The 72,089-nt window shown below is 39.3% G+C and overlaps 4 protein-coding genes and 1 long non-coding RNA gene across 6 annotated transcripts in view; 4 read left to right on the forward strand and 1 right to left on the reverse strand.

Annotated features, from left to right (window-relative positions):
- The first annotated feature begins 22,847 nt into the window (after positions 1 to 22,847).
- LOC104425698 (chloroplast envelope quinone oxidoreductase homolog) lies at positions 22,848 to 25,690 on the forward strand. The gene is made up of 4 exons (XM_010038469.3): positions 22,848 to 23,067; positions 24,065 to 24,206; positions 24,639 to 24,730; positions 24,909 to 25,690. Exons 1-4 carry the CDS (start codon positions 23,017 to 23,019, stop codon positions 25,596 to 25,598), a joined length of 975 nt encoding a protein of 324 aa, XP_010036771.2. The 5' UTR covers positions 22,848 to 23,016; the 3' UTR covers positions 25,599 to 25,690.
- A 9,436-nt stretch (positions 25,691 to 35,126) lies between these two features.
- On the reverse strand, positions 35,127 to 37,561 carry LOC104448189. The gene is made up of 3 exons (XR_726196.3): positions 37,171 to 37,561; positions 36,879 to 37,065; positions 35,127 to 35,662 (listed from the first exon to the last, which is right to left on the reverse strand). It is a non-coding gene; the product is annotated as an uncharacterized LOC104448189 (long non-coding RNA).
- A 12,380-nt stretch (positions 37,562 to 49,941) lies between these two features.
- Positions 49,942 to 53,473, forward strand: LOC104425699 (quinone-oxidoreductase homolog, chloroplastic). Its single transcript, XM_010038472.3, is given in 5 exon segments — positions 49,942 to 50,141; positions 51,389 to 51,530; positions 52,257 to 52,348; positions 52,568 to 53,105; positions 53,108 to 53,473. Coding segments are annotated over 5 exon segments (870 nt in total). The 5' UTR covers positions 49,942 to 50,069; the 3' UTR covers positions 53,134 to 53,473.
- Positions 53,474 to 56,122: 2,649 nt separating this feature from the next.
- LOC104425700 (chloroplast envelope quinone oxidoreductase homolog) lies at positions 56,123 to 59,166 on the forward strand. 2 transcript variants are annotated; one of them, XM_010038473.3, is made up of 4 exons: positions 56,123 to 56,398; positions 57,352 to 57,493; positions 58,005 to 58,096; positions 58,287 to 59,166. In XM_010038473.3, the coding sequence occupies exons 1-4, from the start codon at positions 56,348 to 56,350 to the stop codon at positions 58,974 to 58,976; spliced, it is 975 nt and encodes a 324-aa protein (XP_010036775.2). In that variant the 5' UTR covers positions 56,123 to 56,347; the 3' UTR covers positions 58,977 to 59,166. The 2 variants fall into 2 exon arrangements, with proteins under 2 accessions (XP_010036775.2, XP_039160218.1); XM_039304284.1 differs by having other exon boundaries at positions 56,272 to 56,408.
- A 10,876-nt stretch (positions 59,167 to 70,042) lies between these two features.
- The window catches only part of LOC104425701 (chloroplast envelope quinone oxidoreductase homolog), a 3,479-nt gene continuing 1,432 nt past the window's right edge, over positions 70,043 to 72,089 (forward strand). Inside the window, exons 1-2 of the mRNA XM_010038475.3 lie at positions 70,043 to 70,421; positions 71,605 to 71,746. Of these exons, the coding sequence (XP_010036777.2) occupies positions 70,350 to 70,421; positions 71,605 to 71,746 (214 nt within the window). The 5' untranslated portion in view covers positions 70,043 to 70,349. The remainder of the gene's footprint in view (positions 70,422 to 71,604; positions 71,747 to 72,089) is intronic.

Genomic DNA, 72,089 nt, shown 5'->3' on the forward strand with positions numbered 1-72,089 from the left:
AATTTGAACAAGGCTAGCCCTAAGGATGAATTCCCATTACCACATATAGACGTCCTCGTGGATAGTACTGCTGGATTTGAATTGTTCTCATTTATGGATGATTTTTTTGGGTACAATTAGATAAGGATGAAGGAGGAAGACAATGAGAAAACTGCATTTATCACCTCGTGGGGGACCTTTCATTATAAGGTCATGCTCTTTGGACTCAAGAATGTAAGGGCAACTTACCAGCAAGCCATAGTAGCACTATTTCATGATATGATGCATCAGGAGATCAAAGTCTATGTTGATGATATGATTGCAAAGACCCAGCCTGGAAAAAGTCACGTCGAAACCTTGAAGAAATTGTTTGATCAATTTCATGAATTCAAGCTTCGTCTAAATCCCGCTAAATGCGTGTTTGGAGCAACATCCAATAAATTACTCTGATTCATTGTAAGCAGTAAAGTGATTGAAATCGACCCATCTAAAGCTAAGGCTATATGTGAGCTGCAACCTCCGTCAACAGTGAAAAAAGTCCGGAGCCTTTTGGGGAGATTGAATTACATTGCTCGATTCATTTTCCAACTTTCTGAAACCGCCAAACCATTCTTCAAGCTCTTAAAGAAGAATGCACGAGTCAACTGGGATGATGAGTGTCGAGAAGTGTTCAACAAGTTGAAGCAGTACTTGATGAATCCACCGGTACTTGTCCCGCCATCGCCAAGGCATCCTTTGATTCTCTACCTCACCATTCATAATGAATAATTGGGTGTAATGTTGGCTCAGGAAAGTCCTGTCGATAAAAAAGAACGAGCCATTTATTATATGAGTAAAAAGTTCACTTTATCAGCATTACCAGACATTCCTCGTGACTAAGAACAACCCCATCAAGTACTTACTTGATCAGCCAGCTTTGGTAGGTAAGTTGGCTAAATGGCAAATTTTAATCTCGAAATTTGATGTGCAATTCATGCCACAAAAGTCGGTTAACGGTCGAGTGATCACCAATCTATTGGCCGAGAATCCAGGAGTTTCAAATAGTGATGACTATTCTCTAGACGACCGTGTCTTGAGTGTAAGTGAAGATTCATGGACAATGTTCTTTGATGGAGCTGTGAACTTGTCTGGTTTTGGCACTGGGGCAATTCTGATATCCCCAGATGGACAACACTACCCAGTAGTTGCGAAATTAAAATTCCCATGCACTAACAACATAGCCGAATACGAAGCTTGCATCCTTGGGCTTCAAGCTGCAATTGAGATGGGTGTGGCCAAGTTAAAAGTGTTTGGGGATTCCGTGCTAATCATACTACAGACCGTAGGGGAATAGAAGACTAAGGATGCTAAATTGCTCCCGTATCAAGAGTATCTAGAAGATCTGGTCAAGGAATTCAATGAAGTTTCATTTGAATACTTATCAAGGTCTCACAATCAATTCGCAGATGCATTCACAACTTCATCATCTATGTTGCAAGTCACTGATGAATTGGAAGTCGAGCCGTTGAAAATAGAGGTTTTGTCAAAGCTGACTTATTGTATGATCGTGACTGAAGAACCTGATAGAAAACCATGGTATTACAATATCATGAATTACATTCAAAAATAGGAATTCCCCAAAGGAAGTACTCCAGCTGATAGGAAATATATCATGAAGATGGCCTTAAAATTTTTCGTCAGTGGTGAGAAATTGTAGTAGAGATCTTATGATTCAGTCTTATTACGGTATGTAAATGCAACCGAAGCCACTCAAATCATGCAAGAAGTGCACGAATCATGTGGCCCTCATATGAACGGGCACATGTTAGCTAAGAAGATTATGAGATTAGGCTACTACTGGCTCACACTAGAAAGTGACTGTATTCAGCACGTTCGGAGTTGTTATCGTTGCCAAATCCATGGTGATAAGATAAATGTTCCTCTAGCTGAGTTGCACCAGTTTTCCGAGCCATGGCCCTTTTCAATTTGGGGCATTGATGTGATTGGTCCAATAAATTCTAAGGCTTCAAATGGGCATCAATTCATTTTGGTGGCAATAGATTATTTCTCCAAATGGATTGAAGTTGCGTCCTTTGCAAGTGTCACCGCTCGCAATGTTGCGAAGTTTATCAAACGTGACATAATTGTTCGCTATGGTGTCCTTGAAGCAATCATAATTGACAACGGGACAAATTTGAACAACAAACTTGTTGATGAGTTGTTCGCGAGTTCAAGATCAAGCATCTGAATTCGTCCCCTTACCGCCCTCAAATGAACGGGGTTGTTGAAGCGGCCAATAACAATATTAAGAAGATCTTGGCTAAAATAACCGAGAATTATCGAGATTGGCACAACAGATTACCCTTTGCACTAATGGCGTACTAGACATCAATCCGTACTTTTACTGGGGCAACCCCTTTTGCTCTAATGTACGGCATGGAGGCAGTTTTGCCTGTGGAAGTGGAGATTCATTCTCTGAGAGTTTTATCCCAAGTGGAGTTATCTGAGGTAGAATGGTCGCAACAAAGACTTGAATAGTTGAACTTGATTGATGAGAAAAGACTGAAGGCTCTTTTCCATGGCCAAACTTATCAGCAGAGAGTGGCCAGATCCTTCAACCGGAAGGTACGACCAAGACATTTCGAGGTAAATGATCTTGTTCTAAGGAAGCTGTTGCCAATTTTTCCAAATCATGGGGGCAAGTTTGCTCCAAATTACAGCGGCCCATATATGGTGAAGAAGGTACTTCCTGGATGTGCCTTGATCTTGGCAGAAATAGATGGTCGAGAGTTTTCCACTCCAATTAATTATTATGCTGTCAAGAAGTATTACCCATGGTAGAATTTGCCATGTCATGTTTTGAACTGCAAACATTTCTATGATGAGTAAATTGCCTCAATGAATTGAATTGTTCAAATTTGTTGCAAATCTTGCATTTTTCTTCCTTGACGAATTGTGTGAGATAAATTGAATGTGTCAAATGGAATATCTTGGAATGATGAAAGGCAAGCCTTATTCCATACACTATTTTATACATTAATCCCTAGTGAGTTGTGTGGAAAAATTCCATGCCCGCAAGGAAAAAGGTGATCTCGCAAAAGGTACGTCATCCAAGGTGATGAGAGGTAGTTTCTTCCTATACCTGAAACACTACAGGTTATCCATCATTTAGTCCTTTGAGCCCACACACGTGAAGAGTTTTTTAAATTATCCCTGTCAAGGATCATCCCATGCTAGGACAAACTTTAAAATGAATGGTAAGAATCTTCTTACTCACACTTGCATCGATCTTCGAGAATTGCTTTCGCAGTGTAACTTGTACGATAATTTGAAGTGCTTTAGAACGATGAAGATCGGTTATTTTTCTATCATATACACTTTTATCCATTACATAGTCCATTTGAGCCTATGAATTCATTTCATATTAAACTCAGTTGGTGATTATCCCCCACACTAGGGCAAGGCAAAAAAAAAAAAAAAAACAAAAACAAAAACAAAACAAAAAATTCAAGTGGCGTGGTCTAGAATGATAAAAGATGGAGGCTGTGAGAGTCCAAAGAAAATAAGTGCAAAAAAATAAAGGAGCATGAAAAAGCAGTGTGCTTGGTAAAAGCAAGGCCAATGCCCAAAGAGGAAAATCAAACATTAGTTGAAGTCGTATCCCCAACAAAGTGGTACTAAAGGCTTAAATGCTAAGATGTTACCATCAATGGAGTTTTGATATGAAGGAAAATCTTCAATGGTGAAGAAGAAAATTGATGGAGATGTCAAGATGATCACTAACTTTGACCCCCAAACACTTTTTGAACCTAACAATCATTTCGTTTCTCACCAATGAACCGAGCTTACATTACATCCCTTGCAAAGTTTTTTTTTTTTTTTTTTTCAGATTATGGCACTTTAATTAACGCAAAAGTTCATATGTTTGAAAGCTTCACTTGAAGAAGTGCGAGTAAGGCAATTTCTAGCTCATTTCGTATGTTTCTTGACTTGTAAACCACAAGTATTGCGAAATGTCATCTTTCAATAGACTCGACTCAAAGAGTCCCCTTTGTTAAGCCATTGACCAAGCCCACATTACAGTCCTTATTAAAGACCTCTCTAATTGGTTGGATCATACCACTCACGAGATTGCTCAGACCCTTGTTTGGCATGACAATGGTGAGATATAGTGATTGTCAAAATTCTACATCAAAGGTTAGGATAAAATGGTCATTTTAATGAGGATGAGTGAAAAGTCCTTTCAGACTGAAATATCTCTCATTTGACACATCAATGACACTCATGCATTCAGATTGGAATATTCTTTTGAAATCTTTTCTAATGGAAATTAGGTGATGCAAGATTGATAGAAACCATCACGCATGAACCCTACTTGAATTAATGCATGTTTTTTACTACAAATGCACATTGCCTCTCATACAACCAAGTTTTACAGGAGACATATCCCCTAGGAACAGGATGTTACCAAGTAAGTATATTTATATCCATACTTTAAATACTTGTCATTACATAGGTATTCCCTTTTGAGTATACCGACACTCGGTTGAGTTGTTCCCCAAAGATTTTTCTTTAAATTCAATTTGATTAAGGCAACCGAAGAAAGGTTCGGGTCCTAGCCAAGCAAAACCTCAGTTTAGGTGACCATAGAATAGTACAGGTCCTAGACAATATTTATTGCTCTAACAGGCGACCGTGGAAAGGTACAGGTCCTGTCGTTCTGGATTTGTTGAATAATCTCCTGGGGTATTTCCAACTTTGTGAATCTCTGATGTTCTCAATTTTGTATTTTACTCCATGATTGAGCATATGGAAGGCAGGTCTCTTGATGTACATATTGATCTCGACTGGTGCTTTTGGCCTTGATAAGAAGTCAACCCATCGAAGCAGTTGGGAATTTGGAATCTGCTTTTGTTTAAACTTGGTCATCTGAGGGAAAGATGCCATGTCTAATTCCACCAAGAAGTGGTGGCCAATGAGATGAAACTCAAATTTTTTGATTCCATTTTTGACTGCTAAGATTTCTTTGAAAGTGGAATGGTAATGCATTTCAGCTTGGGAAAACTTTCCACTTTTATGAGCACAAATGAGTCTCTTACCATCAATTTCTTCAAAAAGAACAGCTGCCCAGTATTCGTCACTGGCGTCAGTTTGGAGAATTCTTTTGCCTGTTGATGGTATTTGTAATGGTGGGAGACTCTGCATAATCTCCTTAAGTTCGGCGACTGCTTTGGTTTGAGTTTTTCCCCAAGGTGGGGAATTCTTCTTTAGCATGGATTGCAAAGGGATCAGAAGCTTTGCAATGTTTGGGACAAAAACCCTGAGATAGTTAATTATCCCAAGAAATTGCTAAACTTGCTTTGTTGTGAAGTTGTCCTGAGGAAACTTCAATAATTCTTGAGCGATATGCAGCCCTGGGTAATATGTACCTTTGTTAAGGTGCATACCAAGAAATTCAATTTCTGTCTAGGCAATATTCATCTTCCTTTAGGAAAACATAATACCATGTTTTTTTACGATTTCTGCAAACTGCTCAAGGAGTTGACAATGTGACTGCTCATCAGGACTGTAGAGCAGAATATTGTCAATGTATACGGCTGCACTCGATAGAATTGGTTGGAAGATGCGACACATGGCCTTTTAGAAAAGGGATGGTGCTACCTTTAAGCCAAAAGGAAGAACTTTCCATTGGAAGTGCTGGTTCGGGATACAGAATCCCGTTTTGGATCTATCTTCAGGATGGATGCCCAACTGCCAAAATCTAGCTTTGAGGTCGAATTTGGAATAGATGTGGGCCTTGGTTAGACCACTAAAGAGAGAATCTCTAGATGGTAAAGGGAATTTATCATCTTGGAGGAAAAGATTGAGAGGTTGATAGTTGATTACCAATCTCATTTTCCCTCTGTTTTGCTGGGCACGCTTATTGACATAAAAGGCTTCACAAGCCCATTGTGAGTCGGAAACTTCAATAAGGCCTTCTTGCAAGAGTTCTGAGCATTCCCTTTGCGCTAAAACCAAATGTTCTGGCTTCATTCCCATGTGGCTCGCCCTGGTTGGGTTTATATCTTCATTTTTCTTGAAAGGAATGCGAACAAAGAACTCTAGGTTTTTCCATAAAGGATGGGAACACTTTTGAGCAAATTCTGCATGGGATTCTAAACAAGATTCTAACAACTTCTGCATAATCGGATCTAGTAGACTCATTTGAATGGAAAAGAGTCTACGGATATTGACAAACTCGAAGAATTGATCTTTATATCTAAGACCTTTTCCGGGAATGATGCGAAAGTGAGAGATTTGAGTCATGATGTCCCACCCAATTATCGGGTCTTTATTGGGAAGGTTAGATCCAAAAATTTTGCAGTTATGGAGCACTGCGGGAAGAATTGGACGATTACGGGAGTGGTTCGACATTTGTGGAGAAAGTATCTCCGACACGAGAATTGAAGTATCGGGTGTAAGGAGTCCAGAATTCTTCAGGAAGAACTTTGGTGTCTAGAATTGAACAACTTGCTCCTGTGTCAATGAGGGCAATAACAGTGATAGGTTTGGCAAACTTTGATGTGAGGATTTTTACGGGGAAGTGTGGACAATGAGTTTGACTTGAAAATATGTCAAGGTTTGGTTCCGGGGATGATGGTGATATATGGAAAATATCTTCAGACTCTGAGTCTGACTCAGTCTCACTAGAAGTTTGGTAAGAGGGAATGGCACAAAGAGTTTGTTCAGATGGTTCTTCATCAGTAGAGAATAAGGATTCAATATCATCATTTTCGAGAGAAATACCTATTTCATTCTGAATGTGATGGATTAGATGATTCTAACATTTTCTCGCTTGAGGACAATTTTTGGCAAAGTGTCCTTTCTGATTGCAAATGTAGCAACGGTTTGATTTTTTGTGGCTTGTGTGATCCTTTCTTTTGCGTAGGTATCGCCATTTCTTCTTTTTCCAGAAATGCTTGGAGCCATGTTTGGATTTCTTTATCCAAAACTTCTTGTAGTGTTTCTTCTTCCGGGAATACTTGCCACATGTACCATCACAGTCTTTCTTGGAGCATTTAAATTTTAGCTCCCGATGGGAGCAGGCTGATTCGAGGCGTTTGTCATCTGTGATGTATGTGCGAACCATCTGGCGTTTTAAACATAATTCTTCTAGGCATAGATGGATTTCTTGCTGTATTTCTCCCAAGGGAATATCTTGTACTCGCCTTTGTTTTCCAAAGAACGATCTTTCAACCATCCGGGATAGTTCTTTCGGGATGGAAGTAAGGAAAACATGCTTTGATTTGGGTATGCTCCGACTTGATAAAAGGTTTGAAGCATTATTTTAAAATGCTTATCAAGATGTTTCCTCTGGAGGGAGCAGCATCGTCTTTTGAAAAACTCTCTTCTTTTTATCTCTATGAGATCACCGGGTTTTCCCATAAATACATGATATAAAAGAGTGATGGCATGGCTGAAATTAGGTGACATTAGAAAATGGATCTGGTCTTGTTCTGAAAGTGATTGCCACCAGAGCTTCAAGCTTCCTGTGAATCTTGTAACAAAGTTGTACAAGACGTCATTCATATCATGGTTGGTGATAGACTGGGTGTTCAGCCAGGTATGAAATTCTTCAAACCTTATCGGCCATTTCTGATAAGGAATATCATCAATGGTGAAGAATTGTTTTGATGCGATGGACACATGCTGAGTAGGATTGCTTGTCGACCCATTTCTAGGTCGAGAATAATTTGATTCCATATCATCGTCCGGGGGTCAGCCATGAATATTGATGAAGTGGCGGTGCAATGGGGAGGGTATCAACTGTAGGAATTGAGAAAGATGAGGAGGAGGAAAGGGATGCGAAGATTCTGTTTCAGTATCATGAGAAGTTTGCTCTATTGGGAGCAGAGTCTTGGGAGGATCAGGTTGTTCAGGCTGTTGGATAACAGAGTTAGGTTCCTGGGTGCTTAAATCCTTTAGAAAAGATTCTAATGGATTTGATAACATCATATGTTCTGGCCTTTCTCTTATAACAATGGAACTTGATCCTGTAGGTGGTATTTTTTCTTTCCCCTTTTCCTTCTGCAGGGCTTTGAGGCAATTTCGTATGTCTGCCATGTCTGGTTCTCTTCTGTAAGGATCTGTCGGAATAGTGGCAAAAATGGATGTTTGTGGTGGTGGAGGTAAATACTCGGTTTTAACAGGAGGTGCCAATGGGTCAAATGGTCTGAACCTTCCTTCTTCAAGAAGCTGGATTTGGTTTTTGAGCTTCTCTATTTCTGGCTTCGGATTTTCAAGATAATGGTACCCAAGATGTTGTCCCGATTCCAAGGCGTGAAGCCTTTTCGGAATTCAGAAAGTATCTTTTGGTACTTTCATCATACTTTCGGAGATCTTGTTGCACATTTCCAATTTTGGAGTCAATTGCCTTGAAGGCATTGTTTTGTGCTAACAGAGTCTCTGATTGCCAATTTAGAACAGCTTCACCAGTAGAGGTTTTTTTTCTGTCTCCCATGTTCATCCACATCAGTGGGAGTAGGGACTTTAGGAACATGGCGGTATCTGCCATGGGGATCAATAAACTCTTACGTAGCGAGGGGAACGAGAGTTTAGAACTTTCCTTGACAAGAGGAGGAAAGTCAGTATCCTGAAACATAGCAATAGAAGAAGTGGGTGGTGCTTCTTCCGGAACCTCGAGGGGGTAAGAGTGCTTCTTAGCCCACTTAAGGATTGGCTTATAAAATGGAGAGATGACTTGCTTTTTCTGGGGAGGAGATGGTGGTGGTGTTTTTGGTGGATTTGGTGAGGCTTGGGATGTAGTACTGGACTCTGGTGGTGGAGGTGGTGCATAAGAAACCATGAATTGATATTTGTCGCATTCACCAAGAGTATCAACGGAGGAATCTCCGTCTAAGTACCTTTGGAACATCTTATCCTTTGGCCTTTTCCGTCGAGGTGGAGATTTTGCAAAAGGGTCTACCTCGTCAGGAGAATTTATACAGGAGGAACATTGGTAGAAAGGATCCCAAAAACAATGACCATAATTGTCTTTATAGTAATGAACAGGATGTCCATCACCATCGAAGTGTCGAACATGCTTTTTGGATCGGCTCGGAAATGGATTGAGGAACACATGGTTCAATCATGAAGAGGGTTTGGAAGATAGAAGGACTTTCTTCCTTTTCTTTGCCAAATTTGATGGAAACGGTTCCATCTTTTTCCTTACGAACTCGAGTCCGTAGACCGGAAAGGCTTATTGTGCTGATGCAGCTTTTCGTAGTTGGTAATCCAAGTCTCTGGAAGGAGCTTGGCCAACGTATCCTTTGGAATCTGTCTAGGAACATGGATACAGGATGCCTGGTCATTCTGCAAGGAGATGAATAAGGCATCTTCATTACCGTTGTTGAAGTTGAGGTCAAGTGCATGGTTCTGCACTCGATAAACCATCTGGTAATGTAATGTTGCAGCTACAGAATCAGCAGTTTGAGGGGCTCCAGTAAGTTGAACTTGGACTTTCATAAAAGAAAGTAACTGGGGATCTGAAAGGGCGATGTTGAAGTTGAGGTATAGAGTGACAAAGACTGTTCCTGCATTCAAAGTAGTTTGAACAGTACCAATGCAAGCATGCTGGTATTGTAAAAACCTGGTGTCTAGCAATGATATTCTTGCTACGACTGGCAAACCTTTTCGACCGTGGAAAGTTAGAGCAAGACGAACAGCTCCATAATGGACATGAGTGTATCCCTGTTGAGCCCATTGTCTGGGAAATTCTGGAGGGATCTGGAGAGTAACAAAGTATTCCTTTTCAGTAGCAGGAATAGGATGCTGGTCGAATTTGGAGGACTGGACGTACTCCTTTACTTGCTTTGGGGTTTGGTGAATTAGCTGGCGAATGGAGTGGATGGGTGAAAATGAAGAGGTTGGTTTTGCGAAAGCAGAATAAGGGTTCATAAGGGGGAGTTGGGTTTCAGAAATCTTGGTTTCATCGCTAAGAGAGACTTCATAGAGATAATCTATCTTAGAAGCATTAGAAACACGAAATTCTGGAGGTGTTATAGATGAAGATGAAGGTGCAAGAGAAACTGATGTTTCGAGGATTTCTGGTTTTGTAGACATGATGAGAAGAGATCTTCTCAGCTCTGGATTCACCTGTCAAGCGCATGGAATGGATAACATTAAAAACGAAACCGGAAGGAAGATGATTTCCCTGAACAGCTCAAAACGTTATTGTGGTACTTAACCAATAAGTACCTAATAGCTTTTGAAATTCCAACAAGAAGATTCATTGCCAACCTCACAAGGATATTCCTGCTCGGGAGAAACATTGAAAAAGAATGTGATAGAAATCTTTTAGAATTTCTAAATTGGTTCTATCATCCTACATGTTGGAAACAAGACTTGGAAAAAGAACTGAGATCCATGACGCCAAATCTTGAGGTCCATACCATTCTATTTTTCTGACGTCCTTGGAATTTTTGCAGAAATAATGGTAGTATTCTTGATGCACCACTAGAAATAGGAACCACATCCTATAAACCTAACTTGAACAGCCAAGAAGCCCGGATTTACAAATCTTATCCTAGATCTGTTCGACTTTGTGAGCATGAATATCGAGAACTCCGAGAGAATCTGTGCCGGAAAACAAGACCATTCGAGAATGTTTGGAATAATGCACCCACTACGTGGGATCATTATGACCTAGCACCAGAAGCTAAGGAAGCACTCGGACAATACAGACAAGCCTCATCGTCCCAAGAGCCTGAAATGACAAGCGAAGATGACATTGTCCAATCCACCCAGGACCCCTATGCACGCTTTAGAGGACCTCTGTCCCAGGATCCCTACGAACAATTTTAAAGCATGGATACATCTTTCTATGCAGAGCCATCCAACTGGCCTCAGCCAAGAATTCCTGACCCTTAAGAAGATGAAAATACAAACTGGGCTGAAGAAGAAGCATCACATTGGGCTCATGAACAAGCATCCTCATCACGAAGGCTGAATCAAATCCTCTCACTTGAAGACCTTGAAGCCCTTGAACAGAAATACGAGGCACATCTCCTATAAGACAGCTCGGATGACTCAGTTTGTAGCTACAATGCTTGTGATGGACGAGACCGTTGAGTCCGTACAATTTCACTGTAGCAAATCACTGTTCACTTTTACTGTAGCACTAGGCTAGGGAAAGTACTATTCACAGTACAATTACTGTTCATAGTGTGCGAATAATTCCCTTTCGGTGCCCCTGTTTGTAGCTGGACCCGTGAGCTAGGTCCCTGTGTTTGGCTTTGTGACCTCTTATTGCCTATATAAGGCAAGGAGGGTGTAATGTTTTGGGCAGAGTCCCCTAAAGTAAAGTGTGTGCTTTGTCAAAATCTCTCCATGGCTTTCTAATTTCCTCTTCTTCTCCAGCCTGGTAGGATCCTTCAAGAAATGCAGCTTGGGTAGGTTAGAAACGTTTCCATCCTAGCATCTCTGAGTGTCTCTAGGCTCTAAACTAAATGGTTGAGTAGTTTTCTGCTAAAAAGCTGTCCCTGAAGGGCTTGAACGGGGTTGTTCGCCCACTGTGGGATGCATACCTGCAGGAAATTTACTCTCCTTCCCAGGTTCTAAGTCTAGGTCCATTCATGGTATCAGGAAAGCAGTTTCATTACAAAATCTTGCCGCCATACTGGACGACCGTAAAAAGGTGCGGGTCCTAGGAAAGTAGTCTCCTTACAAAACCTTTTTACTATTCTAAGCGACTGTAGAAAGATACAGGTCCTGGACATGTGACACCAACTATCTTAAATTATTCTACCCTCATTGAAGGTAAGTTATTCTAGGTAAGGTTCTTTTATCATTTGCATTAGCATTTCCATGCATCATATAAATTGCATTCCAAAATGGAATTCATTTTCCAACAAAAAAAAAAAAAAATCATTTAGTGCATGTGCATAGCTAAAATTTAGGTTTCAATTTGTCTTTAAAGGCAACCTCTACGAGCTCATATTCAAAGAGTGGCAGCTATTGACACTTAAATTTTGGCGAATCGATTATTTATTTATTACATAAAAATTATGGATTAATTTCATCCTTGAAAAAATATTAAAATGCATAGCATATAATTTTAGGTGCATTTATTTGTTATTATAGCATTTGCATTGGGTTTGTGACATATGAGTTTGTATTGGTAGTTCTGAACTTTAATTTAACAAGTTGAACTAAGCCCACGAAGAGAGCAAATTAGCCCAAACCCGTTTTTTAATTATCTTGTGAGAAATTGATATTTGATATGATATTACGGTGGATTTTTCAATATCCTCAAAGGTATATCACGAGCTCATCTTTATAAAATTTGGAATTTGAGAAAATCGCATTGCAATCTTATCTTTAGCAATGGGAAAATAAAAGGAACATTACGTTCGAGAGGTTATAGGCGATCTTTGTGTATATTGAAAAAAGAGAAGAAATATTTCACGAAGATCACATTTCTTTTGCCTATAAAAGGAGCGGTGCACGGTGAGAAAGGGGGGCCTTTCCTCGTTCATTGAAAAAGAAACGCATGACAAAAAGAAGAAGGGTTAATACCCTGAAAAATTCCAAACCGGTACACTTGTGACAAATTTACCCCAAACTATTTTTTGACCACCAAAAACCCCAAACTTGTATACTTTTGACAAATTTACCCCAAATTGGTATACTTGTGATGAATTTACCATATGTTAGTTTTTGTTAAATTTTATTATCAAATTACTAAGTTAAATAGCACGTAACAGTTGACCGGTATACCAATTTAGGATTTTACACTCCGTTAGTCATAGTTTACAATTTTTGTGATTTTTTTGTGGTATTAATTCAATTTAACGGAAGGTATATTTGTTACAAATTTACCAGTTTGGAATTTTTTGCGGTCGAATAAATTAGTTTGGGGTGAAATTATCATAAATGTACCAGTTTAGGTTTTTTTATGATCAGTCGGGGTAAATTTGTCACAGGTGTATCAGTTTGGGGTTTTTCGTGGTAAAAAAAATAGTTTGGAGTAAATTTATCATAGGTGTACCAATTTAGGGTTTTTCAGGGTATTAACCCAAAGAAGAAAAAGGAAGAATGGTCTTTTTTGGGTCCCTTTTTGAGGAGAAAATATTCAGTGGTTACCACCGCCCGCGGTGGCCCAAGTGGTTAAGGCTTGGTACCCCAAACGCCAGGGGGAAGAGTTCGAGACTCGCGGGACACATTTACGCGGAATTTGCCCGGTGGGCCTGGTCAGCGGTGGTGGGCCGGGTCTGCCCCAGGGTTTATCTCAGTCGCGAAGCGGCGTACGGGGGTTCCCTGGGTTTCCAAAAAAAAAAAAAATTCAGTGGTTGCTAACCACCAGGTCACCATCCTACGTGGCGCGCGTGAGCTGAAGTGGCTCCATTGAAAGATCGACACGTGACCACTGATATGGATCGGTCACAAAATGGAAAAGTCTAAAAGTTGAGTTTTCTTTTTCTCGATCCGCAGGCTAGCTGTTAGAAAAGGACGGGACAATGAATGCTTGGACTCCTGCTTAAAAAATTCTCTCTCTTAATTTCAATTTTCAGAGCTCTTTACGTTCTTTCTTGAAGAAGAACAGCCCAAACACTTCTCCTCTTTCTTTCTCCAGCGAGTCCACTGCCTCCGCCTCTCCAGAAAGCCTCGCCGGTCGTCGCTTCCCCAAGAGCTCCGTCGGTCGCAACTGGTTCCCGCCTTCGCCTCCGCCATTGCCTCTCGGAGCACCATCGGTGGTTCCAACGAGCTCGAGTAAACCTTGCACGCGCTTCGCTCCTCTCTCTCGCCTGGGTTTTGGGAAATCAAGCGACGAAGAAGAAGCTTCCCCATTTTTTTCTGCTTTTTCTTGGAGACATTTCTTGTTTTTGCCCAACCTGTATCCTTGTTCCGACACCGCCATTTGAGAAGCTCCTTTGTCGTTGTTAAGCTCAAAATCCTCTTGGTGTTTTATTCTCTGTTGAAGTTCATTTCTCTATACAAATACTCTGTTTTCTTTCCCCTTTTCTTCGCCCGGTTTTGATTTCGAGCTCAAAAACACCTTATTTGCAAACATTTTTTCCCTTCATTCAAACACCCACAATGTGCACGCATTTTTTTTAATGGGTGTGTTTTACTTGTGCAGGATCCTAACACGTATGGGAAGATGCGAGTGTGCATGACGGTGTTGACATTGATCAAGGCTTTGGAGGGTAAAGCTTGCATCTTCATCATGACGTTCAGATAAACCCCTTTCCTTGGAAATATCTAAAGAAGCGAGGGCTTCGAGATAGCAAGCCTGGAGAGGTCACGGAGGGAAGTGTGGAGGATGGTTTTCATCTTCATGGAGCTGGAAACTGGAAAGAGAAGGTGGAAGCTTCATGAAGAAACTACGAAGACGATGATTTTTTGCCTAAAATGTTGAACCTGCATTTTGATTTTCATTTTCTGACCTTATGCAACATTAGCTTACCGCCGGGGAGATGGACGTAGATGGCATACTGAATAGTTTTAATTCTTCGTGAATGGTTGCAATTGTGGGATGGAAGGCATCAAATAAGGAGCTGATGATTTTTTCGCCTAAAATGTTGAACGCCAGATTTTGACTTACTCAAGGCTTTTCCAGTAAAGGATTGAGGATTAAGGATGAAAGATAGGTGAGGAAATGAGCAACGCTTGAATGGAGTAGATATTAGTAGAAGCATGAGTATAAGTAGAAGGGAATTTGAGGAAAAACTGAAGGAAAAAATTGAAGCATGTAAAAAGATCTCTTGTTATTAACTAACTTTACATGAAAGAAAACGGCTTGTTTCTTTAAGCCTGCCATTCCCACTCGTCATTTGAAGCCAAAAACACCCATAAAATAGAAACATGAGACACAAACTACATTTTCGCAGCCAAAGTTGGAGATTGATTATCTAATGATGCATCATTGGCTTCCAATAATCAGTCGTCAATAGTCAAGAAGGTGAGACGTTTCTTTGCCTCTGCAACTCCAGAGAAAACTTGGGTACTTGCGAGCATGAGATACAGATTCTCCAGTTTGGCCACAATTGCTTGCTAATCTCTTCTCCGCTTCCCGTGTCTTTCTTCTCCATTTACAAAAAAGACCATGTATCGACTCAACGATTCAGTGTTTAGGGGCTCAACATGACGCTACAGTATTAAATAATTGAATCAATATATTCATCAATATAAACAAGCAGAATTCTCTCTATATATATCCATCGCTCTACACGATCAAAAAGAGCCCAGCTTTTGCCTCACAAATGCACATCAAGAACCTAAAGAAGCCCATGATTACTAGGCTAAAGATATCTGCTTCATCGAGATGCAAAACTTTCCATCCTCTTCGTCTTCGTAGTTTCTCCATAAAGCTTCCACCTTCTCTTTCCAGTTTCCAGCTCCATGAAGATGAAAACCATCCTCCACACTTCCCTCCGTGACCTCTCCAGGCTTGCTATCTCGAAGCCCTCGCTTCTTTAGATATTTCAAGGAAAGGGGTTTATCTGAACGTCATGATGAAGATGCAAGCTTCACCCTCCAAAGCCTTGATCAATGTCAACACCGTCATGCACACTCGCATCTTCCCATACGTGTTAGGATCCTGCACAAGTAAAACACACCCATTAAAAAAAATGCGTGCACATTGTGGGTGTTTGAATGAAGGGAAAAAAATGTTTGCAAATAAGGTGTTTTTGAGCTCGAAATCAAAACATGGCGAAGAAAAGGGGAAAGAAAACAGAGTATTTGTACAGTGTCAAGAGAAATGAACTTCAACAGAGAATAAAACACCAAGAGGATTTTGAGCTTAACAACGACAAAGGAGCTTCTCAAATGGCGGTGTCGGAACAAGGATACAGGTTGGGCAAAAACAAGAAATGTCTCCAAGAAAAAGCAGAAAAAAATGGGGAAGCTTCTTCTTCGTCGCTTGATTTCCCAAAACCCAGGCGAGAGAGGAGCGAAGCGCGTGCAAGGTTTACTCGAGCTCGTTGGAACCACCGATGGTGCTCCGAGAGGCAACGGCGGAGGCGAAGGCGGGAACCAGTTGCGACCGACGGAGCTCTTGGGGGAAGCGACGACCGGCGAGGCTTTCTGGAGAGGCGGAGGCAGTGGACTCGCTGGAGAAAGAAAGAGGAGAAGTGTTTGGGCTGTTCTTCTTCAAGAAAGAACGTAAAGAGCTCTGAAAATTGAAATTAAGAGAGAGAATTTTTTAAGCGGGAGTCCGAGCATTCATTGTCCCGTCCTTTTTTGACAGCCAGCCTGCGGAACGAGAAAAAGAAAACTCAACTTTTAGACTTTTTCATTTCGTGACCGGTCCAGATCAGTGGTCACGTGTCGATCTTTCAATGGAGCCACTTTAGCTCACGCGCGCCACGTAGGATGGTGACCTGGTGGTTAGCAACCACTGAATATTTTCTCCTTTTTGAGGAAAAAAGCAAAAGGCGGTAGAAAGTCTTTTGCTGACAACAGAGAAGACATCAACGTGAACAGAGAGGGAGGCGTGAGGGACGTGTGGCCAGAGGAAAAGGGAAAAAGCAGAAAAGCTCCAGTTCATCTTCTTCCCCTTGGTTCCGCAGTCGCTCCGCCCCACAGCCGCTCGAGGCTTCCACTGCACCGGTTGCCGTGCGGTGTCGTCCGCGAGTCACCACGTTACCGCCGCCCGTCTGCCCGTCCGCCTTGCTCGCGTCCTTCTGCCATTGCCACGCCTCTTGCTCCGCCACTGCCCGATCTGCTGCATCGGAGCGGCAACCTGAGACCAGAAGACACCAATGCGTCGCGCCTTGCTAGAAGCTGCTCCTGACCCATGTCCGCCGCCCTGAAGCTCCACCCCACTGCCTTGACCCAGCACGCGCATCCTTCCGGGGTGCCAGAGCCAGTCACCGCGCCTACACTCGCACACCTCTGCCTCTGCTCCAACGACCGACGCTGCTCCTGCCCTGTTCGTTGCTGCTATCCTTGTTGCCAAGCCATCGCACGCCTCCGCCTCTGGTTCGACGCTCGCCGGCCCTCTCTCCAAGCTACGACCCAGCACTGCTGCAACCCGAGCGACTCCTGCAGCAGCCCGCCGACCCAACAAAGCCTTTGACACCCACTATTCCGCCCTCTGCCACTGCTAGTCTGCTGGCTGCCACCCTTCGCCAAAGCTCCGACGACCGTGCCCATCACCCTTACCAGAGCCCTTGGTGACCCACCACCCTTCGCCGAAGCTCTGACGACCGTGCCCATCACCCTTACCGGAGCCCTTGGTGACCCACCATCATAGCAGCCCTTGTTGATCCACGCGGAGTCACCATCACGAGCCGTGGTTGATTGAGCTGGATTTTGAAAAATTCAAAATTAGGTAGTTTTTTTATTTTTTATTTTATTTTATTTTTTGCGTCTTTACTTGAAATATTCCCTAGACATAAGATTGAGATTTCCTGACACGAAGTAACCTCTTAAATTAGGGATTGACAGTCCGATTTTCGTGCCTGAAATCCAACTCGCAATCGCTTGGAAAATCGCCGAATCCGATCTCACGCTCGAGATTCGATTCACGATTTTGTTTAAAAATTGGCCAATCCGATCTCATGTGCGAGATATGGTTCGTCAATTTATGGAAATCAATCGTATATTGTCTAATTTGCCGTCATGTTGGGTCAATTTTATTTTCGTAAAAGAAAAAATCCAAAAAAAAAAAATTGAGTTAGGATTAGGTTTGTTTTAGAATATTTCTTGTTTTAGGGTTATCTTGCATATTTAGAATAGGGGTTTTATTTAGAATTTTTAAAAAATAAAAAAATCCAAAAATGCATTCATTTAGGATGTTAGTTTTTTTTTTTTTTAATTAAGTTGCACGTTTAATTATGTGGCAATTTTAATTTCAAATTTCATAGAGAGGAAAAAGAAAAAACTAGAATTATGGCATTTTTTGCACATATTAGGATAAAATTGCATGTTTAATTTTAAGTTTAGATAAATCTTTTAGATATATTGCATGCTTTTTAAGAAAATAAAAATTTCATGTGCACGTCATATAGAATTAGGTTCATGAAATGCATGTCATTCATTGATTGTTGCTAGGTCCATTTAGTTAGAGATTGGCCGTCATTAGAATTAGGTCATTTGCTTAGATTGCATTGCATATAGATTATATTTTATTAAACAAGAGAAAATTCTTTAAAAAAAGATTGGGTGATTGCGTGCTAATTAGAAATCATATCTAGGACTTTTGATGTGAATTATAATCTAATATTACAGATGCTTTCGTTGCTATGAGATAAGTCTTGCAATTTATTCACTAGTTTATCTTAATGTTAAATTGGTGGTTTGTGCCCCTGCATAATCACATCACATGTTAGAGAAGTGAATTAAAATTAATTGAAGCTGCCTACAAAATAAAAAGACAAAGGTACCGAAAGGGCATTAGAAAAGTCTAGTGTAACCAAGTCCCGTACCCAGAGTCTGCGGTTCGTAGGAATAAAATAATTTTCTCTTTATTTTACTTATGTATCTAATCAACCTACCATAAAACTTATTAGTGACGACTTTTGCATGAAAAATATTTGAATCTAAATCGTGAATTGATATGGGTTTGGAAGAGCCCAAACTAAGTTTAGACTTAGCAGTCTATTAGCCTAATCTTAGGTGGTGCCTGAAATTTAGGTTACGACAGAAGGCTCAAAGTGCAAATATTTCAAATAAGTAGATGTCAAATTTTCCAATTGAGCAAGAGAGGTGATCTTAGAGAACCACTTGAAGGACAGTATCAACCTCCACCTATAAAAGGACGAGTTTTTGGACGATATCAACTCAATGCAAGTTGAAATGAAGACTTTAGCATCTTTAGCAAACCATTTTAAAAGGGAAGTTTTAAGGATGAAAAATGAAAGGAAGGGTCATCGAGCATTAATTGTGTTGTTATTCTCTTGTATAGCCCATTTTATGATTAAATGTAAAGTAATTAATGAAAAGAAATTTCTCAATCTACCATAGTTGAAGATCAATGGAATATGTACTTATATTGGATCATTTATAAATATAGTTGTATTGGGTAATTTTTGTATGGAAAAAAAAAAGCTTGTTGCAATCTATGAGCGATCCTGATCACCAAGGACCTGTGCATGGCCTTTATGAACCCTAACCTACGGGTTGGGACCAGAGTTTGAGTGTTGGGGACTCTAGCACGGCTTTTATGAACCCGAGCTCAACCATCGAATAATTGGGATTTCAAACTTGACCTTGATGTACTCAGGGATGGGTGATGAGACCCAAGCTTGAGCATTAGGATCTCGGGCCTAACCACCAGAGACCTAGTCTTATAAATTGGGACTTGAAAACCAACGTTGGGATTTCCATGTTCAAGTGTAGAGTTTCAGGTTTAAATGCCGATACCTAGTCATATTTTGGAAAATATTTTCCAATTTTTTTATATAGAAAACCATTTTCCTAAATTTAAGCTTTGATAGGCAAATGGGGTCTGTAAAAATTCAAACTGAGAACCTCTAACTTTGATATCATGTAAGATTTTATGGTACTACCGATAACTATTTTAAAAACTTAAATTATTAGATAAAGATGTGATTTATTATTTAAATATTCTAACAATTTAAATGAAAATTTTTAATGCATAAAAGGAGTTTGGATTTAAGCTTCTTCTTGTGTCCTTGAGATTATATATAGAGTAAAGGGGAAAATTATCTAAAAGGTTTTAAATATATTGCATTTTTATCAATTCAATTATAAATATTTTAATTTTACCAATTGAATCTTTAACATATTCATGTTTTGCTAATTAAGTTCATTCGATCAATTTTTACTGGAAAACATTATCGTTGATGCCGATCGTTCGCATGACATGGTCGGTGTAGACATTGATAATTCTTAATAATATTTTAATATTTTCGTAATTATGTATTTATTTATTATCGTCTCTCTTTTTCTTTCTTTTTTTCTCCCTTCTTCTTCCTCTAGCTAATCATCCGGCCTAAGCGATAACCAAAGATTGGCTAAATGCATCCATCATTGAAGGGCGACCCCACCGAAAGCTAGCAAGGCTCAACCTCACCTAATATGGTGAGGGTAAACATCATCGATTGTTTCACTTTGTCAGTTATTGAACATCCCCTAGGCTTGACAACTAGTTGGAGGAAGGGAGGGGAAAAAAAAAAGAAAAAGAAAGGAAATAAAAGATTCAATAAATAAAGAATTTGAAAAATATTAAATTATTATTAAAAATTGTCTACTTTAACACTGGCCATACCACGTAGACATCGACGTCCACATTCTCGATTTCTAACCAAAATTAGCCGGATGGATTCAATTGGCAAATCATAAAAAAGTTTGGGATTTAGTTGACAAAATTAAAATGATTACAATTAAATTGGCCAAGGTGTAATAGGTTTAAAACTTTTTTGGACGATTTTCCTATAGAAAAAAGTATTCAAAGCGAACTCGATCTCATTTTTTAATGATCGACTCTAGTAAAGTCTCCAAATAAAAAGTCTAGCTACATCTTAGTCATAATTACAGGCAGTAAAGTAACAATAGGTCCAAATAGTGTATGCTACAATCCATTATTTAACGAGGCTTTTTGATTGCTCAGTTCAAATATACTATGTCATTTTTGGAGACAAGGACATGATTGGGAACTTTCTCCAAAATTGGGATTAATATATCATCCCGAAATATTTCTGGGGCCTTTCGTCCATTCCACAAAAGAGGGTGCCCGCTCCAATTTGAGAGGCGTTTGGGTCTTGATCTCATCCATGAGTCCATCCCGTAAAAGAGGCTTCACAATGCAAAATCAGCCCATGGAGGGGTCAAGCGGTCATGAAGCGGATTTGTGAATGTAAATTAAGCCCCGGCACAAGTCCTGTTTTCTACACCGCCAAATGCAGATGGATTGGTCAAGCGGTCATGAAGTGGATTTGTGTATGTAAATTAAGCCCCGGCGCAAGTCCTGTTTTCTACACCACCAAATGCAAATGATTTCCCAATTGCGGCGGCTCGGGGTTTTAGCTCGCATCTTACTTGCTCCGTAACATGCATGCTGTGCTATATGGGCATTGCTCATTCCTTACTGCAAATCTCGCTTTGGGTAAATTTAGGTTTAGATGGGCTTTTAAGGGGCTTTTAAGGGATTCAAAAGACCCAACCAAGTGGGAAAGCAACTTTGCGCTCTTGAGACATGCCAATTGATATTCGAAAGGTCCGTTTTCCATTTCAACCCAGCCACGTCATTTACAAATGTGGACACCACCAAGTCCCTACCATCCCCTAACAATTCTCAAGTCCTAACAAATTACATTAAGATTTGTCTACGACATGAGACACTCGAATCTCGCGGCTCGACTCATCTCCATAAATATACGGCAATCATCTTGTCCATGTGCTTCGAGTAAGGCTTTTCTTGTTGGATGGCGGGTGTGGCCCTTCCAGATTAATACAAATGGGTGACATTGTGATTTGAACACATGATCGATTGAATCCAAATCGAGCCCTTAAACACTCAATTAACCCCTCCATTGGGGAGGGTTTTATACTATGATTGGTTTGTATGGCAGTTTTTTTTTTCCCGACCTTTATGTCGCCTTTTCCATTTTCGTTTGCTTGTTTTCACTTCCATCGTTCAAACCTAGGTCTCGGGAAATTATGTTCATGCATAGCTGCCTAACTGGCCTGAGCGATGCGGGATAGATGTGGCTCGTTTCGGTTCATTATTGTAGATAGAATAGCGGGGGACCGCTAAGAGCTACATAAGGTGTGGATAGTTCCTCACTGAAAGTGAAAATCAGAAGGCTTTGTGTTAACAAACCGCGGGTTTTCGAAGATAACATCTACACAAGGCAAGATAAACATGGACAGAGGATATCTCTGGACTTGGACGATCGAATTCAAAGTAGACGATCGACTATAAGTACACTATTCTCCTGACTATTTCACAATTTCGTGGAGTCGAGCCATTTGCAATGCAAACCCAGCTTAATGGTGCATTCATATGAGTATTAATGTTCACTTTCAAGGAAAATTATCAAAAAAGTTTCAAAGCTATTGTACTTGTGCCAATTTAGTTTTAAATCTATCATATTGGCCAATTTAGTCAAAAAAAACTTATTGTATTATTGTCAATTCAGTCCAAAATCTTTCAATTGTGCCAACTTTGATTATTTGCCAATTTTTAAATTTTTAAAACTTTTCTAGTTTTTATTTGTAATTTTTCTTCTTTCCCAAAAGGCTATTGAGGGCCTTGATGCTAGTTTGGGGGAAAAAAGAAGAAAATAATACAAAATAATAAAAATTTAAAAAAGAAATCAGTGATGCGACGGTTTAGTTATGTCAACGATTTCTAGTCAAGATTAGTTGAAATGACCGAATTAATAAATCGTCAAAAGATTGAAGAATAGACTCACATACGTAATATAAGTTTATGATTAAATTGGTCAAATTTAAAAATTTAAAATTGAATTTGCATAATTACAATAAATTTATTACTTTTTTTTGGGTAATCTCCTCTTGGTCTACGCCGTAGAGTAGTGGCAGGTTTCATTTTATCAGCAATTCAACAACCCCAAACTGCAAGTTTTCCAGTGTCGATAGACCTTTCTCATCCCTTTCGTATCTTGAAAACGATCAGATCATGCAGAGTCAATATGGCAAGGCTGTCTCGCCTCGTAAGGATTCTGACGAACGATAGAGACTCGACGAAGTAGGCTTCGGCCCACCAGAATCTCTCCCTCTCTATCGAGCAGAGTGTGGTGGACCAATTGTGCCTGAGAAGCGCAAGGGTCGCACTCCCTAGTACCTACTAGAGAAAGTTTGATGTGCCGAATGAGATGCTGTACTGAATTATTGATCTCGACAACGAAGAAGTTCCAAGTACCGTTGCAATGCTTCCCGTTCCCGCGACGTAAAGAGACATTCAAATCAACGGCTATTTATAAGTGTTCGCCTATGAAGGGACGTGCCCCATTTTCGTCTCGTCCCCGAGAAAGCACATCCAGCGAAGAAGCTTCTTCCACCTCTCGTTCTCCCCCGATCTTTAGCTTTTCGCGCAATCTGGTGAGCTTTTCGGGATAGGCAAAGGTGGAGGAAAAGCCGACGATGCATGCAGTTTGGTACGAGGGTTATGGTGGTGGAGCCGCCGGCTTGAAGGTGCAAATGTTTCGGCTCTCTCGATCATCTCGTTATTCACACGCGCACCCACATATGTGCATTACGAAACTAGCACCAGACCGGTATATGAGCCGAGTAACGAAATTTGTAGTTGACAAACTATGTTCTAGTGTTCTCGGACGCCTTGGGCTGGCAATGGAGCCTTTCTTGCTTTTAGATTTTCCTACTCCAAAATAAACAGAGGAAGAAGCTGTTCACTGTTCTGGAATGCTAGTTATGGGAATTTTAGTTCGGTGGGAACAGAGATCTTCGTTACAGAACATTCTCCTAATGCAAGAGCGAACAGAGCCTTTCCTGCTTTTGATCGGCTTTACGGTTTATCTGCTTTCCTTATTGAGCTTTTGAGAATAACGTTTGCATCTTCTTGGTCCTTTTCCGGCCAAGCATTTCCTTTTCTCGTTTCTTTGTCCTGTGTGACTGGACCCGATTTCAGTTTTGGTTGTCGGCGTTGAGAAAAATCATTGGTGAATCATAAGATAACTTTTTCTGTGGGGTGGTAAATTATGAGATACTTAACGAAGGACGTATATGATAGGAACATCTGTCTAATAATTTGAAGTGTGAATTCTGAATTCGATCTGCTCCTTTGCCAGAAGAAGACCGGTAGAATCCAGGGATAGAAGTGGAATCATGCTTATATACGTTAGATCTACTTTTGTGAGTTAATGTTAAGACCCCTCAAGTGTTCTGTCTCAGTACACGTAGGCTTAGCGCGTGTCTCCATAGACTGCGTATAGTCTGGAATTTGGGTATTGTCAAACGGTGGAAAAGCTGTTCTTTTTCAAGTTAATTGATCTCTTTATTTTTCTGTTCTTTCGTGAGCTGACCAGTATTAATAATAGAATCTGATTGATGTCATGCACGACTCCTCTGTTCTTCTTTGTGTGGATATCTGTTGAGTGGTTTGGGTTGCCGATTATTTGGGTTTTGATATGCATCACGTACCGCGTTTACCAGTTCTTTGCGCTTCTTGCAGCATGTCAATATCCCGGTTCCCGCACCTAAAAAGGATGAGGTTTTGGTGAAACTAGAAGCAATCGGTATAAATCCTTACGATTGGAAAGTGCAGCAAGGACAGCTGAAACCATTTCTTCCTCGCAAATTCCCTATGATACCAGGTATTGGGTTGAACCCCGAAATTTGCTTTTTTCCCTCCTTGTTGAGAAGAATTGACGGTTTTTCACAACGTATGGATCTCTGGGCGAAGAGTTATTTCTTTAAAGATTGTTCATATTTGCTTGCGTCGGCAATATAGTCAGTATAATTACATAATGCTCGCATTCGTGTCTGTCGTCCATCTTCTCCCTAATCTAACCCATGGGTTCGAGCCATCTCAAAGGACGCGTGATTGCAATGTTGTTCGGTTGCTTCTGGTTTGTGCGAGCGCATGGGAATGCCTGTGGGTTTGGTATGGTCTCAAGGGCAGGACACCGTGTTCCGTGGTGTTAGTGGGAATGATTTGGAGATAGGCATGTTTATCTTGTCAAACCCTATGTACAGAATTTTAAGTGTAACTTGGTACCTTTGGTCTCTTTACCTTCATTTCACAGCCAACGATGTAACAGGAGAGGTTGTTAAGGTCGGACCAGCAGTCCAGAAATTTAAACCAGGCGACAAAGTCGTTGCCGTCCTCAATCCCATGGTAATGCTCACCTTCACGTCTTGCATTTTATCTTTGAATGGTGTTGGATGTTGCTACTTGCTATGATGGCGGATCACTGACTCAATTTAGAATCGACTTTTCTATAGTGAACTCGTACGCGCTAGTTCAGACCGGCTGATGTTACGTAATTCTCGGCCTTCATTTGATTACCTGACAGACAGGAGGTGGATTCGCCGAGTTCGCCATCGCAAAGGAGAGCCAAACGGTGGCGAGGCCACCTGAAGTATCAGCACCGGACGGGGCAGGGTTACCCGTAGCCGGCCTCACTGCACTCCAGGCCCTCACCCAAGTTGCGGGGCTAAAGCTTGATGGTAGCGGACCGCTGAAGAACATCCTGGTCACCGCCGCCTCTGGTGGCGTCGGCCATTACACGGTCCAACTCGCCAAGTTAGGAAACACGCACGTGACCGCGACTTGCGGGGCTCGCAACGTCGACTTGGTGAAGAGCCTCGGCGCCGACGAGGTCCTCGACTACAGGACCCCAGAGGGAGCCGCCTTGAAGAGCCCCTCCGGCAAGAAGTACGACTTCGTGATCCACTGCGCGCTCGGGTTCCCTTGGTCGGTTTTCGAGCCGAACTTGAGCGCCCGTGGCAAGGTGATAGACCTCAGCGCGGGCCTCAAGGCCATGATGACTTACTCTCTCCAGAAGCTCACCTTCTCCAAGAAGCTGCTCGTGCCGATGGTATTATCGCCCAAGGGCAAGAATCTGGAAATTTTGGTTAAGTTGGTTAAGGAAGGGAAGCTCAAGACCTTCGTCGACTCCAAGTGTCCTTTGAGCAAAGTTGAAGATGCCTGGGCTAAGTCTATCAGCGGTTGCGCCACTGGCAAGATCATTGTAGAGCCATAAGATCAACAGTACTGGTGTGCTCTTGAAAAGCGTAATTTCACTTGAACCGCGCGATTGGCATATGCTGAGGATATTTACTAAATTAGTTTTAATCCTATTGCGCCGATATCAATTTAGTTTTAAACTTTTTAATTTTAACCAAGGCAATCCATAATCCTCTCGGTCGATTAATACCCGGAAATTGTCAACGTGTCGTCTAATCATCGCCGGTTGTCCCATGTGATGAGCCGATGTGGGCAGCTTTGGTCGAAACGACACCTTACGTGAACTAACACGTAAGTGTTTTCCGATAGCAATCGACTGAAAAAACTACATTCGAATTTCCCTCAAAGTTTTAGAATTATATGTGTAAATTTGAAATCTTTTTTTTTTAATAACTAAATTCGTATCCGTATAAAAGATTTTAAATTCACTCGGTAATTTTTCTTGTATATACTTCCTTTGTATTATCTAAATACTATTCACCAACAGACTGAACAGGCCACGTGCTACCTCATCATTTCATGAGCAAACTTGCCATGCCATTGCTACACTGCGAAGCACATATTATGGTGGTCGTGGTCTTCTCTTCCTCCAGTTATCATCTTGGCACAGCTTGTGGCGACCCGATTAATCTCACTTAAGCCAAACACCCAAAACAATATTCGGAATAGTCACATGAGGCGAGAACTGATCGGGGCGTGAGTCTCAGTGATAGTTAACATTTCAAGTAGAGTCGGTAAAACGGTCAATCTTTTTCACTCGGTTTTTCATAAATCAGATTGTGAATGGAACGCCTGATATTTTAGAACTAGTAAGTTGTACTTTGCTTGCCTGGGTGCAAATCCTATTCATAGTTTATGTATGGCTCGTAATTCCTTCAAAATGATTAGTCTAAATTTTTAATGATTTCCAGAGAGACCTGCTATACTTGTCTCTTTCGTGAACCTTGGCGCATGCATTTGAGGTTCTCTACATAATAGACGGATCACAACTCGTCGTGACTATTCTAAATTTTCTTGGAGTGTGTTGTATGGATGAGCTTAAGATACCTAATGTATCTTCATCTTGCAAGACAAGCGGCTCGCAAACAAGTCTGTGTTCAATACGGGCATTCTTTAACATTTTGGATTTGTTTAATTCTCTTGATGAATCTCAATAAATAGTCACGACTCACGTTTAAAAAATATGAGTTTCAAACACAAAAAGACAAATGAGTTAAACGGAGTTTCTTCTTTGCACTTATTTGACAAGTAACTGTTATAATTTTTGCGCCGAACTTACTTTAGTGCCATAATCTTTTCTTTTTTTATCACTTAAATGCAATAACCTCAAAAAAAAAAAAAAAAAAAAAAAAATCACTTGAGTGCCATAATTTTTAATTGATCATTTAAGTACCAATTTTTTTTTTAGACGTTCACCCAAGTAGCGGAAATCCAACGTAAGGTAGCACTTATGGTGAACGTTTTTAAAAAGTTATGCCATTCAAATGAATGATTGAAAAGTTACATAACATTCAAGTGAATATCGTACATAAGTTATGATATTCAGATGATAAAAATAAATTGACACTCAAGCGAGCATTGTACGAATGTTATGGCACTTATGACGTCCTTTTCTTGATAAGTTTTAGTTATTGATTGCACAATTTGTTGATTTTAGAACTTGATTGTACTTCTATGATAAGTTTTAAGACTTATATTTTTCTCCTCTTTTTTTTCATTTTCTTTTTTTTTTCCGATATAATTAGCCATAAGACGTTGGGGATATGCTGTGACGCCCCCCGACGGCCCCCGATCCGTTAGGGTTGCCACACTTCTTATCTTCCTTATCCTAGATGTCCTTCTTTTTCAGATCGATGGACTTCAAGGAGTCCATGTGGGGATTCTATCACATACTTCATTGGTCCCTACGCAATGTATATATATGGCGGAAGCTTATCCAACAACTCCCCTTTCCTATACTCAGAAATTATGCACACACTAAACATGTTTATAGATAATAGCCGGACACTTTTATTTACACATATCTACTAGATGGACATTGTTTGTTGGTACATCCAAAAAGCCGTAGTTTCCTATACTCGGCGATACTTCAAAAGTTAACCGACATCTTCAACAACCATTTACATAGAGTCCATCCTTCAGTGTCGGCATCCAAAAATTCTCTCTCTCTGCTGTCCTCACCCTCGCAATCACTCCCAACCACTTGACCCCTCGTTGTTGTCTTCTGGTGGCAGTGGCAATGGCCCTAGAACTTGTCCATTCCTACGAACGAATAAGATGACATACTCCTGAAGTACAGGGTCTGAGGGAAGATCGGTGTTGAACATCATAATCACCCTCACTCATATGTAAATCAGTCCCCGCACATCAGGATCTTGGTATTCCGACTGCTCCCACTACAAGTCGATCAGGATCCCATAGGTGCGGGCAGCAGTGGCATTTTCCTTACTCTGAAATATGTTAGTTCCCACAAGGGTTGAGTACAACCACTCAGCAGCTAAAGATCTACTAAACTATATTATGTAGGACCATCATCATCTGATTTCATGATAAATACACAAAACATAAAGTCTGGAAGAATAGGTATGCATTAAATCAGTAGAGTTTTCCAACGAAATGGCAAGCGCAGTTTAAAAATCATAACACATCATTTCAATTATATGGATCCCGATTATAAAGCCAAATCGTTATGACACGTCTCATATCATGCCACGCAATTTTGTCCCATAATCAGGCACAACTATCAAAATGATGTAACTTAGCAGAAAAAATCAACTTTAAAACTCAACAGCTTTTTGATTCACTATCACTATCTCCCAGAGGACCAACGTTTGCGTCCCTCCAGGCATTCGCACCCAACTTGGCGTCACGAAAGCCTCCGGTTCCATATTTCAGTCACCAAGCATCCAAAGCGCGTTACGTTACACCTCTAGACATCTCGCACCTCACCTAGCATCACGAGGAATCGCTAGGGCTCGCCATGTCAATGGTTGCCCCTACCCTCCGGAAACATGTATTGTCATACATCCAGGCATCCCAACACTCCCGGGGAACCTCTAGGGCTCACCAGTCCCTAGGCATCTAGAGGCATCGCCACTACGATCCTCTAAGCAACCCGTCTCTCGGGGCTTCATTGACTTGAGGGTCCGACGGCAGCAATAACACACACCAACCAAGGTGTAGCAATCTCAAGATTCAAAATCAATGCATGCTGACATCAATAATACAATACTTGCTTCAATTTCGAAAACTCCAATTCGGAAATTTAAACAAAAACCTTTCAACAGGGTGACTTCATAGAAACAAGTTACTTTCCAAAATTCTCGAATCGAGAAATAATCTTTAGTATAGGCAAATCCTTGAAATAGGTCCAACTCACATTATTGAAAGTAATTTATGAAACTCGGAGCTTTATACTAACTCCATCAAGATTTAACTTTTCATGGTCTAATTGCAAGAACTTTGGAAATACACTTGTACGAACTTAATATGTGTATTCACATGGACCGCTAGTAGATATAGGTATGTACAAAACTTCTAATAATTTTAGAAATATCAAGTCAGAAAATTTGCAGTCCACAATCCAAAAAATCTGGTTCAAAGGTTTTGAAATCGTTTATAAATTCAAACCTTATAAATTTACCACCTGTTATGAAATCGTACATTGATTCCAAAAAAATAACGTTTGCAAACAATTCACCAGACAGAATATAGTAATAAAAAAATAGAATCAGATGAACACACCAGAAAATTTGTTATCGAAGTTCACCCAAACCTAGGCTACGTCTCCACGCAGAGGCCCTCTGCGAATCCACTAGACTTTGAAAAAAGTTGGAATACAACGATGACCTTCTCTCAAGATCGGGGCACAAAGAGATTGAGAACTCTCATCAAGAAAAAACTCACTTTTTTCTTCTCTCTTTTTCTTGCCTCTCTATTTCCTTTTTTAGCGTCTTGACGGCTAGGGTCTTGCCATCGCTAATATAAAGGTATCACTTTTAACCTAAAAGCAAATATGATAGAAAAAACAAAAAAGCCCCTAAAAATAAATATTTGGCTTCATCTATAACAATCTCCTACTTGAAGACAAATATACCTAAGTACCAAGTAACTTTGCATCCATCTTCTTCAAAAAATAGTAGTTAAAAAACTTGTGCCTCTACGATACTCCTCATCAATCAACATGGAGTAATACCAATGGTAGTAGTATAGAAAATATGTTTCTCTCTGTCTACTACCTTGGTCATCATGTCAGCTGGATTTTTCGAGCCATCAATCTTCTGTAGCTTTAACTCATTATCTTTCAATGCTGACCTGATAAAGTGATAACGTTTCTTGATATGTCTAGTCCTTGAGTGATAAGCTGCATTCTTTGCTAAGTGCACTGCACTTTGACTATCACTCCAAAGTGTACTGACTGGCTATTTTTGATGTAACTCCTCCATATAATCTTGTAACCACATGATTTCCTTAGAGGATTCTGTGATCGCCACTTATTATGCCTCTATCATCGATAAAGCCACTACTTTTTGTAGTTGTGTACCTGCAACTGTACAAATATATCCAGTGGTACTCTTACCACTATCTTGATCACCAAAATGATCTACATTTACATAACCATGCAACTCTAGAGATGTACCACCATAACAAAGTAAGTAATTGGAAGTACCTGCTAGATATCTCAATATCCATTTTACTGCATTCCAATACTCTCTACCTGGGTTCTGCATATATCAACTCACAACTCCCACTGCATGTACAATGTCTGGTCTCGTGCTCACCATGGCATACATCAAACTCCCCACTGCTGATGCATATGGAACTACCGCCATCTCATCTTTCAAAGCCTGAGTACTTGGACACATATCCTTGGAAAGTTTGAAGTGACTCGCTAGAGGAGTTGCAACCGGTTTTGCCTTATCCATGTTAAATCTCTTTAACACCTTATTCATATAGTCTTCCTACGACAACCATAATTTCTTATTTTTCCTATCCCTAATTATTTTCATGCCTAAAATATTCTTGGCCTCTCCCAAGTCTTTCATAGCAAACTGTGATGATAACATCTTCTTCACTTCTACGATTCTCTTTATATTAGAACTAGCCACTAGCATGTCATCCACATATAAAGAGAGATACACAATGTCACTATCATCATACTTGCGAAAATAAACACAATGATTAGATTCACAGTGTGCAAATCCTTTTTCATTCATGAAACCATCAAATTTTAGGTACCATTGTTGCGGAGCTTGTTTCAAGCCATACAAGCTTTTCTTCAAGCGACATACCATGTGCTCCTTACCTTTGATTTCAAAACCTTTAGGTTGTGCCATGTATAGTTCTTCATCTAAGTCACCGTGTAAAAACGTTGTTTTTACTTCTAACTGCTCAAGATGAAAATCCTCCACTGCAACTATACTCAACAAAACTCTAATTGATGTCATTTTCACTACAGGTGAAAATATCTCGGAGTAGTCGATCCCTTCTTTTTGAGAAAAACCCTTGACTACAAGTCTCGCCTTGTATCTAATACTACCATCTACTTCATTCTTAACCCTGTACACCCATTTGTTTAATAAAGCTTTTTTACCTGTGGGCAACTTGGTTAACTCCCAAGTTTTGTTCTGAAATAACGAGCTCATCTTGTCTTTCATAGCACACTCCCACTGCAAGCGAGATGTGTCTGTCTTTACCTCATCGTAAGTATCTGGTTCTCCTGAATTTGTATATAAGACATGGCTTAGAACAGTATTAGCTGATGGATAAAAAATTACCTTTGGCTTTTTCACACATGTAGACCTTCTCAAGATAGGTACTTTAGGGTCGTTCGTTTGCTCCGAATCACTGTGTTCCTCTTGAACTACCTCTTCACTGATAATAGGCTCATCTTAAACCTCTCTTTCAGGTGAACTTCAATCTACTGGAAACATCTTCACAGGCATTATGTCTAATTCAACATATTCTAATTGTACTATCTTCTCATGCTTTGTCTCTGTCTAATGATCCTTATACATCTTTTCTTCATGGAATACCACATTGCGAATGCGGATGACTTTGTTATTCTCATAATCCCAAAGCCTATAGCCATACTCGTCACCACCGTATCCGATAAAGACGCACTTCTGGGACTTAACATCAAGTTTTTTTCTATCATCCCTGTTAATCAAAGCATATGCAATACAACCAAACACCTTTAGATGAGAAAAATTAATATTTTTACCAGACCACCGTTCTTGTGGTATTTCTTCATCTAACGCACTAGATGGACTTCTATTGATAAGATAAATAGCTGCATCAACTGTGGCAGCCCATAAGTGTAGCAGGAGACCCGCGTGTAGTCTCATGCATCTCGCATATTCTAGAATAGTCCTGTTCATTCTTTCAGCTACACCGTTCTCTTGAGAAGTTCTAGGAACAGTCTTTAGTCCATGTATGCCTTCTCGACTCAGATATTCTGCAAATTCCTTACTTGTGTATTCACCACCATTATCAGATTTCATAGCTTTAATCTGATAACATGTTTCTTTTTCTACCATAGTCTTCCACATTCTGAACATCCTGAATACTTCCGATTTTTCTCTAAGAGCATAGACCCAAGTCTTCCTTGTCCCATCATCAATGAATGTGACAAAATATCTCTTACTACCATAAGAGAGTTCCTGAGCAGGTCTCCATACATCAGTATGAACCAACTCTAGCTTTTGGCCTTTCTTTTATCACCCATTCAATGGCAGAAGTACACCACAAGTGCAGCCATAATCAAGACGCCGACACTCCTAAGTCGCCATAACTTCAAAACGGTACACTTAAGTCGCCACTTTTTTTTTTTTCGAGTGAGACACTTAAGTGCCACCTCCGCGACCCTTTGCCGGAAATCCTACGTGGCAATATTTTATTATTATTTTTTGCCTACGTGGCTCACGGAGCTCCAAATCGCATAAAAATTAAAAAACAATTAAAAAAAAAATTAAAAGTTTTAATTTTAAAAATTTTAAAACTTTTTTTAAAAAAGAAAATTTTAAACATTTTAATTTTAAAAATTAAAAAATTTTAATTTTAAAAAATTAAAAATTTTAAAAAATAAGAAAATTTTAAAAATTTTAATTTTAAAAATTTTAAAAATTTTAATTTTAAAAAATTTTAAAAATTTTTTTAAAAAAGAAAATTTTAAAAATTTTAATTTTAAAAAATTAAAAAATTTAAAAAAATAAGAAAATTTTAAAAATTTTAATTTTAAAAATTTTAAAAAAATTTTAAAAAAGAAAATTTTAAAAATTTTAATTTTAAAAAATTAAAAAAATTTAAAAAAAAAAAAAAGAAAATTTTAAAAATTTTAATTTTAAAATTTTTTTAAAAAATTAAAAAATTTAAGAAAATAATAAAATTTAAAAAATTTAAAAATAATAATAAGAAAATTTAAAAAAATTAAAAAATTAAAAAAAGGGGGTGGGGGAGGCGGCGGCGGCGGAGGTGGCGGCGGTGAGGGAGCCGGCGGTGGCGGCAATGGAGCCGCCCGTTCGGCCTCCCACTCCCCACTTTTTTATAATTTTTTTAATTTTAATTTTTTTAAAAATTTTAAAATTTTTAAAAATTTTAAAATTTTCTTAAATTAAAAAAATTAAAATTTTCTTAATTTAAAAAAATTAAATTTTCTTAATTTTTTAAATTTTTTTTAAAATTTTCTTAATTTTTTAAAATTTTTAAATTTTTTAAAATTTTTTAAAATTTTTAAAATTTTCTTAATTTTTTAAATTTTTTAAATTTTTCTTATTTTTTAAAATTTTAAAAATTTTAACATTTTAAAAATTTTTCTTAATTTTTTTTTTAAATTTTTTAAATTTTCTTAATTTTTAAATTTTTCTTAATTTTTAAAATTTTTCTTAATTTTTTAAATTTTTCTTAATTTTTAAAATTTTTTTAAATTTTTCTTATTTTTTTTAAATTTTTGAATATTTTAAATCTAATTTAATTAATTTATATACTATTATTTACACGTAGACGCGAAACGGCGTCGTTTTGCATTTTCTCCGCCACGTCGGCGTGCAAAACGACGCCGTTTGGGACCGAGCTCGCCGGAAAGTCGCCACGTCAGCCATTTGGCCGGATTTTTGCCGGAGTGGCACTTAAGTGTCCTATTTTACTCCGATGATGGCACTTATGTGTACCATTTTAAAGTTATAAGACTTAAGTGTCGGGCGTGCCAAGTTATGGTAAGACTCCAGGTGTCCCGCACTCCCCATTCAATTGAAAACTAATAGCTTTCTATTTTCCATAAATGCAACTCTCACAAAAATCTAACTCAACTTTTTGCAAACCTGGAAGTAATTTCCTCGAGTGTAATTGCTTCACACATTTTTCACCAAGATGTCCCAAGCAATAATGCCAAAGAGTAGACAAATTACCTGTAGCCATTGTAGTTGCAATCATATCACTAATATTGTCTCCTTGAAGAAGGTAAAGTGTACTTGTACGCTTTCCCTTTGCTACTACTCTTACCCCTGAAGTTATCTTCCACTCTTCGCAGCCAAAGGTTATTACCAAACCTTCTTGGTCAAGTTTACTGGTTGAAATCAGATTTTTCTTTTATTCCGGAATATGCCTAGTTTCACGCAAAACTAGACGTCCTCCACCTGAGATGTTCACAGTCACAGTTCATTTCCCAACAATGGGACACATGTGGCCGTTTTCCACAACCACTTGTCCGAAATCTCCACCGGCATAATCATCAAATATGTCTCTTTGCGAGGTGCAATGAAAAGAAGCACCGGAATCAATAAACCATTTATCTGTCACTAAGTCAAACCCTACAAATAAACACAAGTTATCTAGCAAAGATTCATCGCTAACCACATTAGCTCCTTGATTCTCATCTTGTTGCTTTTTTTTGTAGGATTCACACTGGAACCTCCAATGTCCAGTTTTGTGACAAAACCAACACTCATCTTTTGCAACCTGTCTCTTACCCCTTGATTGTGATCTGCCACACCCGCTGAATTTTCCTCTACTTTTACTTCTTCCACGGTTCTCCATTGCAAGTGCCGTTGAAGATGTAGATGCAGAAAAATTATCTCCACCTGAGACTTTCCTTCACATCTCTTCATCCATGATACTACTCACAGCATCATCAAGAGTTAAATCATCCTTCATGGTGCTCGAAATTCCCTGCACTGTGATTAGAGGTGGCAAATGGGTGGGTTGGGTCGGGTATGGGTCGGGTCGAAAATGGGTCAACCCATATTCGACCCATTTAACCCGTTTTGACCCATATTCTTATAATGTAAATATAATGACCCATACCCAACCCGACCCATATCCGACCCATACCCGACCCGACCCATATTGCTAAAACTTACTAATATTCTAAAAAAAAAAAAAAAAACCCGCGCTCACTTTAAGCTATATGCTAATTGGATAAAAACCTCAAATTAAATTAAAAAATAGTAAATAAAATAAAAATTGTTAAAAAAACCTATAAATTGAAATATTTATGAAGAATTAGACTATACACATGCTTCTAAAGCATACTATTGAGGTCAAATTATTTACTCACAAATGAGTTCATCATCTTGATTAAGATATGAAGCTAACATTTCCAGCCTTTTGAGTAAGAAATTCGTATGGTGACCATACGAAGGAATAATTCTTCAGCACTGCAGAAAGATACTTCACTTCAATGTTTCCCCTCAATAAGATAGCTCCAAGACACAATTCTCAGCAACTCTACCAAGAACCAAATTATCTACCAAATAATCGATTGCCCCAAAACATAAGAGGCTTAAGATGCAGTACTGTTAGGACATTCCACATTCAAAACCAAGCAATCAATTGAAGCAGCACCTACTTTGCGCTTTTCAGCTCGTATGAGCTTGTCCGCGACAAATTGAGGACTCCCGAATTTGCCAAGGCTGGCAAGACGAACTGGACTCACCACCACTCCCACATTGTTGCTCCCCTTTGTTGGATCCTCAAACAGCACAGTCGCCCCTGCTTTATCCACCTTCAATTACAACAAAAAACTAAACCAGCAAAGAATCTCCTCTTGGGGAATCTCCTTAGTGGCTGCTGACAGACTAGGGCCTGCAAAATAAGGGGGAATACGTCATAAACAGTGGGAGGGAAAACACGCCTTGGTAAAAAATGAATGGTTGGCCACATAAGAGAAAAAGAGTAAGCTAGCTTCAGGCAAGTGCAACAAAAGACTTGGTTCAAAGGCAAATTCAGGCAAGAACAAGAGACATCATCTTGAAGATTGTCACAAACGGAAAATCCATAAACCATAGGCTAAGATCCAGACAACAACATAAAAATCTCCAACTCAGCCGAGTGACAAATATGACATTGAACAGCATCAATGCAGGAAATGAAAGATTGCCAAGAGAACCCAAAAAAATAAAGATAAAGCTTTGAAAAACAAACTCAATCTGATTATATGACTATGAAACAGTAAATTCATTGCAGTCTAAGCTTCCCTTCACATGGCTACTAAACCAATAGCATATGATTTAAAGTCTTCAATGCAGAATCACGACAAGCATTGCAACAATGCAGAGAACTGTTCTTGTACTTGTGGACTCAAGATGCACAATTCAACTTTGTTTTAGAAAAACAGAAGCTGCTATCTCAATCATATGGCATCAGGTTTGCAGAAGCCCTAGCCTTGTGAAATGCATATTCAGGGTATTACAATATCACAAGAAGATAGTGCCTTTCAGATCTTTTAGGAACAACCAAACCCAAAACCCACAAAATAAAAAAGCAAAAGAGAACTTCTCCCATAAAGGTTAACATGTTATTACTTCCCACGACTGCAAGGTCGAGAACAAAGGAACAGACTCATAACACAACCTCTTTCTCAAGTGGCAAATATGCCAAAAAAAATGTCGACTGTCAAAAACATTTACTGATTTGGTAGAATACATATGAGATGATGTTTCTTCTTCACAAATTAGTAGCATATGTCTAATAATGGCTCCCATTTTCAGATAAGCCAAAGAAGATTATGGATAACTACTCGGAGAAATTCTTCCACAAGCAACAACCACTACAGATTTATTATTTCAGGAGATAAACAACGAACTTCACCACTGTCCAATCACAAGTCTCCTGACTATAGCAATGATATTTAGAATGTTGATCTTCAAAAATAACTAGAACTACTCTGAAAGTATCACTGCTAATTTAGGAAATTCCACCTTTAAATGACAGTCAATATTAATCAAAGCTCTATTTGTCCATGAATTGACTCGGTAACAAAACTAACATAGATTGTGGCTTTATGATACCGATGACTAACCTTTGAATTTTGAAATAGCTTGCCAATCAGTGATATCAATATCAACAATGGCAACAGCAATACAAAAAGACCCGAGAGGGCAACCACGGGGAGACGCCTCAAGGGGCACTGCAACTGGAAATAGAATTTCAGAAACCAAATAACATCTGCATATGGGAACTACCGGATTACCATCCGCAATTACTGCCTGCGTTAGAATAGCAAACAAAAAAAAAAAAATTAATGCACACTTGCCGAGTCATGATGATCAAATCATGCTGAGTCATGATGATAAAAAAAACCAGCTACGCACACAGATAAAAACACCTCGTTTCGTCTCGATAATCAGTCGCTACATCTTCTTGATGAGCAACGATTCAGGATACCAACATCGACGCGAACCCAATGCCGCTTAATTCCAACATCCCCGAGACGAGAGGGCAGTACAAAGAGCGAATAGAAAGTCCCCCGCCCGCACCAACGGAAAGGGAGAAAAAAAAAGGGGTTACTGATTGGTAGGCGGATTCAAGAGGGTGAGATCCGACGATCTTGCTCCTGACGCCATGGAGGCCGAACCGTAGGGCGTCGGCCCGGACACCTCCGATTTCGTGGGTGAGCCGCGGAGGTGAGCGGCGGAGGTGGGTGACGAAGCTCGTTGACCTTCGAGGGAGCGGTGGAGGCGAGCCTCAGAGGGGGGCGGCGGAGGCGAGCCTCGATGGCGAGTGGCGGAGGCGGCTTGAAGGCGCTCGGAGGCGAGCGGCGGAGGTGGGTCGAAAATGGGTCACTGAGTCACTGACGAAGATGAAGGTCGAAGACTCGAAGACTCGAAGGTGAAGGTCGAAGACGAAGACTCGACGTTTTTTGGGTTTTAAAAATGGGTCGAAAATGGGTCAGAGAGTGTGACCCATTTTCGACCCATATAAAGTTGAACTAAAAACGGGTCGAACGTGGGTTAATAGTTGTAATGGGCTATTAACCCATATTTGACCCGTATATGAAAAATATGGGTGCAAAATGGGTCCATGACCCATTTTGCCCCCTCTAACTGTGATATTGTAGCTTTCTGGAAGAGAGCATAAAAATAATAAAGTTTGAAGCTTCATATCTAAATTTATGCCTGCGGATTCTAATTGATCCGTGATCTACATGAAACTATTAATATGCTCTGCCATAGAACCGAGAGGAGGACACCTGGAGTGCCATAACTTGGCACGCCGGGACACTTAAGTGCCATAACTTTAAAATGGTACACTTAAGTGCCATCATCGGAGTAAAATGGGACACTTAAGTGCCACTCCGCGAAAATCCGGCCAAATGGCCGACGTGGCGACTTTCCGCGAACTCGGTCCAAAACGGCGTCGTTTTGCACGCCGATGTGGCGAGAAAATGCAAAAACGACGCCGTTTCGCGTCTACGTGTAAATAATAGTATATAAATTAATTAAATTAGATTTAAAATATTCAAAAAAATTTAAAAAAATTTAAAAAATTTAAAAATTTAAAAAAATTAAGAAAAATTTTAAAAATTAAGAAAATTTTAAAAATTTTAAAAATTAAGAAAAATTTAAAAAATTTTAAAAATAAGAAAATTTTAAAAAAATTTTAAAAATAAGAAAATTTTAAAAAATTTTAAAATAAGAAAATTTTAAAAATTTTAAAAATTTTAAAAAATTTTAAAAATTTTAAAAATTTTAAAAATTTTAAAAAAATTAAGAAAATTTTAAAATTTTTTAAAAATTAAGACAAATTAAAAAAATTAAAATTATAAAAAATTATAAAAAGGGGGTGGGAGGCCGAACGGGGCGGCTCCCTTGCCGCCGCCACCGGCTCCCCACCGCCGCCACCTCCACCGCCGCCGCCTCCCCCCCCCTTTTTTTTAATTTTTAAATTTTTTAAAATTTTCTTAATTTTTTAAAATTTTTAAAATTTTCTTATTTTTTAAAATTTTTTAATTTTTCAAAATTAAAATTTTTAAAATTTTTTTAATTTTTTAAAATTAAAATTTTTAAAATTTTCTTTTCTTTTAAATTTTTAAAATTTTTAAAATTAAAATTTTTTAAATTTTCTTATTTTTTAATTTTTTAATTTTTTAAAATTAAAATTTTTAAAATTTTCTTATTTTTTAATTTTTTTAATTTTTAAAATTAAAATTTTTAAAATTTTCTTTTTTAAAATTTTTTAATATTTTAAAATTAAAATTTTTAAAATTTTCTTTTTTTAAATTTTTTAATATTTTTTAAAATTTTCTTTTTTCTTAAATTTTTAAATTTTTTTAAAATTTTTAAAATTTTTTTTTTTTTTAGAAAAATTTTTAAAAATTTTTAAAATTAAATTTTTTATATTTTTTAAAATTTAAATTTTTAAATTTTTTTTTTTTTTTTTAATTTTTATGCGATTTGAGTTCTCAGCCATGTGAAAAAAAAAAATAATAATAAAATATGCCACGTAGATTTCGGCAAGGGTCGCGGAGGTGGCACTTAAGTGTCCCACTCGAAAAAAAAAAGCACTTAAGTGTACCGTTTTGAAGTTATGGCACTTAAAGTGTCGCGTGCGGATTACAGACCCGTGTGGTGGACTTCGCCCATAGTAACCTCCATCGATAACTTCATATTAACCAGTTTCTTCAGCAAAAATACCGATTTGATGTGGACAGCTTCTCATAAATATTCGTTAGAATATCCATGACTTCTTTTGCAGTTTTTGCTTTCGCGATGTGGTACCCTGTTTTTTCGTCAACCCTAGACGATCGCACCTAATGCCTTTCGATCAAGAATTTTTCATCCGGCTTCGCTATCGATCCACTGTCATCTCGGGTTTCCAACCCTCAAGTGGTGCATAGAGATCTTTTTGATAAAGATAATCCTCTATTTGTAGTTTCCACCATCCAAAATCCTCTCCATTGAACTTATCGATTCTGATTTTATCTTCTGCCATACTGTTTGCTTTCAATCGAACGTCACCGAAAAACCCTCAATGTTCTCGATTAGCCAACCCAAGCTCTGATACCAGTTGTTACGAAATCGTACGTCGATTCCAAAATAATAACGTTTGCAAACAATTCACCAGACAAAATATAGTAATAAAAAAACAGAATCAGATGAACACGCTAGAAAATTTGTTATCGAAGTTCACTCAAACTTGAGCTACGTCTCCGCGCAGAGGCACTCTGCGAATCCACTAGACTTTGAAAAAAGTTGGAATACAACAATGATCTTCTCTCAAGATCAGGGCACAAAAAGATTGAGAACACTCATCAAGAAAAAACTCACTTTTTTCTTCTCTCTTTTTCTTGCCTCTCTATTTCCTTTTTTAGCGTCTTGGCGGCTAGGGTCTTGCCATCGCTAATATAAAGGTATCACTTTTAACCTAAAAGCAAATTTGATTGAAAAGACCAAAAAGCCCCTAAAAACAAATATTTGGCTTCATCTATAACATCACCGCCCATGGCAATACCGGTGCTAATTCCATAGACGTTCTTTGAAATACAGAAATTGATGCATCGACAAAGTCAGCAAGTTCCGGTGCAATTCTTCGAACTTTCAAATATAGTTCACGTAAGACTTCCAGAATTTGCACATATAAAATTCGACACCTACCTAGGTGTCCGAATTGCCTTCAACTAAAGCAACACTTTTTCCCCCTTTCAACTACATAGTCCAACGTCCATTCAAAATTCCAACTTCACCATTTGGCGAAATAATCCAGATTAGTGCTAATCTAAGGACGCATTTCATCAGACAACTATTGGATTACACTATAGGTTAGTAGACTTCAACTTGCCTTAAGTCCAACGGCGTTGACGGCAAGTGAACCGCAAGCTACTAGCTACAGTTGAGCCGAGGAGAAGCGGTAACAGCAACAACAGCGTGCGGTGAGGTGCAAGCCGAGGCCTCTCGGGTCATGCTGCGGCAGAGGGTGGCGATGAGACAGTTGATGCACGGCGTTGGTGGCAAACGGTGGAGTACAGCCAGAACGGTGCAAGGGTTTTGGTTCGGGAAGTTGCTGGAGTCGTCGCTGAGAATGGTGCAAGGTTGGGCATCTACGAAGAAGAAGGAAGGTCATTTGCTTCTGCATGTTGACTAATTGGATCAACTTTCTCTCCCTTGGTGGCAGTTCGGTCGAGGGATGGAGGCATCGAGAGTAATCCCACGATTCCTCTCTTCTATTGCTGCTGTGTGCCAATGTTCTTTGAAATACAGAAATTGATGCATCGACAAAGTCAGCAAGTTCCGGTGCAATTCTTCGAACTTTCAAATATAGTTCACGTAAGACTTCCAGAATTTGCACATATAAAATTCGACACCTACCTAGGTGTCCGAATTGCCTTCAACTAAAGCAACACTTTTTCCCCCTTTCAACTACATAGTCCAACGTCCATTCAAAATTCCAACTTCACCATTTGGCGAAATAATCCAGATTAGTGCTAATCTAAGGACGCATTTCATCAGACAACTATTGGATTACACTATCGGTTAGTAGACTTCAACTTGCCTTAAGTCCAACGGCGTTGACGGCAAGTGAACCGCAAGCTACTAGCTACAGTTGAGCCGAGGAGAAGCGGTAACAGCAACAACAGCGTGCGGTGAGGTGCAAGCCGAGGCCTCTCGGGTCATGCTGCGGCAGAGGGTGGCGATGAGACAGTTGATGCACGGCGTTGGTGGCAAACGGTGGAGTACGGCCAGAACGGTGCAAGGGTTTTGGTTCGGGAAGTTGCTGGAGTTGTCGCTGAGAATGGTGCAAGGTTGGGCATCTACGAAGAAGAAGGAAGGTCATTTGCTTCTGCATGTTGACTAATTGGATCAACTTTCTCTCCCTTGGTGGCAGTTCGGTCGAGGGATGGAGGCATCGAGAGTAATCCCACGATTCCTCTCTTCTATTGCTGCTGTGTGCCAATGGAAGGTGAGAATGGCTGAGAGAAAAAATGTGCTGCTCGCTGAAGGAAGGCCAAAGCCTTCTTGATGTTGACTTTTTGCAGTCAACTATTGGAGTTCCTCGGCGGCTGTTGCGATGAAGGGCGGGCGGATTACGCGTGGCTATCAGCTGGGTTTCCTCCTGCCAGTTGCTGCTTCATGCAGGCGGTGTGGTCAGCAGAGGAGAACGGCGTGCGTGGCCTTCATACGAGTCCCCCCCTTCCCCATCGCCAGCGCAGGGAGTGTTCGATTCGTGGCTTTGGACGTGGCTGTCCTTGAAGGATTTCGGCTGCCACCTCTCCTTCTACATGCAGTGGCGTGTCCCTCCGTTAATTGACCACATGGGTCAACCGAAAGAGGTCTTCGTTTGATGGCCATCGAAGGAGAGAGGGACGTGGCTGTTCATGGGCAACTCTTGGATGCGAGAACGGGGCAGCAAGAAGTCAACTTTTCTCCTTGGTTGACCGGCTAAATGGAGGGGGAACGTAGCTGCATGGCCGTGCATGGGCAAGGTTCTCGGTCACGTGGAGAATTGGGGTCAATGGTCTTCATCCATTGCATGAAAATGCATGGACTAATGCGGCTGCCGATTGTGTCATTAGAAAAAGGTGCATAGTCCCATGCGTGTGTGCCTTTCATTGCTAGCATGGTCGAGGTCTTCATCTTTCCCTTGCCGTTCAGCTGTGGAGAACCGGCCATGATTGTTGCATGGTCTTGCATGATCAAAGTCAACATCTTCATTTGCTTAAGGACACATGGTTGGACGTGGCCGAAGATTTTGGTCAACCCTTTTCCACTTCCTTGACGTGTGCATGGCTAGAAGAAAAAGTTGCATGGAACTCAACTTGGCGACGTATCATTTGGAAGGAACCATGGTCTCTCGTGTGACGTTACGTGAAGAAATTTCTAGATGAGATGCTATCGTGAGAATGTGACGAAACGTGACGTTTTGGTACGGTGAGAGTGGTGACGAAACAGCATCCACAAGTGGTGCCGACGACATAGTCCGACGACAAATTCGTCGACCCGTCTCAGACAGTTACATATTTGAGGTCCGGCAAAATCCGATGTCACATATGCGAGGATCAATAGTGAATTACGATTGATCGATTTAAGATTACCTAGGATTATAATATCAATCCAAGATTGGATTTGATTTCATGTATATTCTTTTGTTATTTCCAAAGTTAACCACTCGTTGTACTTTAATTAGGAGCTTGTACAATGTAAAGAAACATGTCCAAGTATATTATACATTGTTCTCTCAATTTCAGCATATTCTTCAATTTCTGTCATGATATCAGAGCAATTGGTCCTGCATATTGGGGTGTGGTTCATATTCCCCATCATAGGGGCAATGCCCCTGCGACTTTTTAAGTAGAGCTCATATTATCTTTATATATTTTATTGGTAGTTTGAGTTTATGCTCATGACTAACTATATATATATATATATATATATATATATATATATATATATATATATATATATATATATTCTATTTGGATATATATTCTCTTTTCTCTTGTAATCGAGGGATAAAGCAGAGAGGTGCAGGTGCTAATTATAGTGGAATCCATGGCTGAACGTGATAAATCAAGATAAAACCTTGCGTCTCAAATTATATTTCTCACTTTTACACTCTTTTTCTTTGTGATTGTGCAGAAAATCCTAACATACCATAGCTTCCGCATTTTTTGATTGCTCTCCGGATTTTTTTTCACCTTTGTTATTGTAGGAAATACTAGCCTACAAACAAAGGTTAGCACTTCGATGTAGGAATTGACTAAACACAACCAATTCACATTCTTACCCATACCATGTTGAAGAATACCTCACCTTCCGAAGACAACCAAATTCCAGAAGTTTCAGATCTAGAAGAGACGTATACATGTTCAATGCATTCTATTGAAGGTGTACTAAATTGGAGGTTTGGGGGCCAAACATAGCCCATATGTGTACTAAATAAGAGTTCCAAGGCTCATACACAACCAATTTCATCTATTTAGGCTAGCCTAACCAGGGGCAACCCATTCTGGGCCAAACCATCCAATGGCTGCCTGTCAAGCAAACCCAACCCATGGATGTTTGGACTAGCCCAAGCCAAGACATGGTTTATTCCTTGAGGGCAATGAATCAAACACACAATGAACATACCTAGTCCAAGGAGAGTTCACCAACCAATATCAGAGCAAGCCCAACTCTTAGACCAAGGTTCCATATGGGTCAACCATACGAATTGGGCGTGTCGAGGGAATGAATGCCTACCTGATTTTTCAACACAAATTCAATCCTTACCAAATCTCCATTGTAGGAAGTCGCCCGAAGCTCAATGAATTGTTATACACCTTGATGACCGATGGCCTAGGACTTTGCCTCATCTACTAGCAACTCTCCGGCCCTAAGAACTACTCAATGTGGTCTCCAAAATTCTAACAAGCCTTGGTGACGAAGGACAATGATGGTTTCCTTGATGGAACCATCCCCGTTTCGACCAATGATTGTCGAGCGCAACATTGGAAGAAATGCAATCCATTGGTCCAAACATGGATCGGAAATTGCAATTTCGCAAAGGTCACAGCCGAGCTTCTTTCGATGGAGAATTTGAAAATCATGTGGGAAAATATAAAGGAAATGTACGAGAAATTAGATCGGGCCAAAATATTTGCCCTCACCCAATCATTATCAAAATTGAAACACGGAAAATATGTTGATTATGGCTTGCTTTAACAAGCTATTGGCCCTTTGGAATGAGTAAGAAGCGGCCAAAGAGAAGCACAAGGGACTTGTGTTGATGCTACAACAATATAAGAACATAAGAGATCGAGAAAAGGTGACATGTTTCCTATTGATTTTGAATGATTCATACTTACCCAATTAGATGTAAATCTTGGCCATGGAACCCATACCATCACTTGATCGAGAGTCAGCGACTTGCTTCATCCGAAAGTGTGAAGGTTGAGGAAAGCATTCTCCTCCCGACTCAATCAAACCGTCAACAGTGAGGAACCGTCGACAAGGGGAGCGTTAAAGGGTAAAACACAACCCTAGGGTAGGGTTTTTTTACCTTGGGGGGAGGGGGGGGGGCGAAGCCTTCTCAAAGTAGGGACGGATAGCCATGATTTGAAGACAAGATTGGACAGCCCCGATTCCATCTATCTAGCATCAGGATCGGATGGTCTACAAGAAGCCATGTCAACCCTCGTTTTTAAATCCAACGGATATCCTTCAGCTACGTCATCATTGAAGGGAAATTCTAAAGGAAAAGGAAAATTGTACTGTGATTATCGTGAATGCCCACATCACACGGTAGAAACCTATTGGAAATTGCATGGAAAACCCGAGGAGAAAGGAAAAAGGGAATCTTCTACTGATCAAGTCACTGGGCACAATATTGATAAAATCAATCAATCGATTACTCATAATCAATTTCAGCAAATCATGATGGCATTGAGATAGTTGGAAACTTCTGATAAAAGGGCAAGTTTCCCTCATACTTCTTATTGTTTTAGATCTTTATCTCATGATGCTTGAATAATTGATTCAAGAGCTAGTAACTATATTATCGGTGACGAAAGTTTCTATCCTCATACTCATAAGTATCATTTCCTAATATCTATGTGACTTCCATATAAGGAATATTACATACGTCACAAAAGTAGGGACAACAAATCTTAGTCCATCCATTATGCTTCATAATGTGCTTTATGTCCCTCAATTTCAATTCAATTTTCTCTTAGTTTCAAAGGTTTGTGAGGACAATTCTTGTCATATTTTTTTCAATTCTGACAACTGTTTCTTTCAGACCTTTTTGACTAAATTAATGAGCTTGGGTAGGGTTTCATAAGAATTATATTTTTGGACTAGCTCTCCCAAAAATTTTGACTTATCACGTGTTCATGTGAATAAAAATCATTGTGTAACACTGCTCTTAGTGATAAAGTTATTCTTTCTCATCAACATTTGGGTCACAATGCTCATTTCTCAATGCCAAATTCGTCCTCTCGCAAACAATCACGTGCGCCTTTTCCTACAACCAAATCTCGAGCTACAAATAATTTCTCTTAAATTCATGCAGACATTTGGGGAAAATATCACATCCCACATCATGACAAATTCAGATTCTTAATTACTATTATAGATGATCATTCTCATGCTACATGGTTTTTTTTTTTTTAATGCAGTCCAATAGTCAAGCTCTTTCTCACCTAAAGAATTTTTTTCACCCTAAAGAAAAATCAGTTTGGCAAATTTGTTCAACACATTCGAAGGGAAAGAATTCTTTAGTTGTGACTGTAAATTTATTTTTTCCCATGGAATTATGCGTGAAAGCTCGTGCACTTGCATAACTCAACAAAAAGGGGTTGTTAAGCACAAACACTATCATCTTTTAGGAGACACATATGCCCTTAAATTTCAAGCATTTATTCATGAGATTTTCTAGGGAAATTGTGTGGTCATTCATGGTAGCTTACCTGATCAATCGCATGACAACTTGAGTTCTCGACAAACAAACTCCCTTTGAAGTTCTTTTTGGTAAGACGCATGAGATTAATCGCTTGAAAGTTTTTGGCTACCTCTACTATGTTACTACCCTTGGTCCTCGTGACGAAGTGAGTCCTTGAGCCTAACGATGCATTTTCATGGGATATCCTACTCTTCAAAAGGGTTATCGTGTCTTCGAGCCATCAACATGTAACTTCTTTGTAAGTAGATACGTTGTTTTCCATAAAAACATATTTCAATTTCAGGATGAGGTATCTTCAAATGAGTCTTATAGCTCGAATCCTCATCACGATCATTTTTTATCTAAGGAAGATTCATCTCACGTTCCACAATATATGCTTGTCTCGTCTCTAGATATTCAAACTTTAGCTCTAGTGATGGAAACCACTGCGGTATCTCCATCCACCCTAGGTTATTCGATTGAAGAGTCTCCAATGCACATGTAAGAGAATTTTGATCCATCATCAAAATTATCGTCTCCATAGTTTCGTCAGGAGTTATCATCTTGTACACTTGAGCATATTCCCCCTTGATGTTTAGGCGAGATTACTTGACCACCCACGAGGACCAAGGATTATATTTGTGCCTCTCTCAACTCATGAGGTACTCCATACCTATCTCCTCTTATGCTTTGTTTGATCATTTGTCTATGGAACATATATGGTGCATTAGTTGTATCTCCAAGGAAATAGAGCCATCATTCTACGATGAAGCAGTTCGTGCCCCACATTGATAGAAGGCCATGGAGGCATAATTGTATGTTTTGATAGAAAATCAAACATAGGACATGGTACCCTTACCGGCTCATCAAAAACCCATTGGCTCGATGAGGAAATATACATGGATCTTCCACTAGGATTACGGTGACAAGGGGAGTCTGGAGTATGTTGTCTCCATAAATTATTTTTGTGACCTAAAACAAGCTTCTTGACAATAGTATGCAAAGTTCACTACAGCCTTCACAACCATTGGCTTCAAACAATCCTAGCATGATTATGCTCTTTTCACATGAACAAAAGGTACGTCATCATTTACTTAATGGTATATGTTAATGACATACTTGTTATGAGAAATGATAAATTGGCCATCAAGAGTCTTAAAGAGCACCTGCATTCTACTTTTTGTATTAAAAACTTGGGACCTCCCAAATATTTTCACGGTATTGAGATTGCTTGCTCAAACTTAGGAATTTTTCTCAGACAACAGAATTTCGTGTTAGAGTTTATATTAGAAGCAGGCTTATAAGGATGTAAACTTGCTATCATTCCTATCGAACAAAATGTCAAGTTAACTACTGTTGATTACAATGTCAAATCATCTTTTGAGATTGATGACCAACTACTCGAAGATCCATCCTACTATCAAAGGCTTGTAGGGAAACTTATATATCTCACCATAACTAAATAGGACATATGCTATTTAGTACAGACACTCAATTAGTTCATGCATAACTCAAAGGAGTCTCATATGAATGTGAAGGTCGTACAGTATTTAAGAAATATCCAAGGCTTCGAATACTCTCTCGAGATTAATATTTGGAAATGACAGCTTATTGTGACACAAACCATGCCACGTGTCCCATGAGACGGAGATCAATCATTGGTTTTTGTATTAAGCTAGGAAAATCCTTACTTTCGTGAAAAACAAAAAAGTAGTCAACCGCATCATTAACATCCGCTAAAGTTGAAAATCGAGCCATGGCCAAAACCATTTGTGAAGTAGATTGGATACAAGCTTGCTTTCAGACCTCCGCATATGAGTTAATGGATCGATGAATTTATTTTGTGATTATGATGCGGCACTCAAACTTGTGGCAAATCCCATATTTCATGAGAGAATGAAACATATTGAAGTAGATTGCCACTACTTTTGAGATAAAATTCAAGAAAAAGTAATCAAGACAAATGGAATTGAAACCATAGAATAATTTGCTAAAATCTTTATCAACCCATTATGTCAAAGACAACACACATATCTAGTAAACAAGCTGCATGTCTTGGATATACATCGACCACTAGATTGAAGGGGAGTGCTGGAGATATGCAAGGATCAATAACGGATTGCAATTGATCAATTTAAGATTACCTAGGATTATAATATCAATCCAAGATTGGATTTGATTCCATGTATCTTCTTTAACCATTTCTTTAGGTAACCATTCATTGTACTATAAATAGGAGCTTGTACAATGTAAGGAAACATGACCAACTATACACAAATACAGATCGTTCTCTCAATTTCTGCCCATTCTTCAATTTCTGTCATAAGATAGTGGCTTGATCAGTTTTTGCGCATTTTAACAAATCCACCTCCTAGAATGATATTAAAAGTGCATCCGGTTGGGATACATATAAGAATTTGCTCATTTCAGGTGCAAGAATGCGTCCGGAAGCCGGAACCCTTTTGTTTACTCCCGGCCGGCACGAGAGTGACAAAATCCCATGCTGAGAGGATTCCACCTTTTCCCTCTTTTGACTGGCTAAGTTACCTCTTTGTTTTCTCCCATGGTTCGTCATCGCGGCATCAAGGCCGACAGCTCCCTTGCATTGAGGTTACATTGAAACAACCTAATGAGACCCTTGACCTTGATTGATGATGATGTTGTTTTGGTGACTATTTGAAATATCAACGATCGACTCAAATGGAGCCGATGGGGATTGTGGCCTCGATAAAATTTCTCCTCGCCACATCTAAATCAAAGATGTTATGAGGTTTTGTTGTCCCACGCCTAGATTCAAGATTTCGCATCCTAAACTCCCTATTTTATGTACGAACTCGATGGTTAATCAAACAAATGGACTGCAAGTTCATCATGAACCGAAATGGGCATGTCGCGTACGGATTGTTTCATTCTTGTTAGGTTTTGTTTTTGCAAAGTACATGTACCTCGAATTGATGAATCACTTTTTGCCCAGCAAACCATGAGCAGTTCAAATAGGGAATTGTTTACACTTGAAATCTTAAGGAGTTGAATTTCTGTCGAAAAATAATCTAATCAATCCTAAACCTAATATATAGATGTCAATTTAGTTATGGAAATTCCAAATTTATCGATTCAATCATAAACTTTTCCGTGAAATTTCAATATAATTCTTCGATCAATTTTCATTGAAATCATTGACGTGACATTTAGTTATTGCTAGTCATTCTACAAGGCACGCCATAATATCTACAATTTTCGGTGAAAATTGACCGAAATGACTACATCAAAATTTTGAGTTGATTTTTAATTTAAATTAATCAAAATTGGGAAGTTTAAGATCAAATTGAAATCCGTACAATTAATTCAAAACTAATTGGACGATTTCAGCAAATTCCGTCGTGCATGTAGTTCATACGCAAATCCGCTCCTTGATCAAAACCGACTTGCCTCCTTATGGTGCCAAAAGACTAGCAAATTCTTAGCAATTCTAGCGTTTTCTATGACCAACAAATTAACTCATCGTTCATAGTTTATACGGAAATAAGTCCAAATCAAGCTTCCGTCCATCGTTCTGACGCACTTGTTTCCATCTCCACCTTTCGCTCTCATCCTTAACGTTTAGCAGATTAGAGAAACCGAATCCCGATTTTGCCATAGCTTCGTCTCCCCCACGAAGAAACCGCCTCACCGATGCGAGGCTATTCCAGTCACTCGGAAAACGGCCAATCATACGTGGGTTCGCCTTCGAACGGACGGTCCTGGTTTCGTTTCGTGGCCCATAAATCAATCCTTCTCGCCAAAAAGGGTTCCTCCACCTCTTGCTCTCTCGTTCTCTAGATCTTCAAGCGATTCCGGGAGCTTCGTGGATTCGAAAATGGCAGAGACGAAGCCGACGATGCACGCGGTGTGGTACGACTCTTACGGCGGAGGACCCGCCGGCTTGAAGGTGCGAATGTTTTCGGCCCGCGATCGTCTCGTGATTCATCTCTATACGCACGTATACATCGTACATGCGATATGAAACTAGGACCAGACCGTATATGGGTTTGAAGTAACGAAGTTTGCGCTGACGAATCATGCTTCTGTGTGATCGGACGCCTTGTGCTGTCAATGGGTTGTGGTCACTTTGGTGAAAATGTTGAAGCTTGCCCTTCTTCCTTTTTAGATTCTGCTGCCCGAAAATAAACTGAGGAAGATGCTGTTAGGTGTTCTCGTATGTTGGTTCTTAGATTCTGCTGCCCCCTTCTGTCGGATTATTTAATTGGGCCGACGACTTTTCTTTTCTTTAGTAGTTGAGTCGACGGTTGAGGATACGGGACATAAGAAATTGAGAGTGTTAATGCTATAGGTGGATAAAAAATTTGACTTTTGCGTACAAGTCCAGCCACGGAGTTCGGTCAGGTTTTGCTCACCCGACAGAGTTAACCGCTTATCCTGCTACTGAGATTCGGACTTTAATGAATATGTAAGGATTGCATATCCAATTGGTCGACTCACCCTCAGTGAACAGCGCTTTGAAAACAGAGAAGATCTTTGTTATAGAACATTCTCCTCGTGTAAGAGAGAATAGAGTGGCACCTATCAAGCCCCAAGCTTATAGCCCTCTTGTCCCGTCTATCCATTTTCTTCGGTCCTTTTTCGGCCAAGCATTTTCCTCCTCTTTTCTGTGTCATGTGTGACAGGACCCAGTCGCAATTTTTGCCCGTTGGTGTTGAGAAAAATCGATGATTAAGTACACAGAACATGTTATTGACAGGTATGTCTATTTAATAATGTGAAGACTAATTCTGAATTTGATCAGCTCCTGTACTAGAAGAAGACCGGTAGAACCTGGAAATAGACATATAATCATACTTATATATGTTAGATCTACTATTGTGAGCTAATGTAAAATCCTTCACAACACATGTTGGCTGGGGTGCTTCTCCATTCACTGCATAAAGTCAGGAATTTGGGTATCATAAAACAGTGAGAAAATGCTCTTTTCCAAGTTAATTGATCTCTTCTTTTTTTATTATGTTCTTTCGTGAGTTGACAGTATTAAACACAGAATCTGATTGATGTTATAAATGTTTTCTCTGTTCTTCTCTGTGTAGATACATGCTAAGTTATTTGGGTTGTCAAGATATATCTGTCATTTGTGCTCTTTGATTGCATTTTATATCATGTTACCTGTTCTTGTGCTTCTTGCAGCATGTTGATATACCTGTTCCTGCACCTCAAAAGGATGAGCTTTTGCTGAAACTAGAAGCAATTAGTATAAACCCTGTTGATTGGAAAACGCAGAAAGGAATGCTGAGACCAGTTCTTCCTCCCAAGTTCCCTCACATACCTGGTATTGTGTTGAAACTGGAAATTGCTATTTTTCTTACCTTGTTGAGAAGAAGCGTGATGGTTTACCAAATGTACGGATCCTTGGTGGTAGAGTAATTCCTTAAAGATTGTTCACGTTTGCTTGGGTAGGCAATATCATCAATAGAGTTGCATTATGTCCTCATTCATCTGTTTTTCCTTTTTTTACTTTCTTTTTTTTATTATATAAACTTTGGGCCAATTCATTCATGCTATTTACTTTTGTCCGCTTTATTGCTGATTTGGTAAATCTATTGTGCTTAAGAGATGATTGTTATTTCCATTTTGTGGACTGCAGCTTGTTTTCAAGAACTAATTCATGCAGACAACTTTACTACTTAAAATATTCATGTGCTTCATTGTTTTTCCCTATCTAAACTGCGGCTGTGAGCCATTTTGAATGATTTATAGTTTGGTTGCTTTTGGATTGTGCGTATGCATAGGAATGCTTGTGGTTGTGTGTGTGTGTGAGAGCATGTATTGGGTCTGTGTTTGGAATGCTGGTTAACTAGATTATCTGGGATGCTCTTGAGGGCAGGACATCATTTTCCATGGTTTAGTGTCAATGATTTAGAGGTAGGCATGTTTCTTTTTCCTTCTAGCATACTCACTCTCTGAGCTTCATCAATGGGCCAGTTATCTTGTTAAGCATATGTGCTCAATATAAGTGTAACTTCGCATCTCTTGTCTCTTTGCCTTCATTTTACAGCCACCGATGTAGGAGGAGAGGTTGTTGAGGTTGGAACAGCAGTCAAGAAATTTAAACCTGGCGACAAAGTTGTAGCCATCCTTAGTCACTTGGTAATGCTCACCTTCATGTTTTGCATTTTATCTGTTGGTAAGATTGTATTTTTGTGATGATGATGGATCATAATCTGGAATTAAAATAACTTTTTCACAATGTGCGAGAGTTCTTGGAATGACTGATTGCTCTCTTAGTCAGTTTATGAGCTCCTACACACTAGTTGAGGCCGGCTGATGTTATACCATTTTGTGCTTTCATATGATATAACCTGTCAGAAAGGAGGAGGATTTGCCGAGTTCGCTGTAGCAAAGGAGAACCTAACGGTGGCAAGGCCTCCTGAAGTATCCGCACCAGAAGGGGCAGGGTTACCGGTAGCTGGCCTCACTGCTCTCCAGGCCCTCACCCAAGCTGCTGGGATAAAGCTCGACAGGAGTGGGCCACTGAAGAATATCCTGATTACTGCTGCCTCGGGTGGCGTTGGCCACTATGCAGTTCAACTCGCAAAGCTAGGAAACACACACGTAACTGCAACTTGTGGGACTCGCAATGTTGACTTTGTCAGGAGCCTTGGCGCTGACGAGGTCCTCGACTATAAGACTCCGGAGGGAGCCGCCTTGAAGAGCCCATCCGGCAAGAAGTACGACTTCGTGGTCCACTGCGCACACTCTTTCCCTTGGACAGTTTTCGAGCCAAACTTGAGCGAGTGTGGCAAAGTGATAGATATCACCCCAAGCATTGGCGCAATGATGACCTTCGCTCTCAAGAAACTCACCTTCTCCAAGAAGCAGCTCGTGCCATTGTTATTAACACCCAAGGGCGAGAATCTGGAATTTGTGGTTAAGTTGGTTAAGGAAGGGAAGCTCAAGACCTTCATCGATTCGACATATCCGCTGAGCAAAGCGGAAGATGCTTGGGCGAAGTCTATAAATGGTCATGCCACCGGTAAGATTATCGTTGAGCCATAGGGACTATATACTAATGGCTGGTGTTTTTATGGGTGTCGTCTATGATAATGCTTTTCTTCTTGCTGTGAATGTTTTTGAACGTGTTTGTTAATTTTTACCTATGGAGAGATTTCTGGGATGTGTATGTATTATCACTTTGAATAGAGCGATTTACCTTATACTGAAATGCTTGTACATATGTTCCCCCTATGAATCTTTGAATCTTTTTCACTTGTACTTTTGGCTCGTTTAGTGACTGTAGCCTACCTAAGCTTAGCTTTGTACAGTTGAATCGGAAAAAGTACCAAAAAAGTTGTAAACATATTGCAATGATACTAATTTAGTTTTCAACTTTTCAATTGGACCAATAATTTTTTTCATATGGATACTAATTGAGTCTAGCTAATCAATTTATGCTAAAAATTGTTGACATGGACATGTGATACGTCCAATGCTCATGTGGACATTTTTATTTAATATTTAATTAATTTTCGATTTTTTATAATTTTTCTTCCTCTTTTTTTTTTTTCTCCTTTCTTCCTTACTTTCCTCCACCACGGTCGACGGAAGTCGCCTTCTACCAAGAGGGCACGCGTTGGGATGCCTTCACCGGCCACAAGCGAGACCGGCCCTTGCCAGCCTGTGGTTGTGGCGAGGGCCGACCTTGTCTAGACAAAACAAAGCCTCTTGCCAACGCTAGGGGCAGAGGAGGCCAACCCAAGTCATATCTAGTGAGGGGACCTTGCGACAAGGGCAGCCTCCCTCAGATGGCGAGGGGCCTAGCCTCCCTCAGATGGCGAGGGGCCTTGTCTAGGTAAAGTTAGTAGCTGGTTGCTCGCCAACCCTCGCTTTGGTCTTTGGCGAGGGTTGGGCGAGGGTCCCCTTGTTGAACCTGGCAAAGGGTGGCCTTGCCCAATCCTCAAGTTGATCTCGCCTATTGTTGTTGCCTATTGCTGTTGCTAGCGAGGGCGTCTTGGCCCTCACCCTCGCCGACTATCACATAGGCTAGTGGAGGAAATAAAGAAAAAAAAAAGGAAAAGAGAAGGAAAAATGAAAAAAATATGTAAACAAATTAATAAAAATTCAAAAATAATTAAATATTATATAAAAATATTTACGTCGACGTCAATCATGTTATGTAGAATGGCAGCGTTTATGTTAGTAATTTCCGGCATAAATTGATGGAATGGACTTAATTTGTACCAATGTGAAAAGATATAATACTAAATTTGTCCAATTAAAATGTTTAGAATTAAATTGATACTAATGCAATGGGTTTAAGATTTTTTTTTTTTTTGTACTTTTCCTCAGTTTAATGCATTGTGGGCACTAATTGTGGGCAAATCATATTCAACTTAAGCTTATTTTGTCTAAGCCATAGCACAATGTGATTAGATAGATTAAAATTTTTGAAGAGTTAATTGGGAAGGAAAAAAAAACACAAGTTTGAAGGTCAGAAGTACATCAGCTTGCGAGATTTCTACTGTTATTTATCGTCGGACCCGCAAAATTTATTAACAGGCGCACGTTCAAATTTAAGGGCATATAAAATCACATGGAATTGTCTCACAATCTTTTTAATGAAAGAACTTTCGAAAGGTATATGTTAATTGCGCAGAAGTATGACAATTTGTGTGTGATGGTGTCGATGCGAGAATATACTTATAAGATAAGTCAACTCAAAAGCGATATGACGAGTTAATGATTTCAACATATGAAACACGGAGATAACTCGAAAATTATAAAATTTGCGCGGCACAGTTTGATTATGGCAGGTTAATGGATCAATAAGATTGTATGACCTGCCATGATACGTAGTCAACATTCCATGAATCCGATACTAAACATCCTCGGTTTTTAATCAAATGTGTTTACAAGTGAGTATGATTAATTAACAATATATCAGCAAATCAGATTAAACAACTTGAATCGTGGTTGATGAATTTTTTTTTTATCAAACAAGGGTTCAAACGTAGAAGCTGTCTGCTTAGAGGTCCGTAAAACATCCTATAAATCTCATAAATATGTTAATTCTAGCTTTTGGGCTTACGTAAGTGGTTGACACATAACAGTTTGCTTGTAGTTAGTAAGATATGAACAGGTGATCGCTGCTTTCTGAGTTGAAAACCCTTATGCTCCATCCGAAGGTACCAATCTCTGTGGTTTTCGCAATCGATGAATTATCATCAATTCAAAATCTTAATGATAAACCATGTAGTACGTAGACACCATAATTTTCTCATGAATTATGTCTAATCAGGTTGCATACACTTTGTATCAATATTAATCAGTTAATTTAAATGGGTTACAAGAATAAATTTCCATATCCAGTAAGATCGGCACAAATATGATAAGATTCACACAATGTCTTGTAACCGAGGGACTAGATCAACAAGTCAATTACAAGACACTGTGCAAAGTACAGGTCAACTTATCAAGAATACCTGAGTGTTTTGCCACCTCACTGCAAGCACGGGATGCTATTAGGTGGTAGCCATTTTCGAAGAAATAATAGGGAGTCTACCTTTCAAGCACGGGATGCTATTAGGTGGTAGCCATTTTCGAAGAAATAATAGGGAGTCTACCTTTCTTGCGATGGCTCCCAAGTTTCCAAAAAAATATTTTCTTCCCCGCTTAAGAGGAATAATCCCGAAATTCTACATTCCAAAGTCCAGACAAAGCTTTTTGAGGACATGCTCATGTCTAATATATCGTGTCTTGAAATTGGCCCGAATACAATCGGCCTAATTTGAATCCGATAATATTAATCAGGTTCAAATCTCACCACGTGTCGTGCAAGTGACTGCCCCCCTGGTCGGTCGTGCTATCTCATCGAATGCTCCAACCATGAAGTAAAGCCGCAGGATTTTCGTTGGAACCGCCCTCACTCGAGGAATCACATTTGGCGCGATTTTCAGCGGTTTCGGGAAAGCAACCAACGACGGTGGTTCTTCTTCAGCGTGTTTTGCCACCGTGCCCGGACTCCCGGAAGATCGTCCCTCCTGACGATAAGAGCTTGCGAAGAGCTCCTCCGCCCTCCCATCTTCTTCCTCTCGCCCTCTCCGACTGTCCGCGCCGTTTCGCGTTCCGGAAGTGGTGGACAAGGAGCTAATGCGCGCGGTTTGGTACGAGTCCTACGGCGGAGGAGCCGCCGGTCTCAAGGTGCGAAACGGTCTGCTCTCGATTCTTGGTGCGGAGATGTTCATTTCTCGATGATCTGAAGGCGGAAACTCTGGCTCTCCGTGCTTCCATCTGAGATTCCGCAGGATTTGTAATCCTCGTGCATGCTAAATCGCATGCCGATGCCAAGAAACCGGAGACTAAGGAAGAGTCCTCTTGAATCTGCTTGAAGATAAATCATTTTCAGCGTTGTGATTGCTTAGTCCAACGTTTTGACTAGTCTCTTTGATTGAGCTTATGCTGCAACTGCTTTTGATTGTTACTGGGTGCATGAATGAGGATCCATTGATTCATCACACCCTGTTTTGGGAAGGAAGAAGATAGGTATCATAGAACATTATCAATGCACGAGGGTGAAAAGGAGCGCTAATTTAGCTGCAAAATACTGGTATAGCAAGGAATAGGGTACAACCCTTTAGTTATTGTCTGATGAATTTCATGCCATAATAAGCATGGAGTTCTCTATTCTGGTGTTGTGCTTATCCAGTGATGGATCGCAGGGGCTTGGGGTTGCACCCAATTGCTTGGTGCTTCAGTAAATTTTTACCAATATCAATGGAACTCATAAATAATAGATATCTCGCCCCTGAGTTTGGTAGTGCAGAACCCTTTCTTTATCTCTTCCTTCTGTGCCATCCACTGCGTTTATCTAGTTTCCTCTGTGAGCTTCAAATAGAAACTTATGAACCTTTTCGGTTCATTTTGGTCGGAGTGGGACTCGATCTGATTGCAATTCTGAATCAATACAACTTTCTTTTGTTGTTCCTTGTTGTCTGCATTCGCTTTAAGGAATGAATCCTATAGTATCATCAGTGTCATGAATGTCTCCTTCAATCTTGTTTTCATGTTTTACAGATGAGGATGAGTGATGCTGTTTTCCACTTACGTTTTCTCTAGTTCTTGTACCTCATTACCTGTTCTTGTGCTTCTTGTAGCATGTAAAAATTCCGGTTCCTGAGCCAAAGAATGATAAGGTTTTGCTGAAACTGGAAGCGGTTTCTATAAATCCAGTCGATTGGAAAATACAGAGTGGAATGCTAAGACCCTTTCTTCCTCCAAAGTTCCCTTACGTACCTGGTACTGCCTTGAAATCAGAAATGTTCTGTTTCTTCGCCCATTATTGATGAGAAATACGATGGTTTTGTAAAGTGTGGGGCCTGACTCTTTTGGGTGAAGAGATATTTCCTAAAGAATGATCACGTTTGCTTGGTGATGCAATACAAAGGACAATTAAAATAATAACGAAGTATGATGAAGATAATATCCTCATTCGACTGTGTTACTTTTGCACACTTCATCATTGTCAGATGTTTTGGTAATCCTGTTATGCTTAAGAGATGTCTGGCACTTCACTGTGTGAACTATGATATGCTAACAACGGCCAATTCTGCAGACTACTGTATTATGTGTTGTTCCTGTTATAATACTTACAAGCACGTTGTGCCTGTTATAATATGGTTCCGGCTCTGAGTTTCACAGTTGGCCAGTTGTTTTGTTAAGCACATGATCCCAATTGATTGCCAAATTGCAACTTTTGCATGCATATATTTCACTTCTCTTTGGCTGAAGAGATTCTTCACTTGTACAGCCTGCGATGTGGCGGGAGAGGTGGTTGAGGTTGGTCCTGGAGTTAAAAAATTTAAAGCTGGCGACAAAGTTGTAGCCTACCTCAGTATTAGTGTAATGCTCATTACTCATGTTCTTCACATTTCATCTCTTTTAACTAGGTTTGCTCTCATGGTGGATCAGTTCGGAGAGTTCTTTGGTGAAACTGATACCTTTCTGTGTCAGTTAGCTACCATGAAGACATCTTTTTTGCCTGCCTATTGATATAATATATTCGGTATGCTTTAATTTGATAACACAACAGAACGGTGGTGGATTTGCCGAGTTCGCAGTCGCAAATGAGAGCCTGACAGTGGCAAGGCCACCTGAAGTATCCGCACCAGAAGGGGCAGGGTTACCCGTAGCTGGACTCACTGCTCTCCAGGCCCTCACCCAAGCTGCTGGGCTAAGGCTGAACGGGAGAGGGCCACTGAAGAATATCCTGATTACCGCTGCCTCAGGCGGCGTTGGCCACTATGCGGTTCAACTTGCGAAGCTAGGAAACACACACGTGACTGCAACTTGTGGGGCTCGCAACATCAACTCCGTCAAGAGCCTCGGTGCTGATGAGGTCCTTGACTACAAGACCCCTGAGGGATCCGCCTTGAAAAGCCCATCCGGCAAGAAGTATGACTTCGTGGTCCACTGCGCACGTGCTTTCCCCTGGTCAGTTTTCGAGCCAAACTTGAGCGAATGCGGCAAAGTGATAGATATCACCCCAAGCATCAGCACAATGACGACTTTCGCTCTCAAGAAACTCACCTTTTCCAAGAAGCAGCTCACGCCTTTGTTATTAACACCCAAGGGCGAGAATCTGGAATTCCTGGTTAAGCTGGTTAAGGAAGGGAAGCTCAAGACCATCATCGACTTGAAGCATCCGCTGAGCAAAGCTGAGGATGCTTGGGCGAAGTCTATAAGTGGTCACGCCACTGGTAAGATCATTGTAGAGCCATAGGCACTAATTGCTGGTATTGTCTATGATAGTGATTTTCTTCTTGCTGAGAATGTTATTGAACGTTCTGCTCATTTTCATCTTTTAGAAAGATTTCTGGAAAGCGTGATATCGCTTTGAACGGAGCGATGTACATTGTAATGAAATGCTTATGAATGTGTTCTTCTCTTCGAATCATTTCTCCTTTGCCACTTGCCCACTTGGTACTTTTGGCTCAGTAGTTTGAAAGCTGTTGACTTCTGTTTGACCTTGGCTCCTCATTCTTTTACTTCTACTTTTATTTGCTTTTTGACTTGTATTTAGACGTGTAAATGCTATTCACTACTAAATTAACTACTGATTATCAGTGCTATCGAATTTTTCAATAAACAGGCCCACCTGTTATTTCGTCGTACCATGGGTAAACTTGAAGCGACCTTAATAGTTAATACAACGTGAAAGTACTTATGACGGCGTGTTCACCTTCTCTGCTATTCAAGTTTATCTCAGTGGCGTCTTTTCTATAATGCCCATGACAAGAGCCCCCGAATACATGTTATACAAATCGTTGAGCATCGTGGCACCACTTACAATGACTCGATTTGTTCACATGCGCTAAACTCTCAAGAGAATTATTTGAGTAATCATATATGAAAAAAATGATTTGAGAGCAAGATATACTTATGAATTTAGTAGACAATAAAATAGATTTCATTTTTAATTTCAGCTTTCTTGATCTTACCCTAGTATTCAATAGACTTTTTTATTATTATTATTCTTTTGAACTTTTTGGACCATTTGTTTTCATGTTGGGTATCATAGTCATATGTGAACTATAATAAGAAAAAATTTAGTAGACAATAAAATACAAATCATAGCAATGTGGAAAATAGAGAAAATTATTCAAAAAATCATAAACTTATTACACTTTTGTTAATTCAATCATAAATATTTCTATTTTACAAATTTAATCATAAACATTTTTACTTTTTATCAGATACATCCAGTCAATTTTGACTAAAAATTGCTAACGTGACTAGTCGGTGCTGATGTAGCATTTTTTAATAATATTGTAATAATTTTTTTTTCTCTCTCTCTCTCTCTCTCTCTCTCTCTCTCTCTCTCTCTCTCTCTCTCTCTCTCTCTCTCTCTCTCACAACACCCTCGTTAGCAAAAGTAAGGATTTGTGAGCCCTCACCCAAAATCGACAAGGGCCATGACGCCCTCGCCAAATCTGGCTAGGTGAGGGCCCCCAATGAGGTCGCACACCCTTGCTTGGCCAAATTTGGTGAGGGTGTCACAACCCTCATCAATTCTGGGTGAGCGCTCACGAGCCTTCGCTTTTGTCGACGAGGACGGCGACGCCCTTGCCAAGGGTGAGTAAGGGTCGACCGAACCCTCGCTGACCCTAACCGCAAACCCAAAAAAAAAAAAAAAAAAAAAAAAAACACACACACACACACACATTAAAAATTCAAGAAAATTATTAAAAAGCGCCACATTAATGCCAAACAGCCATGTTGGTAATTTCTACCCAAAATTGGTCAGATTGAACTCAATTGGCAGAAAATGAAAAAGTTTTGAGCTAAATTAGCAAAAGTGTAATAAATTTAGGACGTTTTGGACAATTTTCCCCATAAAAAAGTGGGCCTATGTTGATAATCAAGTTAAAATTATAGGGAGCAGACGATGATCGAGGACACTCGATACACTATGAATGTGCCACATGTTAATGCTGCATTGACTTAATGAGAAACTCTTCTTTACTAATTGAGAGCTAACAGAAGATGGTCTTGTGCTATGCATTAGCAAAAAAACTCGATAAAACTTAAGACTTAGACATAAGAAAAAATCGACTACCTTGCAATTTGGTTGATCAGACAAATCGAGCCGATGTCATCCTCACGCCACAATTTTGATGTTTTTTATTATTATATATTATTCTTAAACTTTAGAACCATCCATTATTAGTCGCTTGATTTATTCTATATTATATGCAATGAATTTGTGGTCTATTATCAAAATTGAGGTTGAGTTTTGAAATTTAATGCTAATTCTAATTTGCCTCCTAGCTTTGGTAGTTATAATTGTCCTACCTAAAGAAAATTCTATTTATATTAAAAAAAAATTGGACATACAAATTATATGAAAATTTATTTTGCCTTTTCTCATCCCACTTACTGACATTGATACTTTGATTTTGTTAATTTTCCATTGACAACAGATTTGATACCTTTTTTCCACGTGAAGCTTCTCTCATGGCCAAAATTAAAAATTACTATGTTGGAAAAAGTTTATAAACCTTGCCAATATAACAGTCAAGGTGCTGGAATCACCGCCCAACTTAATATACTCAATCATGTCTATTTTCTACCTATTTTATTTTAGGATTAATATCCTGAAAAACCCCAAACTGATACACGTATGACAAATTTACCTCAAACTATTTTTTTAACAATGAAAAACCCTAAACTGGTATACCCGTGATAAATTTACCCCAATTGACAATAAAAAAAACTTAAAACCGATGCATTTGTTATAAATTTACCCAAAAAACTAATTTATTCAACAGTCAAAAACCCTAAACTTGTATATTTGTAATAAATATACCATCTGTTAAATTGGATTAATACCACAAAAAATCACAAAAATTATATAATTGTGACAAACGGAGAGTAAAATCACAAAACGATACACCAGCCAACTGTCGCATGTCATTTAACTTAATAATTTGATAATAAAATTTAACGGAAACTAACAGAGAGTAAATTTATCACAAGTGTATCAGTTTGATAATAAATTTGTAAAAGATGTATCAATTTGGGGTTTTTAGTGGTCAAAAAATTAATTTTGGATAAATTTGTCATAGATATACTAGTTTGAGGTTTTTCAGGATATTAACCATTTATTTTACTAAGAATAGAGAGGAAAGAGAGGGGGCACGGAGAGGATTGCCATCAACAACTTGCTAATAGCCATAGATCTTGCTGGAGATGCTGCCCAAAGTCATGATTGTTCACAAATCATGCCTTTTCTAGGGAGCTTCTCAATTGAAAATGGTGGAAATGAAGCTATTGCACGTTATTTCTTACCATAGTGGGAGCCGCTGGTTTGAAGGCGCTAAATCAATATGTCTTCTATTATTATTTGGGATACGTATAGTAAGTAGAAAATTAGAATCATAAACACCAAGTCTATAAATTGTTCTCCTCAGACTAGTAAATAGAGTGACAATAACAAGGGGTGAGCACCAATTTTAAGGTAAACCTTAGAACTAAACCAGAATCACCCTACCCGATCGATTCTGGTCTAGTTTCCGGTTGTGAGTGCAAAATCAAATCGGTAAGCATTTCTTTTTATTTTGCAATTCTAATGAGTAAATTTTTTAATCACTTATGTTTCTTAGATAGAGATTGTCTTAACGAGGAGATTATCATTAGTAAATAAAATTTACGAGTTAAAGTAAAAAGAAAATATGTGAAGAGGTTTTCTATTAATTGATTTAGTTTAACAAATAATTTAATTTATAACTATAGATGAGTGATGCTATGTTAGTTGCTTCTTTTGTTTTTTGGTTATTAGAATTTAGAGCAATCTTTTATTGATGAACGAGGAATGGAGTTCTATATTTTAGGATTTATGTTTTGTGTTTTGAACTTTTTATTATTTATTAAATTTATGTGTTCGATTTTTATGAATTTTTACTTTTGGCGGATAGAAATTTTTGTTGTTGCTTTAACTTTCATTGTGCTTGACTAAAGCATGAGTTAGACACTTCCTTAATGCTTTAATTCTATTTGTTTTGTACCATATTTCTCACCGTGTTGTTACTCTACTATTTTGTCATAATGGCTATTTATCTCGATTATAAATAAGGGGAAGTGTTACAAAATCAAACAATTGAATAATAAAATAGATATAAGGACCCCAGATTTATATTCAGTCGGGTGATTTACATCCATGGGAATAGTGATAAAGAATTTCACTACAAATCAAGCGATATAATAGAAATTATAACTACACTCAAGTCATTCAAATACTATCGATGTTTTACAACCCCCAATTACACCTAATAACTTTCACAATGTTTAAACTCACAATTCCTCATGAAATGAACCTTTAATCTCAAGAATGAATTAACAAATCTTTTCATAAGATTTTGGCTTGAACTTATTAATCTTGATGAAATTCCACGAAGAAAAGAACTTTCACTAGACACAAATGGCATGAAGACCATGATGCAACAACCTTGGCATCTAACGTAGAAGGGATACTTATATATGAAAATGTGTAAAAGATCCTGGTCAAAGTGAGATTGATACTTCCTTATTTGAGTCCTTACTCTCGAAATCCAACACCAAAAAATATTATGTACCCCTTTTATTTCTATTTAATTTCACAATCAAGAAACACTTCACTTTCACTTGTCTAGTTCTTTTAATCTCTTCAATTTGGGCCACGCCTTATTACTGAGGTAGAGACATATTTTAATTATCTCCACCTTGGCTCGAAATAAGTCACAATCGCTTCGCTAGAACCAGAATTTTGATGCTCTCCCATAGCCCTTTAAGGGCTCAACACCATAGACATCTTTCAAGTCCAAGTTTTGCTTGGGTTTCGTCATTATAATGAACTCATCAAAACACCAAGTCCATTGTACCTTTAATTACTTCATAAGGATTTTTTGACACGACTTCCTCTATCACAAATAACAAGACCATTGTTGCTTTGTATCATTATGAAATTGAACAAATACCTTGCCAAACTTAGCAATTACGCAATTGTTGGCTTTACAAGCTCCATCTTGCTACGAAAACCATCTATGTTATTTCTCCACTAATACCCATTATCTTAAGAGTTTCTAGCTGCAACTCCACCTTGAGTTAAACACCGTTCAAATCTTAATAAGCATTGCCACAAATTTTCTTATCGAGGAGTATTGGAGACTTATCAAATGTAACTTCTCTGCAATTTAATTCTAAGCACTACAACCTATAGCCCCATTCATTTTGTGCATAATCTAGGAACATGTACTTTCTTACTTACCCTCCTATTGAACTTGTGACATCCTGAAATTTCAATTATGTTTTCAATCAGATAAATCAGGCATTTCATCGACGCGCTTATAGTGCTATTCTTTGAGCTGATCACTCATGGGATAACTAGACTATCTAAGAAAGTTATTAAGGGATTTTAACACAATAGACTTGAGAATTCAATCAGTAATAGACTACTCGGCCGTGCTCATCTGCAGAGATCTTTACGGCACAGTTAAAATCGATTAGAGATCATAGATAGGTCAGTTCGACTGAAATGTGTGGCTAAATGTGGGTGATTCCACTAAATTGAAAAATTCTTGTCAATCGGCACTAGACTGATTGTTTTGTCGTTTTAGTACCCTATGTCCATAATTGAAATCTCGAGATTTTCACGACCATTGAGAATCGCCAATGTGTCACAGAGGTTCATTGTAGCTCGAAGAAAATCGACCATGGGTCATTTGCACCAAAAATTTCTAAAAGTTACTCGGTAGGCTAGGTCACGCTAAAATCACGCTAGATGGAAATTAACCGTGAATTTGAATCCGATTTCAAATTTTGAAAATTCTGTCATATCACGAGTTATTTTAGGAACGTCAACTCATCATTCAAAGATTTTTCTACAAACCAAAATTTTTGGCAAAAAGTCAAGATAGGGTCGTTTTTGTCTGGAAAATTCAAAGGACCATTTTCATTGCGTTTTTGGGATGCAAGTTGGTTCTATTGGCGATGAAAAATGTCAATTTGATCGTGGACACCTCGGTAGAATTTTTTAGGGAAAAATCGAATCAATTCAAGAGAGAATTGGAGAGGAATTGAGAGAAATGTTGCAAAATTCGTAGCCCCCAATGCCTCAACCTTTTGGACCTCTTCAACAACTTCCTAAGGATGCTTTGGCAATTGGAATTGTTGAGGAAGCCGGCAGTCATGGTGGGGCCAAGTCAAAAGGGACAAGAGAATAGGGAGGGAGACCAAGGTGGCCCCCTCAAGCTTGTTGTCCCCCCCTCCTCCTTCCCTTTTCGTCAAACCCCTCCATTCCAGCAAGCTTGAAGCCTCCAAAAACCAGAGAACCGAACCAACAGCCTCCCCTTGCCCGTCGACGCCCGTCCGAGCCACCACGTCGCCACCGTTCACCGTCGCGCCGTTCATGAGCCCTGTGCAAGCTGTGTCCGTCCCGCACCAGTTTGTGTGTCGTTTTGCTCTAGTCGCAACACCAGGCCGTCCCCCGTGCCCGTCGAGCTCAGCCGAAGCTTTGTCATCACCGTTCCGCCGCCACGAAGCCCCGCCTAGTCGCTGCAGCCCGTCACCAGCCCGCCTTGGCCATTTCTAGCCTAACCAGCCGCTCAGCCTCCTCCTTGGCCCACCAACCAGAACTGAAGCCCCTGGGTTTGCTGTGCACTGTTTGGCCCGTTTCCGAGCCCTTCCGGACCTCGAAATATGCCCCCGCTTTGGAGTTTGTGACCTGTCTTCGCACCCCCGTCGAAGTGAACTCACCGACTCGCAAATCCAGTGAGTTTACAACCTAATCTCCACGTAGGGAGTTAATTATGCTTAAGTGCTGATTAATTTAGACTAAGTATGGTTTATGTGGTTAGTTAGAACGGATTAACAATTTAATTGTTCGGCATTACATGTTAGGTGGTTAGAGTAGTGCAATTAGCAAGTAGATAAGTCGTAGTATTTATCTAGATAGGATCGGAAATTTTTCGGGCCCGTTTCGATATTTAATTAGGATTTTCCGGCCTAAGTTGCATTTATTAGTATTTATTAATTAATTTCGGTAATTATTTAATTAATTCTTATTTTTTGAAAATTAGACCGGGATAGCCGGTGACCAGAATTTTGTACTGATTGCAATGGTGTGGTTGGTTTATTTGTCTAGATGATAATTTGTGTAATTTGTGTGTTGATTGTAATTTTGGATATTTATCCCAAAATTTATTAATTTTGGTATTTAATTAGAAAATTACCGAACGTCGGTTTACAACACCAAAAATGTTTTTATTGACTATATAATTAGTGGGATTTTATAAAATAAAAATATTATATTCTTGGCTGAGGCCTACCATGTACCCACACACGATTATTTTAACAGGTACTATGAAAATAGTGAAATGGTTAATGGATAAATATAATATCTATAAATCAATTTCGATGAGCATAAATCAACTTTAGTGAGCACAAATTAACTTCGGTGAGCACAAATCAGTTTCGGCAAGCTATACTGTCTATCTATATCAGCTTTGGTGAGCTATACTATATATCTATATCTACTTCGGTGAGTTATACTATCTATCATTGTCAACTTAGGTGAACATTCTTTCGTATCAGCTTAGGTGAGCAGTGATTATTTCAAGAAAACGACGTGATAAATAGTATTGGTTGATAGATAGTATTAAATAGGTTGACCGAGAGATGGTCATGATGATATGGAATCGACTGGATCGATTGATCGATGACTCAATCTAACTTGATGAATTTATTTGTTGAAGTGATTTGGTGAATATATGAATTGTATTGACTTACAAGAAGGGACTGATGCAAAGGTAAGTCATCTATCTCATGCGTGACTAGATAGCCTTTGGGCATATTTCCTTCCTAGTCGGGTCTTAGGGGGTGAACTTGCTGAGACGTCGTCTCACCCCGTTGTAGGATAACACTTTTAGGTCCTTAAATGGCAGCTCCTCTCGAGCATTTTGGCCAACTGAAGAAGATCACTAAGCAAAGGTGTTATATTCCACTTTATGGGAGCCCGAGGGGATGGGTCTATGAACTCGTGAGGTCTGTGGTCTGGGTTGATGCGAGTCTATCCCATAAGGTACCCCATTAATACAGATCATGGTATCGTCGTGAGGGGAATGGATAGAATGAGGGTCTCACACCAGAGTCTAAGGTCCCTATGTCAATGCTAGAGGTTGCTTTTGGAAAAGGCACAACAAATCCTCCTAGTGGTTCAATGGTGGACCCGAATCTTTCGGATCCAAGAACCTCAGAGTATTCAGTCGAAAACTCAACTAATTAGAGGATCTGTAGCCTCTACTCCCCCCCCCCCTTTTTGCAGACATTATACATAGTTGGCTAGTATTGTATATGACATAGCTTGTTATGTGTATATAAGTGTGATGTGATTTTCGAAAATGTGTGGCCCTGCTTTTCTATTCCATCTTGTTGTTGTCTAGATATTTATTATTCGCTTCCGCATGCACATTAAAATGAATGGGTCGGCGACACATCCTAGGACGTCGCTATTTAATTGACCACAAAGGGATGGGCACGCGCTCGGAGGATCGGGGCATGACATCCCCATTTAGTGGTATCAAAGTGGGTTAGTGGTTGGAGTAATAAGATGCGATAAGTTTATGGGATAGTTAGTAGGAATGACCTTTATTTCATGCTGGTACATGTCTGTTAGTTGTTTGGTAAAATTGTTTGTGGTGATCGCTCAATTTCTAATCGACCATAGAGGGATGGACATGCGCTCGAAGGATCGGGACATGACAGAGCTCACTATAACTCACTCAAACATAACATTGACAAACAAATATTTTAAGAACAAAATAATTAGCAATGTTACTTGACAACATTTATTTGGGTATCACATCTAATCACAATTGATGGGGTCTATTCACCAAGTAGCTCGTTGTACTTAGTACATCCATTAGGAACCTCTTGGCTATATCGGCACTAAAGAGTAACTTATGGGCCGTCTCTAATAATGTTATGCTCATCAATTCCCCAACATGTTGTAGTTCGCAAGCACTACTGTGATGTTTCATTTTGCATTCCTTCATTTAAAATTCATTTAACAACTCAGAGCAAAACTCCATGTTATTATTGGTCCACACATGCTTGATCATTTAGTAGTGTCCTCTTTTATCAAAGTTCTTATATGCTATATCCTAACGGAAGCATCAAACTTGTGTCCCAATACAAACACCCTCAATTTCCTTGAGTAGTCATCCACAATTTTTATCATAAATTTGGCACTTTTCCTCGAAAGAAACCATAACATCTTGCGAACATCCAAGTATATTAACTCTACAATCTTTTTGGTTTTCTTTGATAGACGTATTGAATTGCACTTTTCGTAACTAAGTCATGACACCTGCTTACATTTTGTTTGTAAGCAACATAATCGCATGGCAAATTCCTTTCGCTTAGAACTTTTAGGCTAAAATCCATAAGGCACCATTCAAACTCTCAAGTAGATGCATCCGACTTCTCCACGTCAAAATCTATCATTGTCTTGTCTTGAAACTCAGCTATTGTGCTTAATTCTTTATTTATCACCATGGCACCTCAAGCGACCTTCAAAATTCCTCTTTCTAAAGTCTACCGACACTTATCTAAACCTAGAACACTTAAGGAAATCAGGTTCTTCAACTCTAAAACTTGCCTTACTTTTATCAATGTCCACACAATACCGTTATATATTTTGATTCTAATATCATAAACACCCATAACATCGCATTTAGCATTGTTCCCTAGCCGCACTGTACTAATATGTAAATATTGATAAGTAGTAAACTAGTTCTTATTTAATATAGCATGAAACAAACAATCATAATCCATAACTCAATCGTCAAACAATAAATCCTCGGTGACTGATAAGACATATTTAACATTATTCAAATTACAATTAACTATAGTAGCCACATCATCAGTAGATTCAACTCATATTCCCTTACCCTTCTCGTTCTTCAGTTTAAGGTAATCATTTCTAAGATGCCCCCTTACTACAATTCCAATAGATAACAACACCAGTTCTAATGTCTGTTTGGATTTATATTACTTATGCTAACACAAGTATTGATTATTCCTCTAGTACATAGTAAAATAGTAGATAAGTTCACTAGATTCTCTTCTATAAGCTTGTTGATCTAAAGGAATTATTAATAGCAGTTATCAAATAATAGGGATAATAGAATCAAAGCACATGTTTCATTTTCAAAGTTGAAGTTAATCTCAACTAAACTAATTTACTAATGACCACAACTAATGCACATTCGTTCATCTTTAAGTTAAATAGATGTAGCATCAACTAGATATTATTGATCGCAGAGGGTTTCTTGTACATATTTGACTGGTTTCATCAAACCCACAGTGATAGCCTTTTTTCACTATGTTAAACGCCACATTATAAGTCAATGTCATCAACATAATATCCAACACTCATCTATCTAGTAATTCTCATTCAACTTGCTTTATCGACTTTAGTTTCTCCCTAAATAGGGGTAAGTGCAGTATCCTTCGGTACAATTAAATTCTCGAGTTGCATCTTCTAGAAACTAAAGTCTTTCCTATCAAATTTGTAGATTTTCACTTTTCCTTCTTTTTCAGTTTTACTGTTTGATTGCTTGTTTTCACAATCAATTATTTTACTAAAGTTTGTCCTTTCCAAGAAATAAAAAAAAATTGAAATAAAATAAAAAAGAGTTAACCAAATCCCAAGTAGGCTTTGAACCGAACAAACATAATTAGTTTTTGAGTCTATAGAGTATATTCAAAATTTTAAAAATTAAGAATTAGATCTAAGTAAGTTCCAAATTTAATTGAAACCCATTTCTCTTGGAATTGCTTGTGCCTAAACATAATTTTACCCCGAGCTATTGGTAGAACACTGAATCATGGGCAGCCCCTCAGTCATTATTTCATGAATGTCATGTCATACGGAGCATGTAGTTCTCTGTTCTCACATTTGTGTGTATTCGACGACGGACAACGGAGGTCTAGGGAGCTGTCCCGTTGTGAGAAAATATTGGGTGCGCCGGGCGCGCCACATCGCCGTGCACCAGCCCAATCAGAATGCGACACGTGTCGCCACGTGGCCGGTCCCGCTTTTGTTTGTAGCCAAATTTTTGCCTTCTCCTTCTCTCTCTTCATTAATGGCCACGTCCTTTTCCGTTTGTCCCGCCCTTCGCACCCAATATTTTCTCGTCCGATTGTCAACTTCTTTGACTTGATAAGAAGGTCGACACAACACGTGGACAGAAGTACAGTGACGCTTTTAGACGTTCTACTTTTGCGTGCTCACGCTCGCCGAAGCCGTGTCCACTTTCGGTTTTCCATTTCCCCCATGCGCTCTCATTCAACAAGAACCAAATTCCGATGATGCCCTGGTTTCGTTTCCCCGCTCCGAACCTTTTCCACCCTTTAACTGTAGAAACTGTCCCACCGAAGTGAGGCCATTCCAGTCATTCGAAGATCGAAACCCACTGCTATCTATACGTGTACGCCTTTGACCGGGATGCCCGTAGAAAGGTCTTCCGGGCGAAAAATTCTCTTCAGCCTCTCGCTATATCTCGCTCTCTCTCGCTCTTTAGATCTTCGCACAATTTGGTGAGCTTCCGGATTGAAAATGGCGGAGAACAATCCGACGATGCACGCGGTCTGCTACGAGTCTTATGGCGGAGGAGCCGCCGGGTTGAAGGTGCGATTGTTTCGGCTATCGATCGTCTCGTGATTCATATGCACGTGCGCGTGTTGACATAATGAAGTTTGCATGGACGTATTATGTTTATGTGTTCTTGGCCAACTAATGATGTCGATGGATTGTTGTGACTTTAGTGAAAACGTCGAAGCCAGCCTTTCCTGCTTTTTTAGATTCTGCTGTTCCAAAGTAAAGAAAGGAGGAAGCTATTCGGTGTTCTCGTGTGTTGGATTTGGGAATGTTCGTTTGGTGGACTTCTTGGGATTCAAATTACAACTTGTTCTACTAGCCTGTTCTGTTACATTATTTTATTGAGCCCATAGCTTGTTCTTTTTAGCAGTTGCGTCAACAGCTGAGGATATGGAACATTAAACATTGAGTGCTGATGCTATTAAGATTATGACTTTTGCACATGCACAAAGGTGGGGTTCGGTCAGGTTTGCTCGCGCAACAGAGCAAACCGCTTATCCTGCAACAGGGACTTTAAATTTTTGCGGATATGTAAGGATTTCATTTATCGACATGCCCCCAGTGATCAGAGCTTTGGTGTAGGAGGCACAGATTAAGCCCCAAGCTGTTCTCTTGTCACGTTTATTTGTTTCCCTTATCGAGTATTGATGATTTCATCTGCAACTTATGTCAGTCGTTTTTCGGCCAAGCATTATCTTTTCTCATTTCTTTGTTCTGTGTGACCGGATCCAATCGAGATTTTGATTGTTGGCGTTTAGAAATTTCAATGATGAAGCAAACAGAATAAGTCTTTGACAGGAATATCTATCTGATAATTTGAAGTTTAAATTGCGAATTTGATCTGCTCCCACCCCAGAAGAGGACCGGTAGAACCCCGGGACACACGTGGGCTGATGCTTATATATGTTAGATATACTTTTGTGAGTTAATGTAAGATCCCTTTCTCTTAGTATTTTGTCACAATAGACTGCATAAAGTCAGGAATTTGGTTAGGATAAATCGGTGAAAAATTGATCCTCTTATTCTTTTCTTTCTGTTCTTGTGTGAGCTGATGGGTATTAACCATAGGATCTGATTAATGTCACAAATGTCTCCTCTGTTCATCTTTGTGTAGATACTTGCCGAGTGATTTGGGTTGTCAAGTTTCTTGTGTTTCATTTGTGCTCTTGACTTGCATTACATGCCAAGTTACCTGTTCTTGTGCTTCTTGCAGCATGTGGATGTACCGGTTCCTGCACCTAAGAAGGATGAGGTTTTGCTGAAACTAGAAGCAATCAGTGTAAATCCTTATGATTGGAGAATGCAGAAAGGAATGATGAGACCATTTCTTCCGCGCAAGTTCCCTCAGATACCTGGTATTGTGCTGAAACTGGAAATCGCTCTTTTTCCCACCTTGCTGAGAAGAAGAGTGATGGTTTTGTTTTTGATTTTTTCGATCTTTGGCTGAAGAGTTATTTCTTAAAAATTGTTCATGTTTGCCTGGGTAGGCATAGTTGCATTATGTCCTCATTTTCATCTTCTTCTTTTTTCCTTTTGCTTTTGTCTTCTTTACCACTCATCTTGTGCCCTACAGAATGTTAACAAGAACCAATTCATGCAGACTATTTTGCTACCTGAAGTATTCGTGTCTGTCATTATCTTTTCCTATCTAACCTGTGGGTATGAGCCATTTCAAATCATGTGCAATTGCCATACTGT

This window comes from Eucalyptus grandis, chromosome 11 (assembly GCF_016545825.1).
Source record: "Eucalyptus grandis isolate ANBG69807.140 chromosome 11, ASM1654582v1, whole genome shotgun sequence".
NCBI classification, from domain to species: Eukaryota; Viridiplantae; Streptophyta; class Magnoliopsida; order Myrtales; family Myrtaceae; genus Eucalyptus; species Eucalyptus grandis.

Excerpts from the sequence above, each read along its gene's own strand:
- LOC104425700 (XM_010038473.3), top strand. The coding sequence starts at position 56,348 with ATGCGCGCGGTTTGGTACGAGTCCTACGGCGGAGGAGCCGCCGGTCTC. Across the intron at positions 56,399-57,351 it reads GAGGAGCCGCCGGTCTCAAG|CATGTAAAAATTCCGGTTCC; the intron begins GTGCGAAACGGT and ends TGCTTCTTGTAG. Across the intron at positions 57,494-58,004 it reads AAAGTTCCCTTACGTACCTG|CCTGCGATGTGGCGGGAGAG; the intron begins GTACTGCCTTGA and ends TCACTTGTACAG.
- LOC104425698 (XM_010038469.3), top strand. The coding sequence starts at position 23,017 with ATGCATGCAGTTTGGTACGAGGGTTATGGTGGTGGAGCCGCCGGCTTG. Across the intron at positions 23,068-24,064 it reads GTGGAGCCGCCGGCTTGAAG|CATGTCAATATCCCGGTTCC; the intron begins GTGCAAATGTTT and ends CGCTTCTTGCAG. Across the intron at positions 24,731-24,908 it reads TTGCCGTCCTCAATCCCATG|ACAGGAGGTGGATTCGCCGA; the intron begins GTAATGCTCACC and ends ATTACCTGACAG.